The sequence below is a fragment of the Trichosurus vulpecula genome, chromosome 1 (genome assembly GCF_011100635.1).
Source record: "Trichosurus vulpecula isolate mTriVul1 chromosome 1, mTriVul1.pri, whole genome shotgun sequence".
Taxonomy (NCBI): Eukaryota; Metazoa; Chordata; class Mammalia; order Diprotodontia; family Phalangeridae; genus Trichosurus; species Trichosurus vulpecula.
In genome coordinates, this window is record NC_050573.1 from 458,440,159 (window position 1) to 458,512,247 (window position 72,089).

At 37.3% G+C, this 72,089-nt stretch overlaps 1 protein-coding gene across 1 annotated transcript; it reads right to left on the reverse strand.

Annotated features, from left to right (window-relative positions):
* Window positions 1-42,583: 42,583 nt before the first annotated feature.
* On the reverse strand, window positions 42,584-43,252 carry LOC118833842 (5-demethoxyubiquinone hydroxylase, mitochondrial-like). The gene is given in 2 exon segments (XM_036741254.1): window positions 42,584-43,189; window positions 43,192-43,252. Coding segments are annotated over 2 exon segments (654 nt in total). The 3' UTR covers window positions 42,584-42,596.
* Between the last annotated feature and the right edge of the window lie 28,837 nt (window positions 43,253-72,089).

A 72,089-nucleotide genomic window follows, 5' to 3' on the forward strand; every position in this document is an offset into this window, starting at 1 on the left:
TAAAAAATCAGTAGAATTCATGCATTTCCTCTTTCCTTGTAATCTTGAGTCTGTGTTTCTTTCACAATATAGAACCACCGAGCATGTCCCCTTTTATTACATCCTAAGTTGGTGAGGAACATGCCAGTCAACCAAAGGTAAACCTGTCAAACTCATTTAATTTTCTCAAGGTATTGGTTATAGACTTGGAGCTACATTATAAGGACTGTAATAATGGAACATGATCAGGGCTGAAATGATTCAAGCAAGATGCCATGGACTGTAAAAAGCCACTGAAATACCATCTCCTCTAGAACATGCAAACTCTCTCTACATAGAACTATTTAGGAACCTTTCAATGTCATTCATTCAATCAATCAGCTTCAGGTTTGCTTTTATGTCACACTTCTTCAGAGTCAACTAAGAATCTTAGGGTCTAGTGAACAAGTACATGAGTGCCATTGCTAGAAAAATGTTTCAACCCGTTCACCACTTCCACGTGACAGGACCCTACTTGCTACCTGCCCAACCCACTTCAGTTTTCTCTTACAAAAATAGTCCACAAGAATAAACGTGGAAATTTCTGCTGCTTTTAAAGAGATCCCAAATAAAACAATATCTTCTATTTATTTATATTGAAATGGTTCAATGATTTAATTGATTCAAGACATCCCTTCACTGAGATTTGGAATAATCCATCTATACTTGCCTATACTGTGCTATTAATTCTTATTGTCTGAAAAGTTCACCAGTCACTCAAGAATTCTGGATGCCTTCTGTGCCTTCCCCTGATGGGACCAGTGGAGTACTTCAGATGTCCACTTGTCATCCCTCACTCTTGCTGTGTATTAGCCCATATTCTCTTCCTATCATACAATTCGCTGATTTCTCCGCTTCTTCTTGAGTTCTTCAGTGGCTGTATGTTGCAACTTGCTTATACCTACACACCTACCATGTGGCTTTCCATAGTCCTCTGTGGATCATCATCTTTAGTTCTTCAGAAGCAGTGGTGTTCCACTTCTAGCTACAATATAACACCAAGGGTAAAATTGAAAAGGTGGGCTTTTCCTTTTGTGGGAATCTTGAGATCAGTAAAAGAGCTTTGCAATTTCCAGAAAGCAATATAGCTTATATTCTTCATCCTGGGCAATTCTGGCCCTAGCTCACTGACCGTCTGTACTATGTCACAGATATACAACAGGCCCTCTAGAGTATCCATCCCAATATATGTTGGGTGGCTAGGTGGAACAATAGGTAAGAATGTTAGACTTGGAGTCAGGAAGAATTAGTTCAAATCTTCCCCCAGACATTTATTAGCCATGTGATCCTGGGCAAGTTAGTTAAACTCTCAGCCTCAGTTTCCTTGTCTGTAAAATTGGGATAATAATAGTACCAACTCTTAGAGTTACTGGGAGGGTCAACTATTATAACATACGCACAGTTCTTTTCAAACTTTAAAATAGTGTATAAATGCTAACTGTTATCTATGTTAGCTTAGCTGTTAGTGATCGTGAAATCTGCGTGATAGACATCCTTCTTCTACTTGGTCTTTTCCGTGTCAATGGGCAGACCAAACTCCTTGTTTATTGCATATCACAAATAATGAATAGTTAATGTCAGAAGTAAAAGCATTAAAACATTTTTGAAACACATTTTAAAAACACAAAATAGATTATAATCTCCCTGAAGGCGGAGACTATGTAGTCCTTAAAAATAAACCAAGATAACGCATGTAAAGTGCTTCACAAATCCTTGTCCTGAATGTGTTATTGTGTTATAATTACTCAGAACCTTTCATAATGTCCTACATGTGGAAGGTGCTTAATATATGCTGCAATCCATCTAAAGTATCTTTCCAGACCCTACAGATCATATTTTGAGAACATTTACTTAGTGCTATTTGTGCTTGTACCATCTAAGCAGCCATTTGTGTCTGGGAAATATAAATGGCAGTCAGTTTTATCACTGAAGCACAAATGTGTGCCTGTACCTGGTAGGAGCAATGGTATATTCTCTAGATCTGGTCCTGGTAGGACTAATGAATGTTCTAAGTTGAGCAGCTGCAAAAAGATTTCAAGATGGGGGATGCATAATTTAATACCACGTCACTGATGAAGTTGTTTTGAAATTGCTTGGGTTCTGATGGATATTTCAGGGGAGTTGGATGTATGTGGTGAGACTTTTTCTGCATCACTGATATCCATTATCCCAGGAGCAGAAAAAAGGCTTTGCTTCACTAATATGCTTTATCATGATTTGATATTTTATTTTATAGGAAATGTGAAATGAATTTGGATCTGACAAGGATTTGGTAGTAAAAGGAAAGTCCACCACATATTATATTTGCATGTTTTCCCCACAGTGAGTATTTACCAGCAGATATTTCTGGAACTCTGATATCACTTCCTTTTGATCTCCAAGCACAGCAAAGTTATCTTCCATAGACAGGATAATATACACTTACCACCCCCCTCCCTTTATCATCATGGTTTCTGCAGAATTCATCAATGAATATGAGGTTTAGGGGGTCTGCCATTCTAATTTTCACATGTTGAAGTTCAGAATTAAAAAATAATGAAGTGTGTTGAGAAAACCTGAGTTTTCCTCTTCTCCCCCCACAACATCTCACCCCTAGCTCCAACACCACAGCAGGAGATGCATGCTTAATGTGAAAAATAGTGGTGAGACAGACTAGATTTCGTGTCTTGCTGGAAGATTTAGAGTCTGACTAAGGTACTGAGCAATGAACCAATGGGATACTTCATGTGATTCAGTTAAAAGGGGAGAGGAGGAGGGAGGGCATGCTACAGGATTCGTGAGCCATTATTTCAAATGCTTGTGTAAATATGGTTTAGTTCATCATCACTTTTTCAAATTATGTTTATGTTCAGCTCCAAAGTATAGCCTCTGCTTCCTTATTTGAAATGCCACTGACTGAACTAGCATTTTCATTAATACGAAAAGTGTTCACCACAATGGAAGATGGTAGAAATATAGTAGTCTTTTATCCCCAATGTAGATGGACTTCAGTTACGAGTCCTATTGCCTTTAGCTTTACTTCATGATCAAAATCATTTAAAATAAAATAACTCTTGGATTCTACCTAATATCTGTGTCTTTGTATAATAATTAGTCTGATTATGTTAAATATAATTCACATAAAACTAAGGATAGTAGAAATCACAATGTAATTCAATTGCAGCATATTCTGAAGGTCAGTAATTGGACACATTAAATACTTTGAAGCAAGTCTCAACTTTGTAGTGATGCTTCCTCTATTGGAGATTATGCCATTTTCCCTGGAATACATATATGTACTCATGAAGCTACATGATGATATAATGGTTGCAAGAAGGGGAGAGGAACAGTACATGGAGTTCCAGTGGTGTCCTAAAGATCAAACTGTATCTACCCACTGCAATGTTTACTTGGTACATTAGGAGTTATGTATTTTGTTTTTTAAAGAGGAAATTTTAAGCTAAACTAGTTGACAATTCCAGACCAAGTGTGTCCATAGAAGGCAGTTAACTCATTAGTTATGGTGGCAATGTTCAAGATGCCAACTTCTTAATTTTAAAAAATGGGCATTTTCAAATAATCCTTAATGGTTCTGATCAGATGTTCCAAGGTCGTCTGGTTACTTCTTCTGGTTTATGCATCTCAACAAATGGTAGTTAACAGCTGCACCGAGTCCTCTTATACATCCCTCAGGTCTTTGCTTCTAAGATCAATATAAACAGTGTAAAAGCCATTATTATACAGCTAGTAAAAGTCATAGTCACATAGGAAGCATAGTCACTTGGACCAGCTGTGCAGCTTCTGATGAATGTAGAGAAGGAACTCAGCATTCAACAAGAGCTGTGAGAAGTCAGGTGATTGGCAGGGAAGGTGAGGATCTTCTTAAGGCACATGTTGTCTTTTCAATTGGAATGTGAGCTCCTTGTGGGGAGGGGCCTTGGTTTGCCTTTCTCTGTATCCCCTGTTTAGAACCATTTAGAACCGTGCCTTGCAAATAGTAAGCATTTAATAAATATTTGTTGACTGCCTGAATCAGGAGACCGGGAGGAGTCCAGGAAATCAAGCCACAAGTAGGAATTTTTAAACTCAGGGAAACTACCACAAATGGTAACTGAGGTGATCAGCATGATGTGTGCCTTCAGTTGAGGATGGTGTGGGAGCAGGGCACCACTTCCTAGGTAGACCAAGACCTCAGGGCACTGGCACAAGGCCACTGCTGAGGACACTTTGCTGGGTGGAGAAGAGCTGTGGGAAGGAAATTGCCCTAGCCAACCATCTGGCAGTATCTTATTTTAACCATTTATCCATTCAACCCAAACTTCTCCCTCCAAAGTTACTAATGGTCTTTTCACTGCCAAACTGAATGGCCTTTTCTCAGTTCTCATCCTTCTTCACTTCTCTGCAGCTTTTGACATGAGGGATCACCTTCTTCTCCTTGTTATCTCTTTTCCCTAGGTTTTCTTATTTGTTCTCTTCTAGTTTTCCTCCTGCCTTTTGGATGACTCCCTTGTCTCCTTTGTTGGATCGTCATCCAGGGAATACTGACTGTAGGAATTCCCCAAAGCTCTGTGCTGGCCCTGTCCTTTCCTCTTTTCAACTAAGCAATTGTTGAAGGAAACAGGGCCAAGATCAGGAAGCGAGACAGGAGCCCCAATGACAAATCCTTGGGCCATTTGTCATTGTTCTAAGGGTAGGAGCAGAAATAGACTGGCTGTTCCTTTTGAATGAGCACATGCAAACATTTCTTGCTCGTGTATCTCTTTTATATGCACTATGTAGGCACCTGTAAGGAAATAAAAATTAAAAAAATAATAAATTAAATAATCCAAAGTAAGCAAATAAAATAAATGAAATAAAAAACACATTTTGTCCAAAATTGCAAATCAAAACCAAAGAAAAACCTCCTACCAAAAATCGACCAGTCAGAAAAACTTCTATTGTGTGTACCTATCATTAGTGTCTTCTAATGTAGGCACTCCACCTTTTGTTTGAGTATGCACTGCTGTGGAAACAACAGTAACAGGTTCTGTCACTGGGTATCCTCAGCACAAATCTTTATAAGAAGCAAAATGAAGATAGAAGGTGACAGTGAAGGCAAAGCGATTTTAGGTTTTTCATCAAAGCGCTATATTAACATGATTGTTAATTTTAACATTTCACTAACTGTATTCTAGGGATCAAAGCATGGGGCCTGGAAGGAGCACGAAGAAGAGGAGGTGAGTTCTATTCTTAGCTCTTTTTGCCTATTGAGAAATGTGTTTATTGCCCCCTGCTTTGCTCTTCACATTTTGTATCCCTGTTGGAAGTGCTAGGGCTATTATCTTTCTAGTCTTCCAAGCTCGTATGTTTGACATTTGCCTCCTTTCCTCCCACATTTAGCTGCTGGCCAGTTTGGTCACTTTTCTTTTTCTTTTCCATTTCTAGAATTTCTCAAGACCATTTTTTCCTCTTCAACCCACACGGGTCATTTTTGTCTTTCATCTGTGTAACCTCATTCTTCTTGTTCCTCCCATTTCTCGTCTTGCATAACCTCAGAAAGAGGAGATAAAAAAAACGAAAGGAAAATATGTGAGCGCCTGCTCACCTGGACTTTGGGACTCAGCTCTCCTATTTGTAACCTCACTCACCAGGGAAAAGCCATATTTCATTTGTGTTGTGTTAGTCTGACTGCCCTGGCTGTTTTAAATGACTAATGATAATAGTTCATTTTTATTGGCTTCTCTTAAAAGAGTTTAAGAAAAGGAAATTTTGCTGACATATTACATAAATAGACATTGTCCTGATCTTACAGCTCTAAGTTGCAGAGACAGGAGTATGGCAAAAGACGGAATTAAATTTCTCTGGACCTGGGATAGACTTGAGCCTATGATACAGTAGCTTTAGCTCCTAAGTATCTCCTGTGCTATTTTTTTCTTTTTCACTGCATGATCAGAGTTGTGAAGTCTTTTAAAATTGTTTCTCTCTGATGTTACCATTGCATAAATTGTTCTTCTAGTTCTGCTCACTTCACTTTACATCAGTTTCCTCTGAAACTGTCCATTTCACAATTTCTTTTGTCACAATAATATTGTTTAACTCTTCCCAAATAGGAGGATACCTTCTTAGTTTTCAATTTCTGACTACTGTGAATATAACTGCTGTAAATTTCTTATTGTACATATAGGCCCTTTTCCCCTTTCATGGCTCTCTTTGGGGTATAGACCTAGATAGAGGCCAGGTTCATACACAATTTTGTAGGTATCTGGGCATAGTTCCAAATTACTTTCAAGAATGCTTGGACCAATTCACAGTTCCACCAATAGTGCACTAATGTGCTGATTTTTCTCACAGTCCCTCCAATATTTGTCATTTTCTCCTTTTATTATCTTTGCCAATTTGATAGGCATGAATTTGAACCTTTAAAATAATTTACATTTAATTTCTCTATTTATTAGTGATTTAGAACATTTTTTTTATATGGTTATTGATAGTTTAGATTTATTCCTTTGAAAACTAACTTCATATTTCTTTTTTTTTTGTGCAGGGGGGAAGGCTGGGCAATTGGGTTAAGTGACTTGCCCAAGGTCACACAGCTAGTAAGTGTGTCAAGTGTCTGAGGTCGGATTTGAACTCAGGTCCTCCTGACTCCAGGGCGGCTGCTCTACTCACTGCACTACCTAGCTGCCCCTAACTCCATATTTCTCAATCCCTTTATCTATTGGAGAATAGCTCTTAGTATAAAGCATTTGAAATGGTTCCTTGTATATCTTGGAATTTAAGCCTTTATCAGAGAAACTGGCTTCAAAGATTTTTCCCCCAGGTTACTTGTTTCCCATTTCATTTTAACTATGTTAGATCCAATAATAAATTCTTAAGGAAGCTTGGGACCTTTCATTTACTGAGACAATCGAAAAACATTTATCAAGCATCCAAAATAACCCCAGGAACTGTGTGAGCCTTTCTGAGGGATGTAAAGGTATCCATAGCCCCCACCACCAGGGAGTTTTTAGTCTTGTAGGAAGCATTCCTTTGCCTCTTACTTCTGTCTTAGCAGATACTGACCATGACATGGTTCAGACTATTAAGTCGAAAGAAAATGAAGTCTGACCATAGAGAAGGGAAACAGGCTCCTTAGTTCAACCATGCATGAGGGCAAGCTCCTCACCTAAGAAGAATGGATAAATATTTTTAGACTTGCTAAACATTTTTAAACAAATTTTTTTTTCCTGTTTCTTGTGTTCTCTAGATGATGCTTCTATTCTCCTGCGTTCCTTTCCCGACTTCATCTGCTCTTTCATGGTATAGGCTTTCTGGATTTAACATCATAATCAGTTCCACCAAAACCTAGTTTGGGTCAAAATAGTGTTTTGAGATCATTTAGTTCCATAGGAATAAGTTGCTTGTCTGGCTTGCTTGGTCATTTTTCAGTTGTGTCTGATGCTTTGTGACCCCATTTGGGGTTTTCTTTCAAAGATACTGGCGTAGTTTGCCATTTCCTTTTCCATCTCGTTTTGCAGATGAGGAAACTGAGGAAAACAAGATTAAACAACTTGCCCGCGATCACACAGCCAGTAAGTATTTGAGGCTGGATTTGATCTCACAAAGAGGAGTCTTCCTGACTTCAGGCCCCTGACTCTATCCATTGTAATACCTATCATTGGACAATTGATTGAATAATATTAGTGGAATCTCACAGCTTTATAGTGGGATTTGGTTATGAATGAATTTGCTAAACGTTTTTGAAAAGCTTACTATATGTAAAGCACTCTGCTATATGCAGTATCTAATACATTAATTACATACTATAATGTTATCTTGTGATGATGTTGTCCTACATATGGTATTCCTGTAACTAATTCAATTTAGGTCCTTCTAGACAGGGCTTTAAAATAGTACACCCAATGGGGCAAATGATGTAATATTCACTGTTATGGAAATAACAAAAATGCTGATGTCTTCTTTGCTAACTTGCATACTTTATGTGAGTAAATAATTTTAGTTAGCTGGTATATTTTTGAACTTAATTGCAATGTAACTCCAACACTCTTTTAGAGGTTTAAAAGAATTTGTGAAGACTTTCAATTCGCTTATAAGATGTGTAGTTAAATTAGTAATTACCCTCAAGGCTAATCACTCACAAGATATTAAAAAAAGGAGGTCAGGAGCCTCATTTAGGCTGAGTCTACTAGTTTAAAAGGGTAGCATGTTTACAGCCTTCATCTTCTAAGGTCTGACATTCTATCTAATGCCTTAACATTTGCTCTTCTTTCCTAGGGCTAGGTAGAGCAATCATGAGCTCCAGACATGGCCTCTGAGAATGCCTCTATGGCACTGCCAACAGCTAATGCAGATGCTGTATTTTTGAGGCAATAGTCAAGAGAAGCCAAACACTGAGGGAATATGAGTGAATTTCTCAACACTTAGCTGTCTACATGGTGTCTGACCCTTTGAAGATCTAGTCAAGACTATTGCTACGTTGGAGCCCTGAGAGATATCACATCAATTCAAAGAAAAGTTGAAACTCTTGCCTAATGACATCTTTATTCATGTGAAAATACAGGATGATTTTCAACTATATGATTATGTTTATGTTCATCAGAAATGTTATTTGTCTCTACAGAGTCTGGTTTCAATGAGCCAGCTATGTAATAGATATTAAATAAACATGGAATTTTATACATTCAGAATATTTGGTTTCTTGTTGTGATTTTGATGAACTACATATTCAAGCATTGTTGGTTCATCCTTATTTACAAACTAAACATTTGCTCAAAGCTGAGTAATATAGTGACTAGCTTATTTTAAGATAAGTCAACTTTTGTTTTCAATGTTTAATGTGAACCTGACAAAAAATCGTTCTTTGAGGGCACATACACATTTCTCTTTCAATAGCACGCATTTTGCTATTTTTAACTTACTGCTGTGAGTTATATAAACTAATAGAAGTTTTATTTCTGTTTTTAATGCGTTTTGCTAAGATAAATAATTTATAATGTTTTAATGAGACTAAGTAGCTCATATTAAAAGACCTATATTATAAGATCTGCTGAAATCTATGAAAAGTGACTCTCTTAAAAGTAATTTTGAGGAAATTATTTTGGGCAAGGTTGATTTTCTAGTATGAAATTTGGCAACAGTGAATTTATAAAAATCTCACATTTCTTCCTAATACACATAAAAAAGAATCGAAGTCATAACACATTTTTTCTTTTATGATCTGTTTCCTATAATTAAGTCTTAATTCTAGTTTCTTTCCTCTGTCTTATTTTATCCTATATATAGCTTGTTTGTCATTATTTGCATACTGTCTCCTCCATTAGACTCTGAGTTCCTTGAGAGCAGGGACTGTCTTTTACCTTTCAGCACCTAGCACAGTGCCTGACACATAGTAGGCAAACATTTCTTGATCGGCTGACTATAAAAAGAAACCAAATAAACAAAAGATATTTTAATTATTTTTATGCGTGAAGTGGCAAAGAATCTAGTTCATAGCCCTTAGGCAATAATCAACAAATATTCTATCCAGCTGCAGCCACATTAGACCCCTTCATCTGTGTGATCTCCTTAGTAGTAGAACCTTGTACTTGCTTTGGCACAAAAATAGTACCATACATCCCCCTGCTCCTTACATTCTCTGATTTTGCTTTTACCCAGGAATATTTGTCTGTAAGGAAACACTCCCTAGACAGTTTATCCTGGTAAGACAAGGCTGCCTTAGGCCCCTTGATGTATGCCAGTCTAGTTTCCCAGTGTGCACATCTTCTATGGAATGCAGCTATAGACTACATGTCTTCTTCCATTCTTTTATACTTCTGAGTTGCTGTCTCTGAATACTTCTTCCTTATCATCACTTTTAGCTCTCTGGCATTTTAGCTGGCAGGGAAACAAGACACTATCTTCACTCATAGCTTCTGGATCTTCACTTTAAGACCTTTACCCTTTTGATCGTTCATTGTTTTAAATTATGGAATGGTCCCTTGGCATGATTGGTCTGTGTGGCCTCGGTCACAATTTATGCTGTTTAGCACCACTACTGCCCCAACTCCTGCTTACCTTGGTCAACCAGCCCAAGCCTCATTTGGTCATTGTTTGGGCTTTGATGGCTCAGACTATAAATAGCAATTGTTTCTGTTTTGGCCAGAAAGCCTTAGGGTCTTCCCCTCCTAGATGGATTTTTTTTTGAGTAGGTAGAAGAGGCCATTTTTTTTGCCTCACTTCTTACCTAGCCTTAATCACCAAATGGGCATTGCCTCAAACTGAGACATGGGAAAGACCTTAGTTTTAAAAGGGCAAGTTCTCCCACTGCATCTGGGGCCATTGCCAGTTGTCCTGATCTATATCTTGCCACTGGACCCAGATGGCTTCAGAGGAGAAAGTGAGGCTGGTGACTTTGCACAGCCCTTCCTCACTTAAATCCAATTCATTTGCAAGTCATGGCATCATCTTCCTGATGTCAAAAGAGAAACAATAACAACAACTTACCTTGGCAGGCCAGGTACCCAGAGAACAGCTAGGGTTAACCCTCAGGGGCTGGGGATTTTCTAATACTGTTTCTCACTAATGTCTTCCCCATTGATTATCCACTAGACTTAGTTTTTAGAAAGAGTATTTAATAAGCAGCTATAGTAAAAACAGTTGCAACAGAAGTATGCCTCCACACAAGGGTTGTACCCTCCCTTTTACATACAAAATCCTGAAAAGAATAGGCTGAAATTTGGAAAGGTAACATTTCCTGTGACCTGATTCGTAGAAGTCCTTTTCTCCCTTCGTGGAGTCCTCGTGAAGCTCTCCTTGCAGTGGAGTGCTGGAGCCAGCTCATGCAGCTTCAGGATTGCTGATTAAGTTCTCTGTGTAAGCATTTACATCTCAGAAATCAGAAAATGCCATAAACCAGAACGTGACATATTGTTTTGTAGCTTGTCTAGACTTAAGAAAGAGACGGAAAGGATGTTAACAATTAAGATTAAACTTCAAACTCCTGTCTACATTCCCCTCCTCTCCTCCCAGATCTAGCAGTTAAACAAATTTTTCCATAAGCCTCTGCTTACGTGTTATCTCTGCTGGGCCTTTATGGAGTTCCGAAGCTACCTCTTCTTGTGCCATAGTGTTTGTCCTTTTGGTTCTCTCAGCTCGCAATACACAAGCTGCCACCAGCCATTGCTATTCTGAGGAAGCTGCTGGTTTTGCTGATAAGAACTCTAGAACATCTGATATTTTGACATTCATGGCTTACTTACTTCGGCAGCTGGGTGGCATTGTGGATAGAGTGGTGCACCTGGAGTCAGGAAAACCTGAGTTCAGCTCCAGCCTCAAGACACTTACTGATCCTGGGAAAGTCACTTAACCCTGTTTGCCTCAGCTTCCTCATCTGAAAAACAAGTTGGAGTAGGAAATGGTAAACCACTCCAGTATCTTTGCCAAGAAAACCCCCAAAGAGATCACAGAGAGTTAAAGAGTCAGACAGACTGAAAAATGACCAAAAAGTTATGTAGTCAAGGGGAGAAGGAGAGAAAGGAAACTCAATTCTCCCTCCAGGACAATTTCCTCTCAGGGGTGCTTCACCACTCAATTAAACCAAGACTTGACTCAATGTACTGGAATGAGCTATTTTTGAATTGGCTTGCAATGTTGTACACAGTCCCAGAGGTGTATCTGATTCTTTTAGCCAGTCACAGGAGTGTGCTGCGTGGCATCATCTGTTTATACCTATGATCAAAGAGCTTAACGTCTTCCAAATTGATGAAGGACTTGTTCAAACCTTCTTAGATCCTCGATCTACTGATTGATTGGATTGATGATCAATGAAATTTATTTTTTTGGGCATTTTGGGATTACATTATTGAGGTGAGGGTTTCAACCTTTAGACACACTCCCATCAATGGGAGGAAAGGGGGAATACTTTTGTTTCAGCTGACAAGACAAAGCTTTCTTAAATTGCCAGTTAGAATAGAGTGTTTATACAGGCAGCTATTTATAGAAATCCCAGAGGAATTCCTTACTTAGGGGTGATCACCAGTAGTTGCAGGTTGTAACAACAATGTTACTTGCAGCTGCTGTGTCTGTGTAAGGCCAGTAACATCAGCACACAGGAATGCTGCTAGCACAAGTTCTTTGACCTGATTTTCTAAGGAAAGCAACTTTAACAGGTTAACAATCTCACTTTAATTAAAGATACATATACCATGCACTTAGTTCAGGGAGAAAAGCCAGCACCCTGAACCTCAGAGCAAATACAAACAAAAATTACAAACAGAGACAAAATAAACAGATCAACATTTCTGTCTAACCAAATCATGATACTAGTTACCAGAGAAGCAGCAACATCTGGGTTTTCAAAGCTGGGAGGGCTGCTTCAATAGCCAGAGTCTTGTCACCAACACTCTTTCACCGCACATGCCCCCAAAGGCAAAGTGCCAACCTCAGAGCTCTTAAACCCTGTTCAGGGTTCTCTGGCCTCAGAGCCTACTTAGCAAAAAGGTGTGGGGCCTAGAGCTTCATGCCTAGTTAGTGAAAGGGTGTGGGCCTGCCTCTAATCAGGTCTACCTTTGTTGGCCCCACCTGAGGCCTAGTCAAAGGACGGGAAAGATCTTTCACTTACAGATTGGCCTTACATAAATGAGCTACACAAACCTTCCAAAAGTAACGGTCTGTGTAGAAGCCGTCTCTTGGAGCCTGAATTGGTGATTGTAAGTGCCAATTTGCCCACATATTTTAAGTGGGAGTTTTTTTTTTTTCCGAAAGTGCAACAAATAGAAAAACAAGACATAAGGCAATAGGGTTTTTCATATGTCCTAAGGCTTATTAAAGACTTTAATTTGACCTTCATGTTCTCAACCTTTCATCATGGTGATCCCTAGGTCTAGGTCCCTAGGTTTCCCAAACCTGCCATCCTCACCTTTGGAAATCCTACTCAGCTTTCAAGGGGCAGAGATCCAGTGATTTTACTGGTTTAAGAATTTCCCTAGTGAGATTCTTCCAATGAAGGTTATCTGCAATTTACAGTGTTATAGCAATAGTGTCAAACTCACATAGAAATAAGAGACATGAGTCCATATACAAGTATGCATGTGGGCTTCATATTGATTTAGTTTTAAAATGTAATGTTATCTATGTTTTATTATATTTTTATTTATTTTGCTAATTATTTCCCAATTATATTTTAATCTGGTTCTCAGACTGTTGAAAGCCCTGTGTTTGACATCTCTGTCTTACAGAGTTGTTTGGGGGTACGGGGGTGGCGGTTAAGTGACTTGACCAGAGCAATATAGCCAGTATGTGTCAGAGGCTGGACTCAATCCAGATCTTACTGAATTGACCAGCTGTGTAACATTGCCTTTTATTTTACACTATATTGTACAGTTATTGTATACTTCAGTAATCCGTGCTTTCAACCAATAGATATCCCATAGCCTCTCCACCTAAGTAAACGGACTTCATGAGTTATTGTGGCCAAAAAACCTGAAAAAGCTGTCAGCTGGGGATGAGCCTCTTAGACCTTAACCGAAGGAGTACTCCCATGCCAGATATAGTCCATCATTGGTCCTTTACTCAAAGTTCCAGCAACTTTAATTCCAGCTTTTGATTTGTCCAGCCCAGCATTTCACCTGTCATCTGCATATAAATTAAATAAATAAGGAGGCAATATGCAGCCTTGTCATACTCATTTTCCAATCTTAAACCAATAGTTGTTCCATGTTCAGTTTTAACTGTTGCTTCTTTGCTCACATATGGTTCCTCAGGAGACAAGTAAGATGATCTGGTATTTCCATCTCTTTGAGGTCTTGAATGTTTTGTTGTCATCCACACACTCAAAGGCTTTAGTATATAGACAATAAAATGGAAGCAGATATTTTTCTGGAACTTGTCTTCTCAATAATGCAGGGAATGCTGGCCATTTTGTCTCTAGTTCCTCTGCTTCTTCTAAAACCAACTTGTTCTGATAGTTCTTGGTTCACATATTATTGAAGCCTAGCTCATAGAATCTTGAGCATAATCTTGCTGGCATGTGAAATGAATGCAATTGTTTGGTAATTTGAACATTTGTTGGCATGGCCCTTCTTTAGGATTGGGACATAAACTGATCTTTTCCAATACATGAAAAGACCTTAGCCTAAGGTCCCATTGCATCCTGCACTATCTCCAGTCATCCCGATGTACATCTGGTCACTGGATCCAGACGGCTCTGGAGGAGAAAGTGAGGCTAGTGACCTTGCACAGCCCTCCCTCACTCAAATCAAAGTCAACTGCAAGTCATATCGTCATTTCCCTGATGTCATGGTCCTCTTTGAAAATGAAGGACAAACACAACCTGTGAGTAGACATAGCTGCCTAAAAAGGGACCCAGCTAGTTGAGTAACTCAGCTCTTCCTCTCTCTCTCCCTCTCCCTCTCATTTCTCCTTCTCCTCTCCAAAGCAAAGAAAATTTTGATGGCCAAAAGCTGCCCACTAGGGATTTACTGGCTAGATTTCTTTCTTTTCCTTCCTTCCTTCCTTCCTTCCTTCCTTCCTTCCTTCCTTCCTTCCTTCCTTCCTTCTTTTCTTCCTTCCTTCCTTCCTTCTTTTCTTCCTTCCTTCCTTCTTTTCTTCCTTCCTTCCTTTCCTTCTTTCCTTCTCTGTTTCTCTCTCTTTCTCTTTTTCCTTCCTTCTTTCCTTCCTTCCTTTCTTCCTGAAAACCTTAAACCCAGTTCACTCGGGATCTCATTAGATTGGACCACAATAGGTCCCTGCCCATCCTCCACTTAATGGCTGTATCTTGAGCCCTCCTGCCTTAGAGTGAATGTGAATGGTAACTGTTTCATTGGAACAGCAACCTTGAGGGTCTTCCTAGCTTGATTTTTTTTCTCTTTTTTTTTTTTTCTAATTAAAGGGGGCATCCCTTGACTCACTTCTTAAAGAGGCTTATTCATTGAATGGGTGTTACCTCACTTTAAGTGAGTACATGAAAAGGCCTTAGCCTAAAAGGGCCAAGGTCTCCCATTGCATCCTGGGTCATCTCCAGTCATCCTGATGAACATCTGGTCACTGGATCCAGATGACTCTGGAGGAGAAAGTGAGGCTGGTGAGCTTGCACAGCCCTCCCTCACTCAAATCAAAGTCAGCTGCAAGTCATGTCATCATTTTCCTGATGTCATGGTTCTCTTTGAAAATGAAGGACTAACACAACAATCTTTTCCAAGCCAGTGGCCACTGCTGAGTTTTCCAAATTTGCTGGTATATTGAGTGCAACACTTTAACAGCATGTCTTTTAGGATTTTAAATAGCTCAGCTGGAAATCCCATCACCTCCACTAGCCTTATCAATAGCAATGCTTCCTAAGGTCCACTTGACTTCATTCTCCAAGATGTCTGGCTCTAGGTTAGTAGCCATAGCATCGTGGTTATCAGTAATGTTAGGATCTTCCTTGTCTTTTGTGTGCTCTTGCCCCCTCTTCTTAATCTCTTCTGCTTCTGTTAAGTCTCCTGTTCTGCACATAAGGCACTTAATATCCAACTTTTAAGAATTTTCACTTGCTTTCCCTCATGCATGGGATATTCTCTCTCTTTATCTCTCCCTCCTCACTCCTCTGGCTTCCTTCAAGACTCAGCCAAACTCTAACCTTCTATAGGAAGCCTTTCCTGATCTCCTTAATTCTAATCCAATTCAATAAACATTTATTGAAAACTTACTAAGAGCCAGTTACTGTGCTAAGCAATGAGGAAACAATTAATAAAAAGAAATAATACAGCAAATGTTGGCAATTTGTTATCTAGTTCCTCTGCCTCTTTGAAAACCAGCCTGCTTTTCTGGTAATTTTCTGTTTCCATATTGCTGAAGCCTAGCTTGCACAATCTTAAATCTAACCTTACTGGCATGTGAAATGAAAGCAATTGTTCAATGAGCCATTTCTATGTTAAGAACTGAAGATATAAAGAAAGGCAAAGGAGATAGTCCCTGCCCTCAAGGAGCTTACAATCTAGTAGAAGGAGAATACGTACAAAAGGAGGCAGAAAAGGTGTGGAGTGGGGTGGGGAGCCCAGGATGGAGGGGGGCGGGACTTGACCTGGGTGTATCTAGTCCTATGGAACTGAAACCAGGCAAAGTATCAGATGCAGACTCAGTGTCTTCTCTCTCCTGATTATCTCCAATTTATTCAGTATATAAATGGTGCCTAATTTGTACGTTATCTTCCCAGTTAAACTGTGAGTTCCTTGAAAGCAAGGATTATCTCTTGCCTTTCTTGTATCCTTAGTACTTAGTATAGGGATGGCACACAGTAGGTAAATGCTTCTTGACTGATTGACTTCATTATCAGGGAAGGGATGAGGCTAAAAAGTGTAATCCAATCATCTGTATGATTTGCTCTAAAACAGGACCTATGTCAAATGGGCCACCTGGTATCATGATACTGAATGGGGATCACGTTTAGTACCATTCCAGATAGTGCGTAATACTGTCGACATAGAAGAATTGCTATTGGGTTCTACTTTATCATGATCAAGAGGAAAGCAACTGGGTGTTTTACCTCTGTACCTCAGTCAATAGAGAGATGATAGATGATAGATAGATAGATAGATGATACACATTTGTGGTATTTGAAATTATCTTCGTTTCACAGTCAGATAAAGGGGTGCAGTGTGGTGTAATGGATTTTGAGTAGAGTATCTGGGTCCATATTCTGTTTCACAAAGTCAATAAACATTTATTAAGTGCCCATTATCTGCCAGGCATTGTGCTAAGTGCTGGGGTTACAAAGAAAGGCAAAAGACAGTCTCCACCCTCAAGAAGTTCACAACTGAATGGGAGAAGACAACTCATAAAAAGAAACTGAAAGGAGGGAGAGAAGGGAGGGAGGATTATGAAAGCACTGGGTGAAGCTGGGTGGGAAATGAAGAGATGACTGCCCTGAGCCTCCTCCTTAAATGGAGGATCTGGAAGGAGCTCTCCATTGCTCACCCTCCTCCATTTAGAGGGACGAAGGGGCCCTAGGGGCAGGGAGTACTGAGGAGGTTTGAGTTTCAAAGTTGATGTGATCTTGTAGGATGATGAGCTTTTACTTCTTTGACCTTGGGCAAATCACAACTTCTCTGGTCCTCAGTTTCCTTTTCTGTAAAATGAAGGGGTTAGATGGTTTCTAGCTCCAAATCCATCATCCTGAGCCTTTGTCCAATGTGTATGTGTGTGTATGTGTATATGTGTATGCATGTATGTGTGTATTTATTGGGACAAGTAGATAGTACAGTGGATAGAGCATCAGGGCTGGAGTCAGGAGGATCTGAGTGAAATCTGGCTTCAGATACTTGCTGGCTGTAAATCCTGGACAAGTCCCTTACTTGCCTCAGTTCCTCATTTGTAAAATGGGGACACGCTGGAGAAGGAAAGGGTAAACCACTTCATTATCTTTGTCAAAAAAAAATAGATGAAAATCCATGAGGTCACATAGAGTTGGGCACTACTGAAAGACTGGAGAACAACAACAGATGTATGCCTCACTTCTACTCTCCATTTAAGTAAATGGTTATCATTGGGTTGCTGTACCCCCAAAACACCATCAGCTGGTGGCTTATTTATGGTTATAAACCTCTTAGACCTTAGCCAAGGTGAAATTTACATAAGTTAACAGCGTATTAAAAGCAACAATGGAAGGGCTCGGATTTAGGCTTAGAGACTTGATCTCCATGATTTCTAAGGTGACTTCCAGTTCAAAATCTATGTTCCTCGGACACAAAGCCTTGTTAATGATTTTCAGTGGATATATTTCCTCAGAACAGTCTCAGAATGGAAGCCAGCACTATCTCCCAAGCCTTGGAATCATAATAGCACTAACAGCCAGCACTTTAAAGTTTCCAAAGCACTTTATAAATATTATATCATTTTATCCTTGCAACAACTCTAGGAGGCAGATACGTTTTCATCTCTTATTTTACAAATTCAAAAACAGAGGCAGCCAAGTGATTTGCCCAGGGTCACACAGTAATTGTATGAGGCTATAGTTAAACTCAGGTTGACTCCTGGTTCAGTGCTTTAACCATTGTACCACCTAGCTGCCTTTCCAGGTCTCCCTTTATCTTAGGACCTTCCCTCTGAGATTACCTCCCGTTTATCCTTGATATATCTTGCTTATACATAGTTGTTTGCATGCTGTCTTCTCCATTCAACTCTGAGCTCCTTGGGAGCAGGGACTGTTCTTTGCTTTTTTCTGCATCACTAGTGCTTAGCCTGACATATAGTAAGTGCCTACTAATATTATTAATTTAATTACTAATATTAATAAAATTAATAATTTTAATCTATATTAATATTATTAATAAATGCTTATTCACTTGACTTGAAATAGCAATAATAGCCAACTTTAATCCACCCTTCTCTTTCCTCAGTCAGAGGTCATAAATGACTTGATTGGCAAGAGCCACATAGAAAGCCAGCCCTAGATATACCAGTGAGACGGTCATTCCAGGTTTATCACTGAAGAGCTGCTGTTCTTTCTAAGAATGGTCGGTCTGATCAAAAGAGCAACCGTCTGGTGGGTCATTATGCTCTTCCTTGAATAGCAAGCACTGGAGCTTCTACATCGAAGGCACCCAGCCTGTCATTCTAAAGTCAATGTGTGTGATATTGACAGTTTCTAAGAATTCTTCTCTTTATTTTCTACTTGCTCCCATTCTATGAATGCCTGCATTAAAAATAATAACAGAATGAAAGATCTCAGTAGCTAATGGGAAGCATTATGTTAGTCCCTTACCTTGCCATCCAAACTTTGTCAGTGGTTTGGAAAGGAGTGCTTCGAATTATTTTTCAAGTAAATGTCTTATACTTTGGACATTTAATTAGGCCCAAGAATAGAAAGGTAAATTTTTAATACCATTTTTTGCTATGCAAAACACTCATGAATATTTCCACCATATTAGGTAATTCTATATCAAATATACTTGTGATTCCAAGTGGTTTGGCAGCATTTCAACAAAATGTAACCATCAGTCAGTGTTAGCGCCTTGTAGGACGTATTGTTCCCTGTGTGCTCTAAAGCAATCAAACGATTCGGCAAATGTTCTTCAAAGAATACATCTCGAATGTTACTTCATTAAACATCTCCTTGGCATTCATTCTATTTTCCACTTTGAATTGCTACATTTAGTTTTGTAATGACCTTCTATAGCAGGGAGGTTTTACTAACTCTTTGATCTTCTGGCTTTGGGACGAAAACAAAGAAGATAGAAATGAGCACTTTGTGCACTGCCTTATATCAGAGACCAGGAGGGGGGAAAAGGGAAATATGTTTTCATCAAAAAGATTAGACTTTAAGTCTTTGCTTCTCTCTCCCTTTTAGCAAAATGCTTATCAATGTTAGACATGTGTTTGTTTTAACATCTTCTGCACAACACAGGCTTTGTTTTATGCTAGTCTAACCGCAGTTGCTGTGGTTAGTCTGGAAAAATTTCTCTGTGGGTTTTTATTTGAAGTCTTTTTTCTACTCTGTTTTCCTCTAACCTTTGGTGCATTCTTTGGAGAAATCTACTATCATATTTAAGGGATGGTGGCAGTCCTGTCATGTTGTCTAATTATGCTCTCTTTTGAATTATATGTGATATTGGTAAAAGCAAGGGGTTGGGGTGTGCAAGGATTAATTTTGTCACTTTTCAGTTCTCTCTGACACTTTCTGACCCCTTTTTTGGGTGTTTTCTTGGCAAATGTGCCAGAGTAGTTTGCTCTTTCCTTTTTCTGCTCATTTTACAGATGAGGAACTGAGGCAATAGGGTTGGTTAAGTGACCTGCCCAGGGTCACACAGCTAGGAAGTGTAGGAGGCCAGATTTGATCTCAGAAAGATGTCTTTCCTACTCCAGGCCCAACACTCTATCTACTGCTCTCCCTAGTTTCCAGGTAAGAATTAAGGGAGCTACCAATCAGTTAATATAATCTACCTCAGTGCTGAGAAAAAGACGGAGGATTCTCTGTGCCCCAAATCTAGCCCTATACTTCCCTGTGTGATGGCGAACCAATCAGAATCTGACCTTTGAATCAAGTTTGTCTAATTCACCGAGGACTGTCCCTGTGCTGTATGATCAGCAAATCATGTACTTTATAAGGTTCCAGCCTTATGACTCTAGTACATAGCCATTGCCATTGAAGCCTAATAGACTTGTCATTATTGTTAAATATTCCTAGAAACATGTACCCTTATTTATCAAACAGAACTCTGAACTTGGAGTAAGGAAGACCTCACTTCAAGCTGCCTTAGATGCTTATCAGCTGTGTGACCCTGGATGAGTCACTGTACCTCTCTCAGCCTCACTCTTCTTATCTATAAAGTAAGGGGGTTGGACTTGAAGCTGTCCCAGGTCTCCTCCCACTCTACATCCAGGATCCTGTGAGTCAGTTAAGTATCTCTTGGTTAGCTACCAAGTAGCAAAATGGTTTGCATTAGTGGGAAAAAGGATGACATTCAAGTGTTTTATATTGTCTAAATCCAAAAGGGTATATTTAAATATTTATTAATCAAATATAATATTTTACTCCCTGGTCTTTGGATCAACGTAATTGGTATTTCAAATTTTTTGTTCCCAGGGCCTTGAAACTTGGGCCCCTTACTTACTGCTTTAGTGGTGCAAGTCCTAGTACTTTTCTGGGTTCCTTCCACTACAAGACAGCAGTAAGTCAGTTTATTTACCTGGTGGTATAGCAACTAAATGAAATGTGAAACCCATTGCCTTTCAAAAGCAATTTGTTTCATACGGGCTGTAAGCTGGAGGACTATGAGCTTCTTCCTTTGTTTGAGTCTGTTCATACCAATCAGTTTAGTATTGGTTTTGTAGCGATGTCATTCCATGGGCCTCACTTCATAGATGAAAAGATTGAGTTACAGGTAATTTAAGAGATTTGCCCTAACAGAGTTAAAATTAGCACTTACAACTTTTAATTTTCAGCTGGACATAATTTGCCTTTATGGGCCAGACGATTGGCTAATATCATATACATCTTTCAAAATGGAGGGTAACTTTAAATGTGGAGTAAATATCATGTTGGAAAAGGAAACTTTCCATTATTCTTCCTTGCTATTTTTTCCAAGTATCTATCTTATCTGAAAGAATAGAGGTAACCAGTTTGGCAAATACTCCCTCATAACTTTATACCAAAACTTTCAGTGGTTTCCCAACTCTGATAACACTCTTTCCTCATGTTGTTTTATGCTTACTTGTCATGTCATTTTTTAGATTATAAGCTCCCTAAGCTGAAAACTTACCTTATTTATGATCTAGAATATGTTCTATAAATATTATGTAGCATTATTAATAATTTTAAATTGCTAGAAAATGTTCATCTGCTTTGTTGGAAAATTTAAAACCATATATCAGTAAATAACTTGGAAATGATGTCAGTCTGCCAATTTTTGAGAAAAAAATTATTCAAGACTATCATACCAATTTAATATATTTCTAAGAATTTTATTTAAATATTTTTTATAAAATTAACATGAGTAATAAAGAAATTAATGCTTACATAATATGAATTATTTAAGCCTTGGCTAAATAGTGAGAAGACAATCATAAATTAAGAAAAAATCGAAGGTATTAGAGTTCCATACCATCATCACAGAGATTTCAGAAATACTGACACTTGTGGCATTCAAGGACTAACTATGTAATGAGGCCTTATTCACTTTGTATATGCCCAGATCACCTAACACGGAGGCATCCTTACCTCCTTCTCTATGTTACCCTATCATGCAGGTGGGAGTAGCCTCCTTTGACTGGCTGTGTAGCCAGAACAGGCTTTAGAAGTGGAAGAACTGGGGCAGTCCTGCATTCTTTATGTACTCTCTTTCCAGCTTCAGCCAGAGAACAAAGATCACATACAGTTCATCCATGGTATGGGCACCATGAAATGAACTGGGAAGGGAGAAACACCTCTTTCCACCTTCTCTTTTTAGGCCCTATCTTTCTGAGAAAATGCATTGAGGTATTTTTTTCTATTCTGTTTAATTTGTCTTTGTCAGTCTCTAGGCACCAATCCCCAGCAGACACAGGAGTTCCAAGCCATGACTATCTTGAAGCCAGGATTCCAGGTGGGATGTTATTGTCAGCCAGAACCTAAGAGAAGCCCTGAGGAGCCAGGGTACCTGAGACTTGAAACCAAAAGGGGGGTCATGGACTTGGAACTGAGACTGTGTTCAATAGGAACTGAGCTAAACTTTGGGCCTAATATTCTTCCTCTCCCAAGAGATTTGAGGTGGTTTGGGTCAGGGAGGGATTTTGCTTCCAAAATGTTGTGGAGCATGATTGTGTATTCTTTATTACACCTTTGAAATAAACAATCTTTTGTAAAAAAAATTAATCTATTAGTACTTAATTGGAACTGTGGGGATCCATCTCTACAGTCCATCATTGGAGGGGTTGGAGCCAATGACAATGTCTAGAAACCCCAAACCTCCTTAAAAGTACTAGAAAACCCACGAGGATAGGGAAAATGTAACTTACCTAGCCTTCAGGGAGTGGGGGCCAGCATAGTCAGTATTACATTGAAAATATTCATAGATAAGTTGAAAATTACCCCCAATCTATTCTTTCCAATTTCTACTTTACCTTAGAAGTGAGATGACCTTGTAATTAAAAAACACACAACTTAAATCAACATTGGTGATATTTATTTAATGAGAATAATTTCAAATTGATGTGATATTGTTTTATTTTCCCTCTAGGAATTTCAAAATGCATACCATAGAATACAACAAACATTTATTAAGAGTCCATTGTGTGCCATGAATTGCTTTTTCAAGGTCTTTGCCCTCAAAAAGCTTACCATGATACTAAGACCAATGACTGAAATATACACTATTATATGTTAGCTTTGGATCACATGTGGAAGGGAATGGTGTGAGAAATGGCTGGAAAGACAGGGGGTCCTTTAATACCAACCAGAGGAGTTTTACTTAACAAGCGGTACAGGACTACCGAAAGATTTTTGAGCACAGAAGTGACTTGACCAGATCCGTGGAAAGAAAAAAACTAGTTCTCTGGAAGTGGTATAAATGACAGATTGGAGGAGATGAAGATGAAAAAAAAACCTTGTAAAGAATCTATTACAATAGTTCAAGTGCATAATATCATTAGAAAATACATCTCAGTCATCTTTAGACTAGTGTGAAGCAAGAATATATTTCCATGAAGAATATCTAGAGGAAAAACATTGAGAATTGACTAATAAATTTTTATTCTTACAGTTAATGTCCAATGGTTGAAAAATAGAGAAATGAATTCCAGACACACTGGCCTCCCAAGAAAATACTCAGACCCCTGATTGACCAACCAAACTAGGGGTCATTACCTCAGTATGATAAATTGTGTAACAAACATTTATCATATAATAAAGTTCCTAATCTCACTATGGATATCCTATATGATGTCCCTGGATGCCTGGCACAAATAGAATTCACAATCAGTTGATTCCTGAAGTGTCTGAAGATGGTCCAGGTTTAGTTAAAGTATCTGAAGTTGAGTGAAGACCTACTCAAATCAAGATCATGCATGGAATCAAACCAAATCAGACCGCAGTTATTCCCAATATGAAGGATCCAGAAGAGAACAGAATGACTCTAACCCTTGCCCCAGGCTTTTGCTAATCTTCAGGCAATAAGGAAATGGGAAATCCCGAGGGCACCATGGAAGAAGTCAGAAGATGACAGTCACTGGGTGAAGGTTAGCACTGAGGAGAATAGAGTAAAAGGAGAAGAGAAGTGAATGGCTAGCTTCTAAAAAGAATTTCTGAGTGCTTATACCAGTGGTTTAGTTTAGTTTGGAATCTTTGGGACCCTTCAGGATCGCTAAAGACCAACTCTTCACTGAGACAGTGAAAAACCAAAGTATTCAAATGCCAGATATGAGCATGAAACAAGCTGGGCAGCAACTTGACATATGCATCCTGTGTCTAATTCCACAGGACCATCATTACTGAAAACCCACTTACTCAACATATCCTGTCTTCTCACCTAAAAATATGCTTTATATTTGAATTATATTTTGATAATTTTCCGTGACAATTTATGCTTGATAGTTGTATATTCCAAGATGGCTCATTGTCTGATACATGTTTATCAAAGGAGTAATGGTAGAAAAATATTTGGGACCCATAAAAGGAAAGCTCATGTATCAGATGAATAAATTGTTCATTAGAATGATTTGAGTTCTTCCTGATAGGAATAGAGCCAGTCTGCAATCATTTATTTCACTTTCTGCAGATGAACTGAGCCTTGTATATAGCAGCCTTCCATATAATTATGAACAATTTTACAGGGCCACAAAAAGAATGCTTGCCAATCCTCTGTCCTTCTCTCTTCCCAGCTTTTCCAAGCTATAGATCTTTTGCTACACAGAGAATAAAATCAATTCAATTAACATCCTTTGCTATGATGCTGTCATGAATTGTTAGTGCTCCCTTTCTTCCCTATCCACTGCCCTACCATTTAGACTTGGGCAGGTGGCCATCTATCAGGGTCTATAGACATTCACATGGTTAGCAGTAGCAAAAACACTTGGTTGCTTTGTAAACTTGAATCTTTCACACCTCCTAGAGAAAATCATCTTCCCAACCTTCCCATGTAATTCCACTATTATTTGATAATTTTGAAAGTAAAATCCTAGCATGCATTTTTTTACATTTATAACAAACTTTTCTTTGTTAAGCATCTTCTTTCTTCTATCATGTGACTATCAAAAGGCATGTTAATAAAAAGTGCCAAAGGTAAAATATGAGCTCCAAAAATAAATTCTTAAGGAATAAATAAGAGAAACAATTTTACATCATATAGTGATTACTGTTGGCTGCAACTGTTCAATTTGGGAATAATTATGTCCTCAAATTCATTCGTAATGATTGACAAGCACCATCTGGATTTCTCTTTTTTTTCACATATTTCATAGGTTTCATCTTTAAAATTGGAGATATTTATCCTTCAATGTGTCTTGTTAAGAAGAAGCCATGTTGCATTTAAAAAATCATCATCTGGAGGGGAAAAAAGGATTTTTAACCTTTATTGTACTGCAAGAAAGGCAAATAATGTGAATTACACTGTTCTTTAGAGTCTAAGCAGTGACTCGAAGCTGCCATTATCTCCAAGTCTGCTTGATCTCAACATCTTAATCATTCTCTTTTTTAACATAAAATTGTGGCAAATACCTAAATGATCATATTAAGTTTATGGATATTTTTGTGGTACCTCCCTCCCTTCACATTCCTTTTCCCAAATTAAGAAAAACAAAACAATTTTGCAATCAGTCTCTAATTTATGAACAGTTTATGTTCCAAAATTAATTTGTGAATTGGTTGTTCAGAAATTAAAATGCATTTTCGCATAGAAACAATGTTATGTTCTTAGTTGCTTAAGTTCCAGGCCAGCTCACAAAAGCATATTTAATGCACAATGTAACTGGAGTACAGCTAGCGGCATTACAGGACCCAGCTATCATGTGCAACAATGTTTTTACTGGAAAATATTTTTTGACTTCCAATTTGGAGTGCCAGGAGAAATTCAGACCACCTCCCTGTCTTCCCTATAGCAGGATCCAGATTTCCTCTTACCCCTACTTTCCTGCAATGGGAATGGGAACTCCCTTATCACTAAGACACTTAGGGTGGGGTTTTTTTTATGATACTCAGAGCTAGTTTAGGGGAGTTTGGAAATATAAGGAAAGGGGTTTTACACTACTGGAGTTAAGAAATGGGGCAGCCAGGGCCTCCTGTTGATGTAATATCCCCTCTGCTCACTCTACTTTGTGACAATTCTCATCAAAGCCCCCATCACCTCCCTTTCAACCCTTTTCCTCTGCCCACAGCCCCAGCTGTCCCACTTGTTAGCAAACCTTCATTTTTCTTCCCTTCTCCTTGTATTACCTACCTGCACCTCCTCAAATGAATTGAAACCAAGTTTTCTCCTGTAAGAACTGTATCTTTTGCTGGCTCATTGCTATTTTAATGCTGTCTCTCCATTTCACTGTGAGTTCCTTAAGACTAAGGACTGTTTTTGCCTCTCTTTTTATCCCCCGGTGCTTAGCAGGGTGCCTGACACATTGAAGTGTTTCATAAATGCTTGTTGCCTTGACTTAACTTTAGAAACTCCTCCACTGCCAATGACTGCTTTTTTCATTACCCCTGTCTCTTGCATATATAGGATTCCCTAAAGGTGGGATCCATAGAATCCACCTTCCCACGTCCAGGTCCTTGATGTCATTATCCCTGGGCAACCTCTCCTCTGAAGTTGTGCCGTCAGACTTGAGGTACTGTTTCCTAATCATTATTGCTCTCTTCTGTTGTCTTCTAAGACACAATTCTACATTCCCTTCCCCTCCACTGCCTCCATGACTTTAGCATCTGATTTACCATTGCATTTACACCCTTTGGCTTTGTCCTCTGAGTCTTAAAACTGCTCTTTGAGGAGCTATTTAAAATTTTGTCCTCAGTTCTTAGAACTCAACTCATAGGACTTCCATTCACCTCAACTTTTCTTAAGCAATTCACTAGAGGAGACCTTACCATCACACAAAACTCCTCTACCTCTAAGATCCTCAATTCTAAAATTCTCCTCTCCCTAGTTTCCTATTTTTCCACTTCTGTCACTCCTTTATTCCTTTAATATTTTACCCTTATCAAGATGTTCAGTTCCTTCATTTTCCCATTTCCTCAAATATGTTCTGGCCTGTCTTATTTTCCTTCCTAAACTGTTAATAATTCTTTCTTCTCTATCCTTGAGTTAATTCCCCTCCCCACTGACATCAATGGCCTTCACTGGGCTATAAAGAGAGATATGACCATATAGGAGACATGACTCCTTCCCAACAACACTGATTCCCCAGATACCCATTTATAGCCTTGTCTATACCTCCTCTCATATCTTCCAACTCACTGGTAGTAGAGAGGGAGCTGGAATACTTCTTGCTCCTCACTACCACTGCTCCCTTTATCATCTTCACTAAGAAATATCTCCTTCTTTGAAGTTCAGACTATCCAGAATTATCACCTAATCCAGACCTGGTGGCAGATATCTATTGATTAGCAGGACATTCTCCTCTCTGCTTCAATGAGCTCAGTGCCAGGCTGACAATTTTACCCTCTTCCCCATCTTCTATCTGTATACTAGGCAACTTCAACATACATATTGATACTCCCTCGTACCCTGTACTTCCCAGTTGTTCATATATATTCAACTTCCATGACCTACTCTCTCACTCTACCTTTGATACACACAGAGATTGTCACATCCTTGACCTTCCATCACCCAAAACTGTTTTGCTTCCATGTCCATGAACTCTGCAATTCTTTCATCTGATCCCAGCCTTTCATTAGTCCATCTTTCCCTGTGCCTTACAACTCCTAGGTCTCATCTTTATCATGACCCCCAATCCCTTTACTCCATAGTTCTTTCCCAGGTCATCATTCTTTCACTGATTATTTTCTCCCTTCAGTATTTTGAACCCTTAGTGAGCCAGCTCAGATTCCCTTGAGCCATTGTCCTATCACTGATAAAGTCTTGTCAAACCCTAATACTGAATTACTTCCACCATTTGCCTCCTTTGCTATTATTCATGTGCTTCAAGAATTCACAAAATTCTGTGGATTCAACCCACTACAAATGAATGTTATCTAATTTCAATTGGGCTTTTCCTGAGCTAAGCAAACATTCTATTCCTCTCTCTTTGATTTGTTATCCCACTCTCCATAGCAGCTGTTTCAAACTTCATCTTTTCTCAATCCTCAATTCTCCCATAGCTCCCCCTCTTCCTACCATGAGGCCACGGTCCTCAACTCCTAATAAAATTAAAAAAAATTGAGACCATTTTTAGAGATCTGCCTTCTTTCCACCCCCTCCCACTAAGATGTATTCAAATATTATCTCTTCCCTCACACAGATAAAGAGGTAATTTTTTCATCTGCCAAGGCAAACCCCTCTATGTGCCTTGATCCAATCCCCTCCTGCCTTCTGCAGCAAATTGTTCCCACTATCATTCCCATTTTCTCTCTTGTATTCTATCTTTCTATGTTTTGACTCCTTCCCTACTGTATGCAAATGCACCCATGTCTCTACCACTCTTAAAATAACTCACTTGATCTGACAATTCCTATTAACTATATCACCATAATTCTATATCATTTGTCCATTTCATGGCTAAATTCCATTGAGGAAATTGGTGTCTTCACTTGTTCTCTTATCCTTAGCTTTTAAACCCTCTGCATTTGGGCTTCTGACTTCATCATTAAACTGAAAGTCTTTTTCAAAGTTACTAGAAAGGCTTTTTTTCAGTCTCCATCCTTATTGATTTCTCTTCAGGAACTGACACATTTATAACCATCTTTTTCTGGATATTCTCTCTTCTCTGGATTTTTGTGACGCTGCTCTTTGCTGCTCACCTCATATGTGTCTAACCATTCTTCAGTCCCTTTTGCTGATTATATTACAGTGGTGACTAGGCGTGCCCCATGGCTTTGTCCTGGGTCCTCTTCTCTTTTCACTCTATACTACCTCCCTGGGCAATCTCATCAGCACTCTGGGTTCAATTATCTCAATGTAAATGATTCCCAGTTTTATACATACCCAGCTCAAAACTCTCCACTGAGCTACGGTCATATATTTCCAATATCTTGGACATCATTAAGCTGTTCCATAGGCATCTCAACATCACTATGGCCAGTACAGAACTCATTATCTTTCCCTGAAAATTATTCACTTCTTAACTTCCCTACTCCTCTCAAGGGCACCATCCTCCTTGTTTTATGCGGCCTTGTAACCATGGTGTTATCTTAGAATCTTCACGTTCCTAATATTTTCATTCCATTGCTAAATCTTGTTTCTACTTTTGCAGTATCTCTCTTATTTGCTTGCTTCTCTCCACTCACATAGTCACAGTTTTGGTTAGATCCCTTATTATCTCTCAACTGGATTATTATAATAGCCTTCTAGCTACTCTTCCTTCCTAGAGGTCTTTCTCAGTGGCCACAAGGTCATTTTTTTTAAAAGCATAGGTCTAAATGTGAGTGCTGAGTGGCACACTTGTCTGGTGGCACTCTAGCACATCTCAGGTCAAATATAAAATCTTCTGTTTGTCATTGAAAGCTCTTCAGAACCTAGCCCGTTTCCTACCTTTCCAGATTTCTCATACCTTCCTCTCCTCCATACACTACAATCCGGTGACATTGCCATATTTACAATTTCTCAAAAACAGCATTTCACCTCTTTTTTGGGTGTGTGTGTGTGTGTGTGTGTGTGTGTGTGTGTGTGTGTCTTTGGACTTCCTGTTTCCCATGCCTGGAATCCTATGCCACTTACCTCAACCTCAGCCTTATCTCATATTCACCATTTTCACATATGCCGTGTTTCTGCAAAATTTTGTCACTCTCTGTCTCTTGTCCTCATTTCGTCCTTTTACATCTGCTGTGTCTTTGCTACATTTTATGGACTCTCTTCTCTCTTCCCCATCCAACCAATCTTTTCCATCCTTTATGACCCAACTCAAGTGTCACCTTATCCTTAAAGTCTTTCCTGAGTCTATCTCCTGTATTTGACTTCTCCTTCTTGAAATTTATCATAATGTGTTGTCTCTATCTCTTCTTTATATTTATCACCTTCCCTCTTCTATCATAGCTAATAATTGTACCTTGAAATGAACTGAATCCTGAAATTCCCAAAGATTGGTCTTACTTGTTTTCCTCTTCCAGTTTACTATCTGTTATTTTTGAGCAGGGTTTTTTTCTCCTCCCCTCACCCACTATAGGATATAGTTTTCTTCTTGCAACTTTTCCCAAATCCTGCTATCCCTCAAGCAAACAAATAGCACTTCTGAGTTTTTCTAGTCTTCTTCACTACGAGGAATAGTTGGGAAACAAACAAAGCTCCTGCTTACATACTTTAACCTGCTCTTTTATTTTGTTTCGCTTCAAGTCTAAAGTTTTGCTTGTTATTATGCAACCTGACTGTGCATGGGCTTAATACTAAGGAGAGCAACATATCTGGGGAAGAGAAAGCTTCCCAGATAGCAGTAGTGGGAAGAAAGGGCAATTAATTAAGGGAGTGGGGACAGTCCCATGGCAGACATTTCTGGAAGGTTGTTTTGATATGTCAAGGTTTGCCTGTATTTGCTTCTATATTTACAAAGGAAAGAGCAGGGATATTTTGGATTGTTAATTTTGTATGTGTAACAATTTAAATGTAGGTTTTCTCTGTGAAAAATTCTTACATTAATTTGGTGTTCATATACCAAGAAGAAATAGTTGATGGTTAAGACGAGAAAAAAATGATGGGAATCTCAAGTCAGGAATATGATTCTGATTTTGAGTTTGACATATGTTCAGCCCCACAAATCCTTCTTTAGCTTCAAAGGATCACAGATCTAGAATTGGAAGGGATTTAAAAGGTCATCTGGCTGAACTCTTTCATTTTGCAGATGAGGAAACTATAGTTGATTTAGGCTGAATGACTTGTTGGAGGGCACAGAGGCTGTAAGTGTCAGAGGCACTAAGTGAACCATTGTCCTCTGACTTGGGAGGGACTACTAATTCCACTGTTCTGTGCTGCCTCTACTTATGATATTATAAACTTTTTGAGGGGCAACATCCATGTTCCTTTTCATTTTTGTGTCTCTTCTATCCAACACAACTTGCAATTAAGTGATTTGTATTAAATTGAATTAAGTTTAGATGTTATTACCTTAATGTTACATACAGAAAAACTGCAGCACAAAGTAGCTGACCGATTTTTTAAGTATCATAATGAAAAATATTGAAGTAGAAATGAAACCTTGGTTCTAGACTATGAAAGTGCACAAACAATTTATCAAAACAGTCTCATTCCTTCTATGAGTCACTTTTGTTTCTAATACCTACAGATTTTTTTACTCACAAGAGGGGGTGGGGAGATGGGACTTCCAGAACGAGGTTGGACAAAATGAAAAGGAAAAGAGTAAGAGTAGAAAATATGATAGGAAGAAGATTCCTTTTGAGCTAAAAGGCTAGCTGGATGGCTGTAGAATCCAGTCAACCATAACGCATCAAGTTGGTGTGGTATAAATTCAATATAGCCAGACTTGGAGTAGTGACATCTTGGTTTCAATCAAAATAATAATTGTAAATACATGAGAATGTATCTCATAACTATAGTGCTTAAATAAAATTTATAGGCATAATATTTCTTAAAAATTTCAAACTATATTGTGAGAAACAGAGAATATTCTGTTGGTATTATAAAACTGATAGTTTTTTTTAGAAATATAGAGGAATTAGTTTGTGTAAATTATATTCCAAAATATTTTATATATGATATGTTTAATTAGATCATCACTCCTTTGTCATATTGTTTCTTATTTAACACTGTTCAGTCACAAATATTGCTTTCTGCACATGTATTCAACTTGGCTATTTTTATGCATTTGCAAGAATGAAGAATGGAAAAGCATACTACTTTTTAACTATACATAGTATTTGCAAGATATAGTAAAATGATACAAAAATTGAGAATAGACTTGAGAAAAAGCACTATACTTATGATTTAAGAAATTGTCCACTGTAATGTCTTTGAAATCAATAAATATATCATTAGAAGACCAGTTCCACAAGATATGCTTTAGAGCTAGTTGAGGATCATCTGAACTTCTACCTGAGTGGTCATAGGGAGGCTTTATTCAAAGCATCTATAACTGTATTCTGGTAGTAAGGGATAAGCCATTCTAAAAACTGATACCAGGATTGTGTCTCCAAATGGAGAGTAAATGTAACTGGAATATTTTTCATAATTTTGATATTGTAGTAGTGCTGGCATCATTACCCAATGTTCATGTTAATCTGAAAATGCAGTGTATTTGTACTATCCGTATAATGCAGAAGTATTCAAGAATGTGATAATGCACAGCTTAGTTTCAGTATTTATTGTCAGATTATCTATAATGTGCATCAGCTATAAAGTATCTGATTTTTGAAAACAATAAGTACTTTGTTTTCTAATATCCTTCTATACAATGTGCTGGATGTGACTACAGAGAATTCTCTGTATTTCCAGTGTCTATGTAAAACCTCCATGCAGCTAGCCAATGAAATCAAAGGAAAAGCTGTAAACAGCTGGTTTATATAGCTTTCTCAAAAGGCTCGTGTATGAGCTATAATATGTGAAAATTTGTATTAGGTTTTGAGAAAGAAAAATGGAAGTTCCTACAGCTGTGTGTCAAGAAATTAATTCCAAGAAAAAGAAATAATATTTCCTTTCTTAAAAGATAGCAACAAAATACGTGTTCTTGGTTTGGAGACGTTTCTTGATTTTGTGTTATTGGGCATGAAATATACCTGCCCTGAAGAGCAATATCACCTAATATGAAATTATTAACCTATTTCATAACTCTAATATGGGAACATCCCCACTCATAATGTTCTAGTTTATAAAGATAATTGACTGTTGTGGAACCCTTGAAGGTAAGAAAGAAAGATTTTATAGACTTACAGGAATACATTTTTCAGGGTTTTTTTGAGCCATTATATTTTAGCATTCATGAAAACTGGTGTTGAGGCTATCCAAAAAAGAGAAGCCCTTTTTTCCTAAGATAGAAGAAAGTACAAGGTTTATTCTCAAATATAGTAAAACCCGTTAGAAAAGTGCCTGGTCACTACACAAATACAAATATTCTATGGATGAAATCAGGTCACCAGTGTTTATAGCAACTCTTTCAGTAACAGAAGCCCTTTTTACACAGGTATAATTCTGGTTCCCACAAAACCCATTATAATGGCACTTTCCTCATATATTGTTTTTAGTTAGAAAGCAACCTAAATTCTATTTCTTTCTTATAATTTTTTAATCCATCTAGAATGTACAGTGTTTTTATTAAATTGTAAGATATATTTTATAATAAAAATAGTAAAAAAAAATCCACTTAATTTCACTTTGGGGCCACAAAGTCCTGTAATTATTACATAAAGTTTAAAAAAAACAACAAAAATTCATATTGACAGCACTTTAAATTTTGTGAAGCAATTTTTTTGTAACTCTGTGAGATAGGTAGGAATACTTTTATACCCATGGTACAGATGAAGAAACTGAGCTTAAGTGACTTTCTCATTGGTCACATTGGAAATATGTATATATGGAAGAAAGAATTAGAACCCAGGTCTCCTGACACCAAGTAGTCCAACATATTACACTACCACTCAGGTTTATTCTTAATTCTTCACTATAAGAGGTCACTAGATAAAGAAGTTTCTTAGATACACTTTATAGATCTCAGCAAAAATGGCAGTTTTTTTTAACAAAGTAGATGTAGATTTTTTAAAAGACATTTTAAATATTTATTAAAACCATAACTAATATTTTCAAATGGCTATTTTCTTGGGTATTTTCATAACTGATTTCTACTTAGAACAGTTCCTTGTATTTAACAGACACTAAATATTTGTTGAATGAATGAATAATTAATTTAGTATTGAACCCTCATGATTCAATCAATTAATCATCAGTTAAGTATTTTAAGTGCCTCCTAGGTACCAGGCCCTAGGTTAGGCATTGAGGGTCCAAACACAAAAATGTGACAATACTTGCCCCCAAGAAGCTTACATTCTGGTAGGGCAAACAACATATTAATATAAAATCAGATATTAACTAAATACAAGGTAATTTGGGAGTGGAGGCCATTGTAGCTGGGGGGATTAGAAAAAGTCTCACCTACAAGGTAGAATTTGAACTGAACACTAAAGGGCATTGGGCATTCTAGGAATAGAGAAGAGGAGGGAGTGTTGGAATGTTTCCAACAATCCAGGCATAGGAAACAGCTTATGTAAAGGCACATAGATGAGAGTTGGAATGGTGTTGGCAGGGAAAGCAAAAGGGTCAGTTTGACTGGATTGAAGAATTCAAAAAAGGGAGTAAAATATAATAAACCTGGAAAGGTAGTTTGGAGTCTATCTCTGAAGCACTTTAAATGCCAAACAGAAGAGTTTGTTTTTTTGTTGAGTAGGAGAGGAACATGGACAGACCTGACCTGTGCTTCAAGGATATCACTCTGGCATTTGTTAGGGAGATAAGGAGGGGAGAGATCCAAGGTAGGGAGACCATTTAGGAGGCTATTCCAATAGAACAAATGAGAGGTTAAGAGGGTCTGAGCTAGCTTGGTCACAATGTGAATCTGCAAAAGGTAATAGTACCTACAACAGATAATATCTATGTTTTTCTAACCTTGTATTATAGCAAAGTGTGACTAAAATGAATGAATGAAAAATCTTTTATTAATATAGGTTTGTTTGTAATTAATTCCCATGCACTACCAATGAGTTAATAATAATAATAATAAAAATGGCTAATAGTGGTTAAATAATAATAAATAACAATAACAACGGTGTTTCTCTCACCTACATGCATTTTAAAGCATCCTTTCTTGGGCAGCAACATGGCAAAGTGAGAAACGCATTAGATTCAGTGCATTCAGTTCAAATTTTGAACACCTGTGTGATCTTGGGCAAATAAATTAACTTCTTTAGGACTCAGTTTCTTCATCTGCAAAATGATGAGATTATAGTAGATGATCCTAAAGTCACTCCCAGCTCCAAATTCTGATACCAGAAGTAGAACATTACAGAATAATTATGCGTTAAAGTAGTCTGAGATCTCTGAAATCATCTAACTCCTCTCTTCAATAAACTCTAATGGCTCCTTACTTCCTTTAGGACTGACCATAAAATACTCTGCTTGGCATTCAAGGTCTTCATAATCTAACCCCATCCTACTTTTCTGGTCTTTTTATACCCTACTCCCCACCATGTACTTTTTGATCCTGGATTCTAGCTGTTCTATGAACAAGACACTCCGTTTCTGGGCTCCAGGTATTTTTCTGGCTTTTCTCCATGTCTGGAATGCTCTTTCTCTTCAATCTAGCCTACTGACTTCCCTGGTTTCCTTTAAGTCCATGCTAAAATCCTATCTTCTACAGGAAGCCTTTATTAGCCCTTCTTAATTCTAGTGCATTCCCTCTGTTATTTCCTATTTATCTTGTATGTAGTTCACTTTGTATATATTTGTTTGCTTGTTGTCTCCCCAGTTTGATCATAAGCTGCTTGAGAGCAAGGACTGTCTTGCTTCTCTTTGTATCCCCAGAGCTTAGCCTAGTGCCTGGCACATAATGGGTGATTCTTATTTCTTTTTTGATTGATATGGATAAGGAAACTTAGGTCTACATAGGTGAAGTATCTTAAGCTATGATTAAGCTAGTTAGTGGTCATAAACATGCTAGTTTATTTTCATCTCTTTCACTCCTTTAGAGTTGGTGTTTATTTAGCAAAATCACCTTCTATGCTATTATTTGTTGTTGCTATGCAACAAAATTGGGGAAGAGGGAGGGATATTGAATCTTACACACATCGAGATTTGGAAGATTATAAAAGAACCAATTAATATTTTTCATGCTCAGAGCATTTTTCACATTTTCAGGTCTCAGGACTCTCAATCCAGGGCTCTTTCCAACATATTGCCTCTCCAATATTTTCTAACTCAAAATCAATTACCTATTTTTTAACTTCGTTCACTCAGCTTTAAAAGTGATATTAAGTATTTTGAAGAATGAAAAAATAAATGTTCTGTGCTTATAAAAAGATGATGCTCCACACTTTTTTGTTATCCACCATGCTCTTACCAGTAGCAATAATGAATTTGTGTTAATCCACTCATACTGTCTTGCTCACTTCCCTTTTGTCATTATGACACACAACTGAAAGATGGCTGACTGAGGGTAAGTCTAGAGAATCACATTAGGATGGAGCAAAGTTAACTAGCCCACATGGGAAAGAAATAAATGATATCTCCCTTATTAGGGCTATCCTATCTATCAACCTTACCCATAACGAAACACTCATAAACACTCAGAGTTGTATATGATACTTACCTGTCAGCTCAATAGTTGCAGGAAAAAAAAAGTTTATTTGGTGACTGTGATTTAAACTTTCACTACTTGCTAGACCAGATTTCTCTAAATATACCTTTTTACTATTAGAGATGTTTTGATAAAAATTATTGTGCCTGGTGTGACTACAAAGTAACAAAAAGCCTTCCTCAAGACATGAGGGACCACATTCCTGTAGAGTCACACCACAGGAATGCATTTTGCAAATGTAAAGTGCAAAAGAATTACCAAGCCAATTTTAATTCTTTTTTTAAAAGGAAGAGGAAAGGAGGTGTCTACTTGGCTTCCATCTTTTCTAGAGATTAAACCATGTTGAGTTTTTGTCATGTCTTCACATTGATATTTCCTGCAGGTTGTCAATGCTGATTCTGTTTGGTCATCTGCCAAAGGAGAATAAAGGTTAGGTTATTGCTTCAAAATTCCAACACACCTAAAAGAAATAAAGACACGTATATAGTTATATTTCTATAATACAAGGAAAAAGATTTCTTCCAGGTAATTCCATAGGAATTTTGGAATCTGTTTTTAAGGTTGGCACTTTACACATGGGGCAGGTAAGCCCAAAAGTCCTTAGAAAAGCAGCTCCCCTTAGACTACCTTAGAATAGTGACTTGGGGGCGGAGCCAAGATGGCGGCTGGTAAGCACGGACTAGAGTGAGCTCCGTACCCGAGTCCCTCCAAAAACCTATAAAAAATGGCTCTGAACCAATTCTAGAATGGCAGAACCCACAGAACAAAAGAGGGAAGCAGGGCTCCAGCCCAGGACAGCCTGGATGGCCTCTGGGTGAGGTCTATTCCACACGGACCTGGGAGCTGGGAACGGAGTGGAGCAGAGCCCAGCCTGAGCAGCGTGGACGATCCAGACCAGAAGCCGGGCGGAGGGGGCCCTAGCGCCCTGAATATGTGAGCTGCGGCAGTTACCAGTCCCCCCTCGAACCACAAACACCAAAGACTGCGGAGAAGGTTAGTGGGAAAAGCTGCGGGAGTGGAAGGAGTTCGCGGTTCGGCTTCCAGCCCTGGGGGCAGCGGAGGTGGGGCAGCTACAGCTGTTGTTACTTCCGGCTCCAGGCCCACCTGGTGGGAGGAATTAAGTGGCAGATCAGAGCAGGAGTGCAACAGCCTGCTGAAGATCTAAGTCCAGCCTGGACTGGGGGTCCTTGGGGAAGGAGGAGTGCGGCTCTGACAGAGCTGGCACCTCCCCCCCAAACGTAGAACATAGAACTCGTTAGTCTACAAGCAGTCATACCCCACTGAAAAACTCAAGGGTCAAGTTAGTTGGTTGGGAATATGGCCAGGCAGCGAAAACGCGCCCAGATTCAGTCTCAGACTTTGGATTCTTTCTTTGGTGACAAAGAAGACCAAAACATACAGCCTAAAGAAGACAACAAAGTCATAGAGCCTACAACAAAAGCCTCCAAGAAAAACATGAACTGGCCCCAGGCCATAGAAGAACTCAAAAAGGATTTGGAAAAGCAAGTTAGAGAAGTAGAGGAAAAATTGGGAAGAGAAATGAGAAGGATGCGAGAAAACCATGAAAAACAAGTCAATGACTTGCTAAAGGAGACCCAAAAAAATACTGAAAAATACACTGAAGAAAACAACACCTTAAAAAACAGACTAACTCAAATGGCAAAAGAGCTCCAAAAAGCCAATGAGGAGAAGAATGCCTTGAAAGGCAGAATTAGCCAAATGGAAAAGGAGGTCCAAAAGACCACTGAAGAAAATACTACTTTAAAAATTAGATTGGAGCAAGTGGAAGCTAGTGACTTTATGAGAAATCAGAATATTATAAAACAGAACCAGAGGAATGAAAAAATGGAAGACAATGTGAAATATCTCCTTGGAAAAACCACTGACCTGGAAAATAGATCCAGGAGAGAGAATTTAAAAATTATTGGACTACCTGAAAGCCATGATCAAAAAAAGAGCCTAGATGCCATCTTTCAGGAAATTATCAAGGAGAACTGCCCTGATATTCTAGAGCCACAGGGCAAAATAGAAATTGAAAGAATCCAACGATCGCCTCCTCAAATAGATCCCAAAAAGAAATCTCCTAGGAATATTGTTGCCAAATTCCAGAGCTCCCAGATCAAGGAGAAAATATTGCAAGCAGCCAGAAAGAAACAATTTGAGTATTGTGGAAACCCAATCAGAATAACCCAAGATCTGGCAGCTTCTACATTAAGAGATCGAAGGGCTTGGAATGCGATATTCCGGAGGTCAATGAAGCTAGGATTAAAACCTAGAATCACCTACCCAGCAAAACTGAGTATCATGTTCCAAGGCAAAATATGGAGTTTCAATAAAATAGAGGACTTTCAAGCTTTCTCAGTGAAAAGACCAGAACTGAATAGAAAATTTGACTTTCAAACACAAGAATCAAGAGAAGCATGAAAAGGTAATCAAGAAACGGAAAATGCAAGGGACTTACTAAAGTTGAACTGTTTTGTTTACATTCCTACATGGAAAGATGATGAGTATGATTCATGAGACCTCAGTATTAGGGTAGTTGAAGGGAATATGCATGTATATATATATATATATATATATATATATATATATGTATATATATGTTTATGTATATATATAAGTGAATGTGTATGTATGTATGTATCTATGTGTATATGTATGTATGTGTATATATATATATGTGTGTTTATATATATATATATATATATATATGTAAAAGAGAGAGAGCAGACACAGGGTGAGTTGAAGATGAAGGGAAGATATCTAAAAGAAATAAAATGAAATTAAGGGATGAGAGAGTAACATACTGAGAGAGGGAGACAGGGAGAGATAGAATGGGGTCGATTATCTCACATAAAGGTGGCAAGAGGAAGCAGTTCTATGGGAGGAGGGGAGAGGGCAGGTGAGGGGGGAATGAGTGAACCTTGCTCTCATCAGATTTGGCCTGAGGGGGAATACCATTCATACTCAGTTGGGTATCTTACACCACAGGAAAGAAGAGGGAGGAAGATAAAAAAAAAAATAAAAGGCGGGGGATGATGGAGGGGAGGGCAGATGGGGGTGGAGGTAATCAAAACAAACACTTTGGAAAGGGGACAGGGTCAAGGGAGAAAATTCAATAAAGCGGGATGGGTTGGGAAGGAGCAAAATGTAGTTAGCCTTTCACAACATGAGTATTGTGGAAGGGTTATACATAATAATACATGTGTGGCCTAGGTTGAATTGCTCAACTTCTTAGGGAGGGTGGGTGGGAAGGGAAGAGGGGAGAGAATTTGGAACTCAAAGTTTTAAAATCAGATGTTCAAAAACAAAAAAAGTTTTTGTATGCAACTAAAAAATAAGATACACAGGCAATGGGGCGTAGAAATTTATCTTGCCCTACAAGAAAGGAAGGGAAAAGGGGATGAGAGGGGAGGGGGGTGATAGAGGGGAGGGCTGACTGGGGAACAGGGCAACCAGAATATAAGCCATCTTGGAGTGGGGGGGAGGGTAGAAATGGGGAGAAAATTTGTAATTCAAAACGTTGTGAAAATCAATGCTGAAAACCAAATATGTTAAATAAATAAATTGCATTTAAAAAAAAAAAAAAGCAAAATAAAACAAAATTCATCTTAAAAAAAAAAAAAAGAATAGTGACTTGGCTTCCAGCTTCTCTCCCACGGTCATCATCAAGAAGGGAGATCTTTGAGGAGAAGGCCCACCCCCCACTCCCCAACCAACTCTTGGCCAATTGCCAGCAATGAGGCAGGCAAGCCAGCCAGGTTAGAGCATCAAAGTGTCCCAAGCGGAGAGACAGGGAGGGTACATGTGCCCAAAAGTTCAAAACACTTCTACTACCCAGAGTACCACTCCACTCAAACCCAGGTGGAGAGAGCCCAGGACTCTGGGTAGAAGAGCCCAAGTTGTATACTACTCTGTTTGCAGGTTGACCCCAACAGCCATTATGTGGGACAGAGGGACAGAAACCCTTGTAAAGATATGACCTATCATCTGTCTTTGCATCATGTCCAATGCCTCAGCAGCCAAAAATACTGAAGACACGGAAAAGAAAGTTCTTATGACCAAAATCATGAATACTACCAGATGACTTAAAATCAGAAATGGATATATGATTTTATGAATGAAAATGATACTAAAGAAGATGCATTTTTATCTGCATTGCTGTGACACATGGAGGATCATTAGGCTTTTCCATCTAACATGTAACTACAGTTTTCCACATGTGTTGTCTTACTTTTAGAATATAAGTTCCTTGAGGACAGGTATTGTTTTGCTTTTCTAATTGACTATGCTCTGTCCATAGGAAACATTTAACAAATGCTTTACAAATTAATTTTCAAAATTTAAAATGAAATCATTGATACCTTTTGTTTTTATAATTATTTTCATTTCCCATTGTAGCACCTTCCTCACCCCTTCATAGGGATCCATACCTTATAATTAATAATAGAAAAGAGGAAGAAAAACAAAGTTCAACAAAACTAACCAACATATTGAAAAAGTCTGACATCATATAGTGTTCCACACCTATGGCCTCCCACTATTGCAAAAAAGCAGAGGAGGGTGTCTTATTTTTCTTCTTTGAGGCCAAACTTGGTCATTATAATTTTGTAGCATGCAATTTCACTTGTTTTGTTTTTTTTCCATCTTCACTGTCAGTCAGTCAACGTTTATTTCTTAAATTTCTATTATGTACAAGGCATTGGATAATCACAAATTCCTTACCAGAATGGTTGGACCAGTTCACAACTCCACCAACAATGTTTCCTTGTGCCCATCTTATTAAAATGCTTCCAACATTGACTATTTCCATTTTTTTCATCCTTACCAATTTTCTAGGTATGAGGTAAAACCAGTTATTCTGATTTGCATTCTTCTTCTTATTAGTGTTTTGGAGCCTTCTTTCACATGGTTGTTAAATAATTTGCAGTTCTTCTGAGACTGTTTATATCCTTGGACCACTTAGCTATTGGGGGAATGGATTTGGGGCTTATATATTCCTTATTAGTTCTTTACATATATTTATTATATGGATATTAGACACTCAAAAGGATATTTGATACAAAAATTATTTTTCCTGTCATATCCTATTTTTATCAGTTTTGTTCATGAAAAAGCTTTTCAATTTCATATCATTGACATGATTTATTTTACTTTTTGTAATTGTCTCTGCCTCTTGTTTTTTTATTTACTATAATAGCTTCAATAGGTATATAATCTGCTGCCCCAAATTTTTATGGCATAAATTTTCATCTGCAAATCATGTACCCATTTGAATTTCCTGCAATATATACTATAAGATTTTGGTCTAAAGACCAAAGATGCTGCTCTAAACCTAGTTCTGTTAGACTGTGTTCTAGTTTTCCCAGCAATGTGCATCAAAGAAGTAGTTCTTTCTCAGGTAATTAATGTTTTGAGTTTTATTGAGCACTGGGTTTCTGAGTCCAATTATTTCTGATTCTTACTTGTCTGATCTATTCTATTGATCTACCTTTTATTTTTTAAATCAGTACCAAATAGTTTTAATGATTAACAGTTTATAATATATCTTGAGGTCTGAAAGTGCTATTCTGCCTTCACTTTCATATTTTTTATTATTTCCCTTGATATTCTATATTTTTTGCTCCATCACATGGATTTTATTATTTGTCTGATTTTTAGACTACCATTTGGAGTTTGGTTGGTGTGGCACTAAATTTATGAATTTCCTTGTATTGTGAATTTTCATTATATTACTCTATTTCTTATATGAACATTTTGGAATGGAAATTATGCAAGTATTGATATACAAGTATGTTTTTAATATATTGACTCAGATATTTTGAACATTTTGTAATTATTTTTGTATAAGATTTTCCTTTCTATTATTTCTATTATTGCCTTGAACAGGAGAAGCACTTAATAAATGTTTGTTGAACTGAATTGAGTATATAGAAATGCTTTTGATTTCTGTGCATTTATTTTGTAGCCTGAAACTTTACTGACGTCTTGTCTCAATTTCTTTGCTCATTCTCCAAGATTTGCTAAGTAAACACTCATGGAATCAATAATAGGGATAGTTTTATCTTCTCTTTTTCTAACTTTATGCCACAAATTTATTCTTCTTGCATTACTGCTATTGTTAATATTTCGAGAACTCTGTCAAACAACATCAAGGAAAGGGACCATTCTTGCCTTACTCCTGAATTTATCAGGAAAGCTTCTATTTTTAGAAACTTTAGTTTGAAAGTTAGCTTTTGATTTTGCATAAATACTTTTTTTATCACAATACAATTGTGATCTGTCAATGCCTATATTTTAAAGTTTTTGTTTTGTTTTTAGTATAAATTAATGTTATACTAATATGGTTTTGGATTTTTAAAAATGTAATTACATTTTTTTTAATGTTGAAAAATCTTTTCATAATTAGTATGAATTCAACTTGATCATAGTGAATTATGTTTTTGGATAAATTGTTATAATTTTTTTGGCTAGGATTTTATTGAACCTTTTTGAATTGACATTCCTTAATGGTATTGTTTATTTCTCTTTCTTTGCTCTATCATTTGCCAGTTTAGGCATGAGGACTATATTCATCTCATAAAATTAGCTTGGTAGAGTTTCTTCTTTCTCAATTGTTGAGACTACTTTATATCACATATATGTTTTTTTTTAGAATAGAATTATTCAATTTATTAACAAAATTCACAATAATTATAAAGTTCACATATGCAAATATAACTCCTTCAGTTACTATCATCTTTTACATAATGTCACAAAGAATTATTTTAAAATCGTTCTGATAAATATATTGCAGCTTTGCATCCAACCTGAATAGCGCCTTTCAAGATGGCGTATGCTGGTGCCAACTGCGCATCATGGTCAAGCCCAGTGTTGTGGCGCTCTAGCTCCTCCTCCCGAAACTGTTTAATTATCTGAAGGAGTTCTTCATACTTTTCTGGATCTTCTTCCATCAATGTCCTAATCTGGTTGTTATAATGGTGTGCTATTGACTCTTCTATAGCCACAGTGCAAGCCATTGCCCCTTCCTTCCCAAGTAAGGCTGTCCCAGCACCCAGTACAAAGCCCATTACATTCCAAAAAGGCATCAGAATGGTTGGCCGGACTCTAAATTTAACCATCAACTCATTAAACTTTTTCAAATGGGCCTTTTCTTGATCCCACATTTTCTGAATAACTGGTCCGACATTTGTTCTACCTAGTACAGCCATTTGTCCAGCATATACGCGGTTGGCTCCATATTCCCCTGCATGATCCACCCGGATGATACGATCTACAGTGGCATGGTTGATATTTTCATAGGTCTTTCCCGTACTACAAAATCTGATGCTGGCACTGCTTGCATAACCTGTGGGGAGCCTCGGGGCCCGGAGCATAGCCTCCGGAGCACAGAAGCCGCGGGCGCCCCGGCGCAGCCCACCATCGTCCTGTCCCTGCCGACGCTGCACCCGGCAGCAGGCGAGAGAGCTCTCAGCGCATCCCGATGACGGACCTGGGGGACGCGCCGTGGGCACGCGCTTATGACGTTGGCCTTCCTCCGATATATCACATATATGTTAATGTCCTTTAAAAGTTTGATAGAATTCTCCTGTAAAGCCATCTGGACTATATTATTTTTTCTTTGATAGTTTCTTTATGGCTAGTTTAGTTTCCTTTTTGGTGACTGGATTCAGATCAAATTAGATAACCAATGTAACACACTTTACAAACCTTAAGGCACTCTATAAATGCCAGTTATTATTGTTGTTATTATATTCAGTGAGTTTGGGTATTTTTATATTTAATCTATTTTTTTTCTGAATTCTGAGTTTTCTTGACATAGAGTGACATAGCAGGTTCTGACAATTCTTTGTATTTCTTCTCTTTGCTATGATTTTACTTTGTTCTTTTTTTATCACTTGATTTTTCTCCCTCTTTTTTTAAGTCAGGTTGGTCTAAGCTCTATCAATTTTGTTAGGCTTTTCAAAGAACCATGTTTTAGCTCTATAGTCTTTTTGGTCTTCATTTGAACAATTCTTCCTCTAAATTTTAAGATTTCCTTGTTTTTTTTTTTCTTGTGGGGGATTATCTGTTGGCTTTTTTAATGTTTAAAATGTGCATTCTTTTTACCAATCCCCTTCCCCCACAAATTATTAATATTTTGGGGGCATGTAGGTGGCACAGTGACTAGAGCACTGCACATGGAGTCAGGAAGACCTGAGTTCAAATCTGGTCTCCTACACTTATTAACTATGTGACTCTGGGCAAATCATGTTTGCCTCAGCTTCCTCATTTGTAAAAAGAGCTGGAGAAGGAAATGGAAAACTACTCCAATATCTTTGCCAAGAAAATCCCAAATAAGGTCACGAAGAGTTAGACACAACTGAACAAGAACAACAAGACTTTTAAGGATATATTTGTTCCTCTGAGGACTACTTTAGCTATATATTCTAAAAATGTTGCTATATTGTCTCAGCATTATCATTGCTTTTAAGTAGTTTATTAGTTGGTCCAATGTTTTGTCCCTCTACTCATTTTTAGATTTATATTGTTGGCTAAATTTAGGTCTATGACTTTTGCTGGTACTCCCTGAATCAATTACTTTTTTGTGAGGTTATAGTCTATAAAGTCTATGCTTAGTATTTGCACATTTTACATTTATTTGCAATTTCTTTGTGCATGGACATTTTTCTACATGGATCATTTTTTAAAGGTGTCATATGGTACTGAGATATATGGATATCCTTTAGTGGTCCCATTCAAAAAACTTCATAAATCTTTTAGCTATAAATTCTCCAACGGTTTGTTTAGTTTTGTATTTTCTCTTTTATTTATCTTTCTCACTTAGTGTTATCTAGTTCTGAGAGAGGAATTTTAAAGTCTCTTACTAGTGCTTTGCTACTATATATGTATTTTTTGCAATTCAGTTAATTTTTCCTTTAAAAATTTAGTCATGGGGGCAGCTAGGTGGTGCAGTGAGTAGAGCACTGGCCCTGGAGTCAGGAGGACCTGAAGTCAAATCTGGCTTCAGACACTTGACACACTTACTAGCTGTGTGACCTTGGACAAGTCACTTAACCCCAATTGCCCTGCCCTCCTCCCTGCAAAAAAAAATGTAAAAAAATTTGGTCATGTCATTTGGTGCATATATATTTAACATCAATATTAGCTCATCGCCTATGAATCCATTTAGCAAAATGTTATTTCCTTATTTATTTCTGCTGATGTGAATTTATATTTTTGCTTTGTCTGACACTATGATTGCAACTCCTCCTTTTTTGGATTTACCTTATGTATGTTAAATTTTGCTAAAGTGTCTCATTTTCATTCTGTGTGTGTGTCTTTGCTTTTTTGATGTGCTTCTTGTAAAAAAAAATAGATAATAGAGTTTAAAAAAAAATTCTTCCACTCTTTTTGTTTTACTGGATCTTTTAATTGATTCATAGCTAAAGTTATGAATTAAATTTGCATTTTCCTCTACTTGTCATTATTGTTTTTAAATCCTGTTTTTTCTTTTAAGTCAATGCTTAAATTTAAATGATTGGTTTTGCTTAATCTGCATTAATGCAACTCATTTCCCATAGGCCTGCTCTGCTCCATTCTCCCTCATATTCCCATTTTTCAGATTTTCCTCTAGTTTGGAGGATGGTTATTTAAAATATTAACTTTTGCTTCTTGATTTATTTAGGCATCTATTTTTTCACCTCTTCCCCTTTCCCTTCCCTGGTTTTTCTCTTTCTGAGCAAGTAGTTAGTAGAAAATTTCCTTTCCTCTCCTCCGCTATAACTACTTATATTTACTAGTTTTCTTTTTTATATATCTTTTCCTCAGGAGCTTTTCTTTTGGTTGTTTTCTTTATTAATTCCCTTCCTTTTCAACCTATTCTGAAATTATCCTCTGTTCCATGGGCCATGTACTTATTTATTTCTTCTTTAATTTATCTATCATCCTCTTGGGGTTAAAGCCTCTGATTTACCGGCCTTGAATTCCATCTTCTAACCAATTTCTTTTTTTGCCTTTATAAATCTTGTCCCATTGTCCCTCTTCTCTCAGTCCTCAGTCCTAGAAATATTATTTTGTGAGGAAAGTATTGTTGGATAGAAACAGCAGCTAAAGGTACAAATTACTGTGTCCCAAATCTACCTTCTCCTCGATTCTACTCCCTGCTTTTACTGTGACTGTTATATTTCTTATTGGCTAAGTCATCTCATCTTTGTGTCCATGTTTTTCCTATACTTCTTCATACTGGTTAACTTTCAGACCTACATTTTCCTTTTCCTGGGCTAGGATGTTGTCCATGGAAGCACAACACTCTCTCACACCAATTCCCTACCTCCCTCATCCTGCCCACCAAAATTAAGCATCTCATGAGTTTCCCATCTCTCATAACAGGCATAAAACTTTTACTCATGGGAATGCTGTCTTTTAGTGGCAACCTTCCATCTTACTTTTTTTATCATCAGATTCTTTTCTTCCTCTTTTCTTCTACCTTTTCCATTTTCCTGCAGTTTTTCTTCTTGCTGCAAGTCTGGAAGAGTCATATTCTCTTAGTTATTCATCTATGGAATTAGTAAAGTTACATCATCCATTCTTCTCCATCTTCCCTGTCCTCTCCCCTCATTATATATCTCTCCATTGTGCCATTTTGCCTCCCAAAATATATTGATTCCTATAGGGAAGTTGTGGAATTTGGTCCATGGTGCTTCGGTTCTAGTTCTCCAACTTCTTTAAGTTCTCCCTTGTGTGCTTTTTAAAAATCTCTTGATGGGCTTTTATTATTTGTTTTTTAACCTCATAATTCAATCTTTAACCTCTAAATTAAATATGTAGTAATTTATTGCTTATTCTTCCTTGGTAATTATATTTATTTACTTTTGGGGAAGTTTCTATTTCTTACTTCCTATGTGACCCTAAGTAAGTCACTTAATCATGTTTGCCTCAATTAACTCATCTGTAAAAATGAGCTGAAGAAAGAAATAGCAAACCACTCCAGTATCTTTTCCAAGAAAACCTCAAATGGGGCCATGAAGAGTCAGACACAACTGAAAATGACTGAACAACAATAATTGTTTGTTGTGCGTGCAAGTCAAATATTTTGTTCTCATTTTCTTTCAAGAATGCCTCCCCTGCCTCCCTTTAGTTGAGCATCTATTTTTAAAACTGACTTTTAGGGTCTGGTTTGTAAATTATGCTGCTTTGGATTATGCTTTTGGATTAACTTCCATTGCTTTTCATAATATAAACTATCTTATTCCCTTCTATAGTTTCTGATGGGTGAAAACTTATGCTCTTTGATTTCCTTTCTTTTATATTTGAAAGTCTTTTCCCTAAACTTGAATAATTTGTTGCTTGTTATTTGAATTGTTAAATTTAAAAATTTGTCTTGGAGTTTGAAATATAGGCTTTTTTTCTAGAGGCAATTCTTTCCATCAATGTTTTGCTTTCTGTATTCATAGATTCTGGGCAGTTTTCTTATATTATTTTCTGTGTTATAGTGTTCAAAGTTTTTTTTACTTGCTATTTTCTTATGGGAGATTTATTAAGTTGACTCTACCTATCCTGTCTTCAGCTCTGACTTTTTTAAAGATGCTTTTTTTCTTTTAACATTGTTTCCTTTTATTTCTCTTATGCCAGATATTTCTTCATTTATAGGATTTTTAAATTGCAAATTGATCCCTCTCTCTTTTTTCTTAGAGAAATGCTACCATGGATTAATTTTTTTTCTAATCTGATAATCAAGATTTTTAAATGTTTTGTTTTGTAATATATGCATTAAAACTCTAAATTCTGGCCTGTATTTATCTTCTATTTCTTCTCTTAGGGAATTTACTTTTTTAAAAAAAAAAACATTGTGGATTTTCTTATTGTTGTTCCAAGCTCTTTTAGGAGCCCACAGGATTCTTTATTTTGTCAGACTTACTTTATCTTGTAATATTTGTTAAGAACTTTGTAATCTTTATGAGGATTTTGAACTCATTTTTCCTTTTAGTTTTAAGATTTTCTCAGTCAATGGATCTGTTTGTGCTCTATTCTTTTATTGAGTTTTCTTACTCCTGAGGTCTTTGATGTTTAGGCATTTTTCCTTATATTATTCTATCATTCACTTTTTGATTCCTCTTTCTTTCCTGGTTTGTACACCTTCAAGGGTGGGGGGGTGGTATCCAAGATGCCTCAGACTACTCCAGGGGAATTTAGGGTTCATTAGCCTGAGTCCCTGTGTTGAGTAGCCTCCAGGGGACTCAGGACTGGTCCCAAATGAATTTAAGCCATCTTTCCTTCAGAGCTGGCGTAGACATACAAGCTAGCCTCTCATCTAGTCCCTTCTTTGACTTTCCTTCTTTCTTTCTTAAGATGAAATGAATCAAGGTCTGCTGTTTTTTGCATGGAGGAAAGAGTATAGGAATGATGTTCTAAGAAGACTCTCTACAGCCTTAGTGTTCCCTAAACTAGGAAAAATTATGGGAAGAAAAGAGGAGAAAAACTCTCCCCATCCTCCTAATGTGACTGAGTGGAATCGGTGTCTACTATTTTTTGCTGGGTAAGTCAGACAAGGAGTGTGATATTCTGGCAAAGTCTCCATAATTGATGGAAGTCTCAATATGAGTGTCAAAGTACAGGCTCATGGAACAGTTTATATATTCCTAAAGTGAGTTCCTAAAGAGCAGCTAGGTGACACAATGGATAGAGTGTCAAGCCTGGAGTCTGGAAGACTCAGCTTCCAGAGTTCCAATCCAGCCTCAGACACTTACTTAGCTGTGTGACCCTGGGCAAGTTACTTAACTCTGATTGCCTCAGTTTCCTCCTCTGTAAAATGAGGTGGAAAAGGAAATAAAAAAACACTCTAGTATCTCTGCTAAGAAAGCCCCAAATGGGGTCCAGAAGAGTTGACCATGACTGAAAAACCTTTTGTTGTTCAGTCATTTTTCCATTGTGTCTGACTCTTCATAATATATGTAGTATGGAGGCCGAAAAGTAAGGAGTACATGTTGATGTTATCCAGAGATTTCTAAATGTTTAAGAATATTCTAGCATTCTCAGTTTCTGACTTTGGCTTAAGATGTCCTTTAATGCTATGAAAATTGTTTCTTCTATAGCTCAGCTTCTTAGCTAACCTTGGCCTATAATTATCACTGTAACTTTTATTTAAGGTTTAAGTATTTTTATTTTTGTTGATTTATATTAATATTATAGTATATCATGGAAGATCAGGGTCATAAAATAAAACATATGGACCTATTTTGAAAATATTTCCTGCATACTGCAGATATAAAAGCTTTATTTGAAATTCTATCAATTAGGTAGGATCATAGATCTAAAGCTAGAAAGCACCTCAGATTCCTTCATTTTACAGATAAAAAAACTGAGTCAAAAGAAAGTTAAATGAATTTGGCCTAAGTCATATAAGTAAACGTCAGAAGAAGGATTTGAACCCAGGTCTTTGAACTTGGAAGTCATTGCTCTTTCTAATGTACAGTGGTTTTCACTAAACAGATAGATTTCTCTAAATCGAACTAAACTTCAATGAAAGAAAACTCTCTCCTTCATTTATTGTCCCCAAAGGGGGAAAAATAGATGTTCATTCTTTAACTTCAACATAATACTTTTCAGTAGTCTCTTAAATTTATTATAACAATTCAGTACTACATCATTATACTTCTTAATCTGATGATCATGTTATAATCATGCTAGAAATCACTATTCCACATTATAGATTTGTGATAAATTCAACAAACATTTACTTGACATGTCTCCTAGAACTGTGTGTTTCATTTTGACTGAGTGAAGCCTATCCAATTAAGGGACCTTTAAATGTAGAAGTAATGTACCATCTTTCCACAGTTCATTGTTGATTAGGTATATAATTACACCAGGATCACTTCATAGATTCTCATTTTCCCCCTTCTTGTTTCTCTGTCCTGCTCCACACCCCCCAACAAAGAATGAGCAATCAGTTTTGTGAATTAATCCACATGTGAATACATAGGTGTATAAGGCATATGCTAGAAACATACCTATATATATAAGTCCACTGGTGATAGGCAAGGAAATAGAAGCTATAAAAATACGTTGGCCATAGAACAAAGAAGAAAAAAAACCTATTCTAGAGGACTAACTTCTCCCTTTTCCCTGGTTTGGCCATGTACGTTCTTATTATTTTTTTAAAATGTCAAACAACTCTACATTGAAACCATGAACTCTTCTTTTAATGCAGCCATTTTTTCCTATTATTCTTTTTCTTTTTCCTCCTACTATTAACATTTTCATCTTTAAAAACACTCCTTTCACTCATCAACTTTTCACATTCCAAGGAAAGCATTTTTGTTATTATTTGACACTGATACAATGTTTAATGTTTATTATTTAATTGCTATTTATTTGTTCTATGTATTTCTGCTGAATTTTTATATTCTTTTATTAATAATACTCCAAAGTGAAATGTGGAAAGAAAATATCAATTTCTGACATGATTTTAAAAAAGACCAAGAACTTGGCCTTCCTACACCCAAATGAAAATCACAATAATGATAAAAGTCATAGTAAGAATTATGATTCTATATGAAAATCATATATAAAATTAGAAAAAAATTTCATAATCCATAACCCTTCCTTTGAATTCTCTAAAAAATGTATTTGACTAAGACCGTGGTCTAAAGGTTAATTAAATTAAAAATGAAAAATTTGGTCCACTTCTTATTTGGTCAATAAGATGACAGGTAAGTCACAACAGACATTTCTGCTTAATTGACTAAATTATTTTAGTATCACTTTTTTGTCCACATACATATTATTTATTATGTATCACAATTATTTGTGTCTTTTTTTCCTTTTTATTAGATAATAAATTCCATGAGGGTAGGGACCTTGCCTAATCTACATTTTGTACCTTTGTCACTGCCTATCAGAGTGCATAGTCCTCTCTGTACACCAAAAGCGTAAGTGTACCAAATTCAGTTGAATGTAAATATAACCTCTTGCCTTGCAACCTTCCCCCAATGTTGCCCAATTTTCTTATAAATTATGGACTTTCTCTTTATTATGTGGTCAGTAGGCTATCTTCATTCTCCTGGGCCATGCTATGTCACCTAAGTCCAAACTACTTTTTTTTTGCTTCTTTCTTTGTATTTTCAATGTTTAGCACTAGGACAGACAGATGCTCAATAAATGCTTGTTGACTAACTTTTCGACCTTAATTTATTCTATTAAGGTCATACACTCTATTTTAAAACCAAACTAGAGTACTACCTACCTCTTTTTATCATAATTATTTTTGTACATGCCATATGCCCACCCCCAAAAGGTTGTACTCTCTTTGAGAGTAAAGTATTTTATCTTACACATTTATGTAATTTTTTTTTGAATAGGTAAAAGAGGCCATTCTTTCCTTCCTTTCCTGCCTAATCTTAACCACCGAATGGGCTTTGACTTAGTCAACCTGAGATCTGGGAAAGACTTTAGCTTAAAAAGGCCAGTCTCTCATTGCACCTGGGCCTTCTCCAGTCATCTTCTGGAGGAGAATATGAGACTGGTGACCTTCTATGGCTCTTTCTTACTTAAATCCAATTCACTTGCAAGTCATGGCATCACCTTCCTGAAGTCATGGTCTTCTTTGAGAATGAAGAAAAAACAACAATTCCTTCCTAACACCTGCCTCTGAACATAACACATGCTTGATAAATATTCGTCAAATTGTTTTGATTTTCCATTCCATTCAAATATTTCTTGAATATTTCCAATGTATAAGCGCTGGGGCTGGTGCTGAAATAGACCCATGTAGAGATAGATATTGAACCTGTGATGCTAGTATCATGGGGAACTCTTGGGTGAGGAAATTTGATGTTCATACCTCCTTGGAAATTTATAGTCTTAGAGAGTTACCTAGAGCACAAGAGAGAAGTTAAGCAGAATGCCCAGGGCTTCATAAACAGTATAGGTCAGAAGTAGAATTTGGACCCTGTTGGTTTTGGCTCTAAAGTTAGCAATATATATATATACATATATGTGTGTGTATATATATATATATATATATATATATATATATCACTACATATAGTGATATATATCACACACATACCTACACACATGTGTATATATATATATATATATATATGTATGTATGTATGTATGTATGTATGTATATTTGCCAGCTACAAATTGATAAAAAGCAATTGTGCCCAGCAAAAAGGAAGGGATGGTTGGTGTTGTGGAGAAAACATTGAGAATTGGACTGATAATTCTTTTTTCTTTTTCTTCAAACAATATGAGCCTAATCTGACTTCTTAATCCTAATCTTGATCTGGAATTGTCTTGGTGATTTTTGTTTTAGGGTGGTGAAGGCTATTGTTTTGGGCTGCTTTAAGTAGAAATCTTTACCCACTCCTAAGTTTCAGATCATTTAGTTATACAGCAAAACTCCTCTAATGAAATGTGAAATGCAATATGTTACACATGGTTAATAAAAACAGAAGCATTGAAGAACACAAATGCCTATTTCAAGCATCTGTTTAAAAGACAGGAGAAAGTAACACTTTGTGTGTGAGAGAGGTAAAAAGTGTTATTTATTCTCTTAAAGTGCTGTTGCAACAGAGTGAAATGTATTTTTGCATTTTATATGACATATGTGTATGGGGATTATATATACACATCTCATTATTATCACTTGAACAGATATATTGCAGCTAAGGACTTTGGGGAAAGAAATTATATGTTAAGTAAAGGATAGGAGATGGGAAGAGTTGAAGACAACTTCAAGCATTTTTGATGAATAAATAGAGATATTAAACATCTGAATTTTGAATTATAACAATTCAAACTCATGGAATTATTCCCCTTTTAAACAACCTTGGCCTTACACGCACATATACAGACATATATATGTGCATGTTTATTGATATTCATATTCATACATACATATAAGTACATGTACAAATTTTTCTATATGGTTTTATTATTTAATAATTCTATTGATTTTTAATTTTATTATTATATTATCATTTATTTTATATTTATCACTCACCCAATCAGAGGAATTTGGTAAGGTTAAGCTAGATGACCAATAAACCAGAATTTTCATCTTTATCCATTCTTTGAAGTGGTAAAATAATCTCTACTTCTTGTAAGGGCCTATGGGTAATTGCATAGGTAAGTGACAATTTTAAAAGTCCTTTCTCAAAATGAGAAAGGACATAAGAAACCAGCATGTGAATAAGCAGGAAACATGATCATATACTTAGAGTTGAAAGAGACTAGAAGTTGTCTTGTCCAATCCTCTCATTTTATAGATGTAAAAGCTGAGGCCCAGGCACATAAGATGACAGGTAATGTAAGAAGAGTTGGGACCTAAACTCGGGTCATGTGATTTGAAGCCCTGCATTCTTCCCACTGCTTCACACTACCTTGAATCTCTTCATGTTTCTGATGAGTCAGTCAGGCAGGCAAAAACTACCTATTACTTAATTGATCATGTCTATCATGTCCCAGGCTTTATGAGAAGTGCTGGGCATACAAAGAAAAGCAGAAGACAATCTGTCCCTTGTCTCAAAGAGATTACAATCTAATTGGAGAGACAACATGCAAACAGCTATATACAAACAAGCTCTATACATGGGATGAATTGGACATAAGATTGAAGGAAGACTCTAGTGTTAAGGGGGATCAGGGCAGGGTTCTTTGTAGAAGAAGAGATTTTAGCTTGGACTTGAAGGAAGTCAGGGAAACCTAGCGACAGAGATGAGGAAGAAGAGTATTCCAGGCATGAGAAATAGCCATTGAAAATGCCCAGCGTTTGGAGAGGGAGTATCTTTGTGCAAAGAACAGCAAGGAGGCTGGTGTCATTGGATTGCAGTGTACATGCAAGGGTATAAAGTGTAAGAAGATTGTAAAGGTCAGAGGGGGCCAAGCTGTGCATGGCTTTGAACACCAAGCAGAGGATTTATATTTGGTCCTAGAAGTGAAAGAGAGTCCCTGGAGTTCAGTAAGTAGGAGAATGGCATGGTCATATCTATACCTTAGGAAGATGAATTTGCAAGTTGAGTGAAAGCTAGATTGTAGTGTGGAAATACTTAAGGCAGGATGACCAGGTATTAGGTATTGCAGTAGTTCAGGTGGGAGGTGATGAGAGCCTGTGCAAAGGTAGTAGCAGCAGTAGAAAAGAGAAGGGGGCATATGTGAGAGATGTCATGAAGATAAAATTGACAAAATTTAGCAATAGATAGAAAATTCAGGGTGAGAGTGAGGCGTAGAGGATGATACCTAGGTTGTGAGACTGGGAGCAGAGTGGTGTCCTCAACCATAATAGGGAAGGTCAGAAAGGAGAGAGTTTGTGAAATTCCAGACACTAACAAGGGGAAATTAAAAGGCAGCTACCTATTCCTCAGGCCAGGCATTTTTATAGGTTGTAGGTGAGAGAGCTGATACTTAGAAAAAAATCAATGAAAAACCAATTATTAAGTTTTTATTATATGCCAGGCACTATGCTAAGCACTGGTGATACAAATACAAAGGTGAGACAATCCATGCCCTCGAGGAGTTTCTATTCTAATTGGGAAAATTGGGCACAGGTATGGTAGTGGCGCCCAGGAAAGGGAATGTCTGGGAAGCTGAGGGGATGGTGGTTTGACCCCCTTATCATCTGTGGGCTGAGGGCTCCAGAGGCAGCCACTGCTGCTGCTGATTCAGTGGCTCCCAAAGCCTGCCCCTGGTTTACTGAGGGTGTGCTATCCCAGCCTTTACTGGACTGTGCCTCACTTTCACCCAGGTGTGACAGACCTTTCCTGCTGACCTTCTAAGTTGTCTTTGGGAAATTATTTCACTCTGTCCTTTTGTGAGTTATGCTGCTCCAGGAATTGTTTTATGGCATTCTTTAACGGTGTTCAGAAGGGTCTTTTCCTATGCTTTCAAATATGTATACTTTAATTCAGAAATTTTCATCCCTATATTACAGTTGACAAAACTGGTACTCAGGCAAGTTAAATGGTTTGCCTTGGATCCCACAGGAAAGAAAAGGTAGAGCTGGGACCAGAACCCAAGTATTGCTATCTCTATATCATGCATTCTATCCACTTCATTATGCGACCAGAATTAAAGAATCTATTAGAGAATTAATCAGAAAACTTGATGTTACAAGAGAAACACTAAGTGTGAAAAGTGTGACTCTGCCTGTGTCCTTCCAGGTATTACCATAACCAGTCCTTGCCTGGAGCTGTAGTCATTCAGATGTGCACACACTGCCTACCATCCCTTGATAGGCTAGGTAATTTTAGAGTCTAGACTACCTGCACTGGCCCTCGAAAAGTAGCATTTAGTGGAGTCTTTAAAAAGCATCCTCTTTGTTCAGAAACTATTCAATCTGAAATGTGATCTCTCTGTGACTTCCTACCACTTGTGGCAGCAATTTTATCTTTAAGTAGAAAGCCAGCAATAATATCATGTCCTTGGAGGGAACTGAAAAGGAAAAAAAATACAACAAAACACTACCACAGTGAGTAACTAAAAAAAAAACTATAAAAAAATTAATGTAACAAAACATTTAGAAAAGGCATTGAAATGTATGCCCCAAAATGTTCTTTTTCCTTTTTAAAAGGGTGTTGCTTATATTTTGTGGGAATCATGAAGGGAATGAGGAAAAATTCTTTCTTCTCAAATCTTTCCAGGTCTTTCCAGTTAGTTGGTAATTTGAAGTAGATTGACAGGAGGCCTTAGGATTTTAGAGGGCAGTGGGGGGTGAGGAGAGAGGTAGAAGGCAGTGAGCCAGAATAATTCCATGACTCAACAACAACAACAACAAAACGAAACAAAAAATCTAGAAGCTTGGAAACGGAAAACAATAGGGGTAGGGATGAGCTGGACAGTCTAACCCAGTAGTTCTGAGCACCACATTTTAAGAGGAGGGAGCATTGACAAACTAGAGCATGTCCGGAGGAAAGCAACTAGGGTTATGTAGGATCTGAAAAACAGATTATACAAAGATTAGTTCACAGAATCACAGAATTTCAGAGTTGGAAGTGGAGGTTTGCTGGAGATAGCAAGTTGTGAGCATTTTTTCCTTGGGAATCAGCAAGCTACAAATCAGGGCTTGAATTAATTGCTTTGTTGACTATCTAGATCAGGGCTGTCCAACCTTAGGTTTTTATTGAAACAATAGACAATATATTTTGATTTGCCATTTTAATGAAAGCTCTGAGGTAGCTTGGCTTTGTTTACTAAAGCATTTATGTAAATTTCTATGCTTGTAGGTGGACCACATTTTGGACAGCCCTGATCTAGACGGAAGAACATTACTGACAAAATGTTAATAATAAAGATTAAACTTAGAAGTTTGTTTAGTGAATGTTCCCCATCCCACCACCTTAGTCTCTACCTACCACAGAACCAGTTAAGCATTTACCAGAATACCCTTGGTTGGAATGGACCTCAGTAACCATCTAGTCCCACCCAAACCTGAAAAAGAATCCTCACTACAACATGTCTATGTTTTGCCTGACCATCTTCAGTGATCTCCTTACCTCCCACCATCCTCAGCCCAGCTACTCATTTCACTTTTGATAACTGATTAGGAAATTACAAAATTTTCCTGCCATCAAACCTGTTTGCCTCTTTTCAATTTCTATGCACTACTCTTGACTCTGGGGCCAAATAAAAGAAGTCTTAATTCTTCTTCCACAAGACAACTCTTCCTTCAAATATTTGTCCTGCCTGAATCTTTTCTTTTCTAAGCTAATGTTCCTAGCTTCTGTATGGTATGGACTAAAGGCCTTCAACTATCCTGGACTACTTCCTCTGGACACTCTCTAACTTCTTGTGATAAACTGTGAAACTCATAACTGAATGCAATTCATTAGATGTGGTCAGACCTGGACAAGATGTAGTGGGACTACCATCTTATTGTTCTTGCTGTTTAATCGTGGATGATTCTTCATTGACCCATTTGGAGTTATCTTGGCAAAGATACCAGAGTGATTTTTTTTCATTTCTCTTTCCAGATCATTTTACAGATAAGAAATTGAGGCAAATAAAGTTAAGTGAATTGCCCAGGGTCACATAGCTAGTAAGTATCTGAGACTGGATTTAAACTCAGGAAGATGAGTCTGCCTGACTCCACACCCAAGTATTCTATGCACCACTTAGCTTCCCAATTTATTACAAGGGGTAGTTTTTATTTAAAAGGAGGGGACCAGGTGGAAGGAGTACTAAATCTGGTGTCAAAGGATCTGGTTGCAAAACCCATCTCTAACATTTACCACCTGTGTGACTCTGGGGATGTCACTTAAGTCTCTGGATCTCAGCTTTCTTGTCTAGAAAATGAGGAGGTTTGGATTAGACAGCCTCCAAAATTCCTTCCAGTTTTAGATCTGTGACCTTATGGTAGTGATAGAAAAAGAAAAAGAGAAAATGAATGAAATGTTAAAACTACACAGGAGAGAACAGAGAGAAGTTTTGAAGGGGATTCAGACAAACAAGGTTGGGCTGGTACCATCATGTTAAATTTAATATACATATATACTTTAAAAAACTGCATGGAGTAGATACTCATGTTTTCATGTCCACTCTCCTTTTCTTTTCTTTGTATATTTAAATGTTTGTGCTTTTATTAATTTCATGATAAAAATAAAAATAAAATTTTCTATTTTAATATTTTATTTTTCCAATTATATGCCAAAACAATTTTTAACATTCCTTTTTAAAAAATTTGAATTACAAATTCTCACCCTCTCCACACACCCCCTCCCTGATAAGGCAAGAAATTTAACATAGGTTATACATGTGCAGTCATGTAAAACATGTTTCCATAATTGTCCTGTTGTGAAAGAAAACAATCAAAAAACCAAGAAAAATAAAGATAGTTTTAACAAGTATGCTTTGATATATCTGTCCTGCAAATGAATTTTTTTTATTTTTTTGTAGCTTTATAAGATTTTTTTGGTAGTTTGATTAGTACGGCACTGAATAAGTAAATTAATTTAAGGATAATTGTCATTTTTATTATATTATCTCAGCCCACCTATGAGCAATGAATATTTTTTCCAATTATTTGGATCTGACTTTATTTGTGGGAAAATTACTTTGTAATTGTGTTCACATAGTTTCTGGGTTTGTCTTGGCAGGTAGACTCCTAAGTATTTTATGTTGTCTCTTTCTATCTCTTGCTGCTAGACTTTGTTGGTGATGTATAGAAATGCTTATGATTAATACAGGTTTATCTTATATACTGCAACTTTGCTAAAGTTGTAAATTATTTCAACTTTTTTTAGTTGATTCTCAGATTCTCCAAGTATACCATCATATCTTCTGCAAAGAATGATAGTTTTGTTTGCTTATTGCCTATTCTAATTGCTTAAATTTCTTTTTCTTCTCTAGCTAGCATCTCTAGTACAATATTGAATAATAGTGGTGATGTTGAGGAGCATTCTTGCTTCATCTTGTTGGGAAGCCTTCTAGCTTGTCCCCATTATACATAATGCTTGCTGATGGTTTCGGTAATTACTACTTATCATTTTAAGGAAAGTTCCATTTATTCCTATGCTTCCTGGTGTTTTTAATAAGAAAGAGTGTTGTATTTCATCAAAAACTTTTTTCTGCATTTACGGAAATAATCATATGATTTCTGTTGGTGTTGTTATTGATATGGTCAATTATGCTGATAGTTTTCCTAATATTGAACCAGCCCTGCATCCCTGGTATAAAGCCCACCTGGTCAATAGTGTATGATTTTTGTGACATATTGCTGTAATCTCCTTGCTAGTGTTTTATTTAAATTTTTTTTTGCATCAATATTCATTAAGAAAATTGGTCTATAATTTTCTTTTTCTGTTTCTGCTTGCCCTGGTTTAAGTACCAGCATCATATTTGTGTCATAAAGGGAATTTGATAGGGCAACTTTGCCTTTTTTCCCCCAAATAGTCTATATAGTATTGGAATGAATTGTTCTTTAAATGTTTGGTAGAATTCACGTGTGAATCCATTTAGTCCTGGGGGTATTTTCTTAGGGAGCTCATTGATGGCTTGTACAATTTCTTTTTCTAAGATACGGTTATTTAAGTATTTTATTTCCTCTTTTGTTAATTGAAAATGATAAAAAGATAATTATATAGTGGATAGAATGATGGAAATAGAATCAGGAAGACCATGCTACAAGTCCAGCTTCTTTCTGACTTTACTCATTCTGTAACTTTGGGCAAATCACCTAAGTTCTATGTGCCTCATGGAACTCCTTAGGCTAGGCCTTATACACTAAGTCATAAATGGGTTGTAATCTATGATAGTGAAGAGAATTCTCACACCTGGAGATCACCAACACTGACAACATCATAGATCCTTCACATTTTTGTGTAATGGAGGAGAAATATAAGGAAAAAGTTAAAAAACCCTATTAAAACTGTGATGAAATTTGTTGCTATCATGGGATTCAGAGCCGGAAAAAACCTGAGAGGTCTTTAAGTTAAGTCTCTCATTTGACAGATGAGGAAATAGATTGACCTGACCAAGGTTGCAGCAGTAGTAAAGAACTTAGCTGAGATTTGAAAACAGGTCTTCTGTTTCCAAATCCAATTCCTTCAATGAAGTTACTAAAACACAAGCATGCATGTTGTACTTTGTCCTGTCAAGGACTTTCTTTAAACAGCCTATCCTGTTTTATTTTGCTACTTAAAAGTTAACTTGTTATTTTTGGTTTTCAAAACTTTTCCTGGAGGAAAGGCTCCTTTTTAGATTAGAATTCAAAACATCCCTTCTCTCCATTTTACATTTTTAAGGCAGTTATTTTTCTTTTTTACTTTCCTTTCCTACTTCAGAAATAATGCAAATTAACGTTCAGTTATTCACTCATTTTTCCAACTGGAGAAACAAAAATAATCTGATGTGGTTAAGCAACTGAATTTATTTCGCTGAATTGGGCCATCTCATTTCCCCAACGTAATTGTGCTCTTATAACTATATCATGATGTCCTTGGTTGTTTATCTAAGTAAGAGGATAAACAAGTGGTTTGCATAGATGAACTTACTTTACTTCCCAAATAGTTGTATTACTTGTCCTTACTTACTAGTCTTGCTGGGTCATCTATGGGGCCATCCAGATCTAAGATTCAATCTCCTTCACATAGTTGGGAGAAAAAGTCCTTTCAGGTACCTTTTGAAAAGCCTCTCTTAATATCAGTCTGCCAAATACCAGTGACTTTACATTTAATTTTATATGGCTTTGTTTTTTATTTGTTTCTTTGTTTTACAAATAGTGATTGCTAGCCAGAGAAGTCTGGTACATGCTCCTCACCAACTTTAGATTATATACAAATATAGGCACGAAAACTAAGCTAATATCATCACTAATTAATATAGGTCTGTTTATAAGCTGTTTGATGGAAATATTTATGGAAAAAACAGATAGTGTTTTTAATTTTTAGTAACTATTACTCATCTCTAGGTGCTTCAGTTCAGTCCCTTCCAAAATGCTTTTTTTTCCCTCTTGTGCAGGCATAAAATTAATAATATATCTTAGATAATAGATATTAGTATATCATAGTACCATTTACAGATATATCACATGAATATGCAATAATTCTATATTCATAGTCTATATTGTTGTAGAATATTTTCTTCATTTATAAATGTTTATTTTCAAAAATTATAAACATTATTCAATATACATAGGCAAATAATTTTAATGACATTTTCTGATAACCTATTTGTAATATGTTTATTCTGCCAAAGCACAAATGGGAATATTGGAAACCAGTTTCCTTCTATTTATATAGAACATAAGGGAGATTTATTTGGGATAAAAAAATTGTCTTTTGATGATTTGCAAGTTTGTTGCACTATGAGTGGGACTCTCTCTCTCTCTCTGTATATGTATATCTATATACATGCAGTATAAAAATACTTCCAAAAAGTAAATTATCTTGAGAAAGGTTCAGGAACTTTTCTAACGTGGATTTCTTTATGAAAAGTAGCATAAAAGCTTGTGAAATACTCTTACACTGACAAGCTTTATCGGATACAGGTTTTCAGTTCCTTTCAACAGAGCAGCATCATAAGCTGTATTGGCAACTAAAATGTCATACATGCTACACAAATTTGTGTTGTTTTGAAGCTTGATCTAGACACATAGAAGCCATGTTTAATCACACTAGTAAAGCTAAAAATATGGTATGGGTAAAAAATTCAAACCCTTTCAACAAAATAGTGAATATGTCTTGTAAAATATTTTTAAAAGAATGTTCTTGGTTCTTCTAATGAGCAGAACCAAGAGAATATTGTATACAATAACAGCCATATTGTTTTAAGAATGACTTTGAGTGAATAAATTGTTTTGTCTTCTATAAATACCCAAATTAACTATAAAGGACACACTTACAAGGAAAGATGTTATCTGCATCCAGAGAAAAGAACTGATAAATAGAAGTATTATAGAATAATTTTACATATATATGTACACATGTATGTATTTGTAAGTATGTGTGTATATGTATACATATATAAATATAAAACTATTAGTATCTAATAGTAGCCATCTCTAGAGTGGGAAGGGGAGGGAAGAAAAAAATTTGCATGATTTTGTTGCATATTTGAAAGGAATAGCAAATTGTGCATAGTAGATTTACAGTTTCAGGTATAATCATCTTTTTAATTGCACTGTTAGGGAAATGCTTGTTTTATTCCATAAATTAAAAATAAAATAAAAAAATATGTTTATATCTCTAATGAGAGACACACCTCCTAGAGGCATTGTCTCTGTTAGTTGACTCAGTGGGCACTGAGGTACAAAGCTTTAACCTAAATCACAGACTTGTGAAAATGGTAACAAATACACGCACACACACAAACACACCATTTTGGGATGGCTTTAATTGTCAACTAGTTTTTCCCTACATCTATCTTTGTATAGCTTCCATTCATTGCTCATTCTATCCTTTGGGACCAAGCTAAACAAATTTAATCTTTTTCCAACATGATGGCCTTTCACATACTTTAAGACATCTACCATGCTTCCCTTAAGTCTTTTTCTTCCAGACTCCTTTTAGCCCTGGTTTTCCCAAGCAATCCTCATATGACGTGACCTTGAGGCTCCTTATTGACCTGGTCTCCTTCTTCTTGCTGCTTTTAAATTTATCAATGTCCTTTCCAAAATGTGGTGCCCATGATTGAGGATAATGAGGATAACGTGCTCTAACCAAAGAAGAGCTCAGTGGGAATATTCCTTGCTTCCTTTTGGAAACTTTGCCTCTTCTTAAAGCAATTTAAGACCATATTAGTTTTTTGGGCTGCCATATTACATTTTTGACTCATATGTAGTATTTCGTCCAATTAGACCCCCCCAGACAATTTTTAGATGAGTTGCTATATAGTGATGCCTTTCTTACCTTGTTTTGGTAAAGTTAATTTTTTTTTTGCATTCAAGTTTATGATTTTATATTTTTCGTTATAAAATTTCATCTTATTAGTTTTGTCCCAGTGTATTAGCCTGTCAAAATCTTATTGGATCCTGGCCTTGTCATACAACACATTATTTATTCCCCTAGCTGTGAGTCATCTGCAAATTTGATATCCTTTAATAACAATGTTAAGCAGCGCTGAGCTGGATTTACATTGCAGGAAATGCAAATGGCCCAGAGATCTGATCATCCATGGCCCAGAAGGACTTTTACATTGGCAAGTTAGTATCAAGCTGATTGTCTGACTTCAACAGAGGGACTTTCAACTTTCACATGTTCGCCTGACACCCACATCATTGCTATGATTAGACTTACAGGATTGCCCAAATTACTTACTACCTGTAAATGTGTCTCCCATGCTGCTGAGGTAGGCAGATGCTGCGTCACTGAACAACACTATGGATAACCTGAGCCTCCTGAGCCGAATGCAGAGTACTGTCAGGGTACTGTCAAAGTCTGCCATGGGCAGATACTATATTCAGTATAGTGCAACACATAGCAGTTTAGAAACTGCCTACCTTCCTGATTGCTTCCCTTCACCAGACCTTTGGCCCACATATTGTTGGTAAGTTATCATGAAGAGAAACTATAAACTTTTTCTGGAGGCCTCTGTAAAACATGGTAATAAACTGAAGCTCTCAATTCAAAATTATCTATTCTAGTAATTGTCGTTCAATCATTCAGTCATGTCCTATGCTTCGTGACTCAAGGACCATACTGTCCATGAGGTTGTTGTTGTTGTTGTTTTGGCAAAGATACTGGAATGGTTTGCCATTTTCTTTTCCAGTGAATTAAGGCAGAGGTTAAATGACTTGCCCAGGGTCACACAGCTAAGAAGTGTCAGAGGGCAGATTTGAACTCAGGTCTTCCTGACTCCAGGCCCACTACTCTATCCACTGAGCCACCTAGATGCCTCCTTGTACTAGTTATACATGTAGTCAAAATGATTAATTTTCATAAACAACTAGGGAGTATGAGATGGGATTGGCAATTTGGGCAGTGACATTAGGTAACAAACTCCTAAAAAGTGGGCAATATATGCTAAAATGATAGTCTACCCTGAGCAAGGGAATAAATCTATCTAACACACACACACACACACACACACACACACACACACACACATACACAACAGAAACAAAAAACATTCTTCATGAAGCTTTTCCTGATCTCTTCAACAGCTAATACCTTTCACCTCAAACTACATAGTATTTAATTACTTTGCATTTATTTGCATTTAGTCTCTTTATATTTATTTTGCATATACACATCTGTATTCTTCATATGCATATATATGTACATGTACAGACCTGGTGTCCCCAAAATCTCAGCGTGGATTTAAGCTAGTGAGGTTTTTTTATCTGTCATTCCTTGGAGTCCTGGTACTATTTACACCCTTTTACCATTGTCTCTAGCTACCAAAAATGTTAACGAATTAGATTTTCAACCGAAGCTTCTCCTGGATACTCTGAGCCTGCAGTTCCTTGTTCTGACATTGTAAAGGAAAGATTACATGTCTTTGAATTAGCTGTAGCTGCAGATTCTTGCAGACCCCTGTCATGGTTGCATATACCTCCGTCCTCCCCTTTTCAGTCTCCTCTGGTTCACTACTCCAGGATTAGATATCAGCTAGGATATTCTTAAGTCCTAGCACATGGATCACTCAAAGAAAGATTTATGAAAATGGCATTCTGCATTATATATGATGACCTGGCATTATGCTGTTTCCTTAAAACAGATAAAGTTTTCATGGTCAGTCTGTGGAGGCAACAAAAATGTGTTGGACCCCTACTTGTTGATGCCATCACGTCTCTTGGTGACCAATTAACAACCTAACCCTCATTTTATGACTCCAATGGCATTAATTGGTACAAGTAATAGGCCACAAGTAATAAAAAAAATTACCAAGTTCAGGGCCTCCTCTTCTTGATAGATTTTACATGAATACTACAAAGAATCAGTGGTTAATAATAAAGGATATTTATATAGTACTTTAAGGCTTATGAAGAGCTTTAACACACCTAATCTAATTTGAGCCTCACAAAAACCTTACAATGTAGATAATTATTATTTTTATCCTCATTTTATAAAGAAACTCAGACACATTTAGTGACTAGTCCATTGTCATATAACTAACAAATGTCAAAGAAGCAATTTGAACCCAGCTCTCTCCTAACTCCCAAATCAGTTCTCTTTTTATTATATCACATGAGGTCTGAGTTTTCATAACAATGCAACTGTCATAATTGCTTTATTCAAGACCCAGGAAACCTTCACAAAATTACTCTTTGATCATAAGGCAAATTCTAAATCTAGGTTAGATTCACCTGGCTTTAGTATGAATTTTTAAAAAATCACCTGGGTTTGATAGGAGGCATACTTCTCTGGTTCACAATATAAAGCATAACGAAACAACATATTAGAGCTTCCTATACCTGAGAGACATATTCTTTGTCTTAGTGGTACTATCTAGGTTATAACAAAAAATTGATCCAAGAAATTTTTGAGATCCTCATTATTTAAATGTTGGAAGATTTCCAGGGCTCTAGACAACCCAAATGCCCTAATCTGCCATATTATGTCATCTTCCACTCATCTCCCATCTGGATTCTAACAATATTGTAATTCCCCAATAAATCTGATTTGCTAGAACCTTGAACTCTTCACAGAATATCTGATAGCATGATCAACAAAGAGCATTTCTGGATGTTCTTTCATTAGCATCAGGTGGTAGATGGAGTGGTACAATTTCCCTACAGGTTTAAGATACAAGGAAACAGGGATGCCCATATGGAAACTCTAAATTCTAAACAAAACTGTCTTTGATATACACACACTGACTCCCAAAGCTTGCTTCTCACAAATATGCATTTAGTACAAAAATTCGCCCACGGGACTTGGAGCAAGGTCCCAAAAAGAAGATTAATAGGGCAATCACTCAGTCAACATCTTGCTAAACACTTCCTGCTACTCCAATTGTAGTTTACTTTTCAGACACCATTTGGAGATTGTTGCAGTTTAGGGGACAGGACAGAGTATTTCAAACACATGTCATGTTCTCACAAGGAAGTTTATTCACAAAGGTGATGGGGTTGTGATATGAACGAGAGCTATTGAGGAGGTAAACAGAGTTGAGTGGTATCAAATCTGGGTCAGGTGTTTTTATTTTTATTTCTGTTTTTGCTAGGATTTAGTCTCTGTAGTGAAGGGAGGGAAACATGGGCATGATGTGCCAAGGTCAGGCCAAGAGCATCAACCAAATTGACATTTTGGAGTCGGAACTCTGGTAGTTACAACAAAATCAAAGTGGACTTTAGAATTATAGTAACATAGATGATGTTTGTTCAACCAGTGATTACTTTTGAAGACTCCCCTTACCCACCTAAAGGTTATTGGGTAACTTGGTAATGACAACATTAACTTGTCCCTTGAATGAGGTGACAATCTGAATGAAGCTTTAACAGATCTGTGGCTCTTCTCTTAATGCTTCCTGCTTGAGGAAACCTACGTTTACCATGAATTCTACTCAGTAAGAAGAACAAAAATCATGTAATTTCCCTTAAGATAATCTGTAACATCTTTCACCAGCTATGTGAGTGGGTTGGTCTTATACCACACTTGATTCCTTTCCTCCCACCTCTACCAGGTTTGACCTTCCACCAACTAACTTAAATGTAATCTTCCGGTACTGAGGAGTTCCAAGTAATATAATTTCTGGGTATCCAAAAGTCTATTAATACTTGAGTATGTCTCATGTACATTGGCCCCAGGCACCAAACTAATTCTACCTTGATGATAGCTGTCACAAGAGATTTTTTCCTCTTCTTCAAATATTCCTCCAATTAGAAATTTCTACCTAATTTTTGGAAACACTCATTTTATTATTCCTTGCAATGCAATGTCAATGCAGATTGAAAAAAGACACAGTGAGGAACCATCTCACTGCCCTGAAAATTTAGGTCTTTTATTGGGTCCCAACTATACAGATTAGACCAGTGTTCTCCAAAGCGGAGTCTGTGGCAGGACTCTGTAGGGTATGTGTCCCATGTTTTTGGCCCCAAAAGAAGTTATAAACTAACACCCAAAGCAGCTTCATAGACAAAATTCCTCCTCACCCCAAAGTCCTCACACTTTATTCTCCCAGGTCAGATTGTGGCTATGACAATTTCTGTGATCCAGGAGAGTGGCTGGTGAGTTAGGGTGCAGTTAGGGTTAGGGTTCTCCCTCCTTTTCATTTTCAGTGGGATAGAATAAGTCACTTTAGATGATGAACCATGGATAGGTTTCAATCTTTATCAGCTTTCTTGTACTTTCTCTTTCCCCAAAAACTTTTGCCACTCTTCCAAACTTCCCTATTATTATCAAGGGCACCATCATCTTTCCAGCTGATAAAGTTCAAAATGTCAGTGTTATTCTCAACTCATCACTTCTTCTCATCTAATATATCTAGTCAGTTGCCAAATCCTGTCATTTTTACTTCCACAACATCTTTTGCATCTGTCTCTTTTTCTATACTCAAATACCTCCAATGCTTGTTCAGACCCTCTGCATATTTAACTTCGACTATTGAAATAACATTTTAATTGATTTCTCTGCCTCAACGGAGCTAGGTGGTGCGGTGGATGGAGCATTGGACCTAGAGTCAGGAAGAACAGAATTTAAATTTGACCTCAGACATTTGCTAGCTATGTGACCCTGGGCAAATCACTCAACCTTATTTGCCTCAGTTTCCTCATCTGTAAAATGAGCTACAGAAGGAAATTGCAAACTGTCTTTGCCAAGAAAACCCTAAATGGGGTCACAAAGAGTCAGACATGACCAAAATGACTGAAAAACAAAGCTTCAAGTCTCTCCCCTTTCCCTTTTTCCCTTCACATAGTTGCCAAAGTAATTTTTCTAAAGCATAGGTCTGATGATGTCACTTCTCTACTCAATCAATTCCAGTGACTCTCTATTGACTCTAAGATCAAATATTGTTTCATTACTTTAATTATTTTACATTTTCTATTTTTGCATATACTTTACAATGTACATACTTATTAGTATAATATATGTACAACACCACTATATGTGTATGTAATATATTATTTATGTATACCGTAATATGGGAATACTATATGTATACTATAGTATATGTGTATGTAATGTATATTATATGTGCATACCATAATATGTGTATGCTATAAAATGTGTATACAATAATATATGTACAGCATATATACCATAATATGTGTATGCAATGTATATTATATATGTATACCATAATATTTGTATGCTATAATGTATGTATGCTATATATGTTACTTTATAAATAAGTAGGGTTGTGTGATCAAAAACATTTGGAGACCGATGCTCTAGAGACCACTTAAACCCTTCTCTCTTACTCATTTGCTATTCTAATGTATTTTTTCATTCAGTCATTGAGCTGGACCACTGGGTCCATTAATCTATCAATCAGCAAAACTTAATGCCCAGATAATCAAAAAGTTAATGTACTAAACAGTTTGTATACATGCTCACTCATTCCATTGCTCTTGCTTTCTAGGACTGGATGCAGTTCTAGGATAGTGGAACGACCTAGAGCCATACCAGGCTGTTGTTGTACAGTGTCTCTGCCTTTGAATATCACTGACTTCTTTCTGCTCTGCGCTAACAGTCTAGGCATATTTGGAAACCAATTTTTTCCCATCTGGATATATTCCCCAAACATAAATTTCCAGAAAAATAATTGTTACCTTTGCCTCAGAGAATCAGCATGAGGTAGTGGGAAAAGACTCTCCCACATGTAAGATGTATAATGTTGAGGAAACCTCAGTTTCCTCTTCTGTAAAATGGAGATAATAATATCTGGACTATAGTGGATATAATAATACCTGAATATTAGAGAATTAAATTAAAAAACATGCAACATACTTTGCAACACTAAAAAATACTACAAACGTATTGTTTTATAACCTTATGCTTTAATATTATTTTTGTTATGAATTGGCAAACAACAAAACAAACAATAAATGTAAAGAAATGTACATTTCTGTATATGAAGAACAGAAAAAGTATTGTGTATGGAATGTGTATATTTGTTGAAGGCTACATTAAATTCTATATATTAAATCCTAGAAAGTGTCTTGTTTCTCTGTTACCCTCTGAACCTCCTTCTCATCTCTTCTCAGCATTAAAAAAAATGCTTCCTTGATGTTTTCTCCCTCCCTCTCCCTCCTTCCCTCCTTTCCTTTGGACCTTTGTCAGAGCAACTTTCTAAAAAATCTTTTTTCCCAGACAAATATGTCCTTTCATTTTAACTTCATTGCTTTTGTTTATGCAAAACCTTTCAATTATGTGTAATCAAAATTTTCCATTTTATTTCCTGTAATTCCTTTGTTTGGTCAAGAACTCTTCTCTTAGCCAGAACTATGGAAATCATCTTCTTTTCTCCTCTAATTTGCTTATGATTGAGACCATTCTTGAGAGCTCTGCCTTCTCCCCTCCTCTTCATCTCAAGTCCTTCTGACATCATTCCCTACTATCTCCTCTTTCAATCCAATCTCTTATGATGAGATAGCTCTTTTGCTTGGCAAGTTAAAAAAAACATTCTATACAATAGATCTCATTCTCTCCTGTATTCTACAACAGATTGTTTCTGCCATTCTTCCAACCCCCTGCCTCTGAATTTCAATACGCTTCTGTCTACTAGTTCCCTTCCTGCTTCCTACAAACATTCCCAATTCTCTCTATCCTTAAACAACTCTCACTAATTCCTATGATGTCCACCAGCTATCTTTCTATGTTTCTCCTCTCCTTTTCAGCTAAACTCCTTGAAAAAGCCATTGTAAGGTTAATGGGGAATAAGATCTTCCCTGCCCATCAATAGGCTTCATATGGAGCCCATTAAGGGAAGCTTGCTTGCTTGTAGAAAGGCTTACACACCTTTTCCTAGTTTCTAATTAAGCAGTGAGCCTATTAGCTAAAAGAGTATATATTCTGAGAGGTGAACTTTTTGCTTTGGGACCTCCCTTATGAGAAGGATCTTGTGATTCCCTGTGAGACTCTGAGTGGCCGTATGTTCAGAGCTCTCTGACTGCTCAGAGGTAAAGGCTCTCTCGATCCAGTGGTGAATGTAAAGCATATACAGTAGTATTGTTTTGGTTCAGGCAGTAGAACTCTGTCTGTTGGTCTTTATTTCTCTTCTCTGTATTTCCTCTGTTTGTATTTTATGTAATTAAAGAAGATCATTGACTCCTGAAATGGCTATCTTTCCTAGTAAAGCAGATCTAAGAATCTGTGCTAGCAGCCATCCTGAGTATGTCAGTGTGGTTGTAGTTACAGCCATTTATACTTCGTGCCTCTACTTCTTCTCTTCTCATCTTTTCTAAACTCTCTGGAATCTGGCTCCTGACATTATTATTTAATTGCAACTGCTTTCTGTAAGTTTACCAGGGATCTCTTAATTGCCAAATCTAATGGCATCTCCCCAGCCCCACCCTTGATCATTCTGTAACATTTGGCATTGTTGAACATTTTTTCCTCATGTGTATTTTCTCTTTTTTTTTTTACTCTTTGGGTCTCCTCCCTCCCCAACCTGTCTAACTTCTCCTTTTATCCCTTTTAAATTTCCTTATTGAATCTGAAGCCATGTTACTCCCACTAACTCTGGGAGACTCCCAAGGCTCTGTTCTAGTCTCTCTCCCTCTTCCTCTCCCTCTCCTTCTCCCTCTCCCTCTCCCTCTCCCTTTCCCTCTCACTCTCCTTCTCCTTCTCTCTCTCTGCTCTCTGTCTCTCTCTCCCTCTCTATCTGTCTGTCTCTGTCTCTCTGACACTGTCTGTTTCTGTCTGTCTGTCTCTCCCTCTCCCCCTGCCTCTCTCTGTCTTTCTCTCCCCTAAAGCGCTTCAAACTCAACATGTCCAAAACAAAACTCAATAAATTTTCCTTGAAACCACATCCTTTTCTAAACTTCTATTGTTTAGGGCACCACAATGCTCCCAGTCACTAATGTGAGTGACTTCATTGCCACATTGAGCTCTCCCACATCCCACATATCCAATTAGATGTTAACATTTCTTTTTCTATAACATTGCTCACACACACCCTCTTGTCTTTACTCACAAAGTTAGAATCCTAGTTCCAACCCTCATCAACTCTTGCTTAGACTATTGCAATAGTCTTCCAATTAAACTCCACCTTACTTCTTTCACCACTCCAATCTAGGGCCAAAATGGTCTTCCTAAAGCATAAGTCTGTGCCAAAGTGATCTTCTTAAAGCATAGGTCTGACTGGGTCACTGCCCGTACATACGAACATACTTAACAAACCCCAACGGCTCTCTGTTACCTCTAAAATAAAATAAAATCTCTATGTTTGACATTTAAAGAGCTTCATGATTGCTATATAATTATATTATGTAATTATGCTGTATTTCTAATTTTTTAACTTATTAACTTAACTTATTACTACCCTCCACATACCCTATAGGCCAGCCACTCTAGCCTATTTGCTGTTCCTCCCACTTAATACTCAATCTTTTGTCTTTGTCCCTATCCACTAGCTGCCTCTCATGCCTGGAATGCTCTCCCTCCTAACCTTTAACTTAGAATCCCTGACTATATTAAAGACTGAACTCCAGTTCCACTTCCTTCAAGTGGCCTTTAGCACTTCCCCAGCTGCTAAGGCTTTCCCTTCTAAGGCTACCTTTCATCTACTCTATATTTATCTTGTGTATACTAACATGTATATGTAACCTCCTCAATGAGAAAATAAGCTTCTTGGGGGGCAGAGCCAAGATGGCTGCAGGAAAGCAGGCACTTGCTTAAGCTCCCCCCCAAATCCCTCAAAACATATGTGAAAAATGGCTGTGAACAAATTCTAGAGCTGCAGAACCCATGAAATAGCAGAGGGAAACAGATCTCCAGCCCAGGAGAGCCTGGATAGTCACCAGGAAGGGTCTATCGCACAGTGCTGAGAGTGGAGGGCAGCCCAGTGTGGGCTGTGCCAGGACAGACCAGACCCAGGGTCAGCCAGCCAGAAGAGACTGTGGGGCCATGAAACAGTGAGCTGTGGCAGTTACCAGACTTCTCAACCCACAAACGCCAAAGAGCAGGTTAGGTAGGGGGAAACTGCAGGATTGAGTTCAGAGCGGTCCGACCGCCAGCTCTGGGGGTAAAGGAGGTCATGCAGCAGTGGAGGTAGCAGTAGCAGGAAGTTCCTGAGGTTGTCTCCAGAGTACCAGTGTCAGTGGCTTCCTGAGTCCCTGGCTCACAAGGTGGGAGGAATCTAGCAGCAGATCAGAGCGGGAATGCAAGGAGCTCTTTGTGGGCACAAAAGCAGATTCTCTTGCTGTGCCCTGCTTGGATCTGAATTGCAGTCCTGGTTGGTGGTTCTTGGGGAAGGAGGAGTGCTGCTGTGACAGAGCCTGGGGTGACGGTGGAGTAGAAGTAGCTCTGAAAACAGCAGTGCTTCGACCCTAAAGCTTGGAACAAAGTACTCTCTACTTTATAAGCAGTTATATCCTGACAAAAAGCTCGAGGGTCAAGTAGTTGGCTGGGAACATGAACAGGCAGCAAAAATAAACTCAGACTCAAACTCACACTCAAACTCAAACTCTAGATTCCTGTTTCGTTAACAAAGAAGATCAAATCAAATAGCTAGAAGAAGTCAACAAAGGCAAAGAGCCTATGTCAAAAGCCTCCAAGAAAGATATGAATTGGCCTCAGGCTGTGGAAGAGCTCAAAAAGCATTTGGAAAAGCAACTAAGAGTAGAGGAAAAATTGGGAAGAGAAATGAGAGTGAGGCAAGAAAACCATGAAGAACAAGTCAATGACTTGCTAAAGGAGACCCCAAAAAATACTGAAGAAAATAACACCTTA